Genomic DNA, 72,089 nt, shown 5'->3' on the forward strand with positions numbered 1-72,089 from the left:
ATCTTTCTCTGATAGAAAATAACTCTCTAGAGAGTTATTTGTGGGATGCAGGTTAAGAGAGAGCAGGGAGAATAAGAGTAGTAGAAACCAAACATTCAATATTCTAACAACTTTCAATAATTTACTTAAAATTATTGGGAATTGGATCTATAAGGGGTTGTATGTGTCTTTTACTTTTTGCATAAGACTCAGTCTACAAGTAATTCCAGACCACCACCATATTAAGAGGGGGAAAAAGGATAATTAGATAAATGTCTTTGTTATGTAAGAGATTGTTTGAAGAATAATGAAAAGCTGTCCCTCCAAGCTTTTTGAAAACACATGGAAGAATTCAGAGTTGTATCAGAGGTTCTTGAGTGCATTTCTTTCCCTGGAGATCACAAAGACCTGAGTTATGGGGTTTTGGTGTGGAGGCAGCTATCTGGATGAGATATGCCAGATCCATGGTTTCCAAACTTATCAAACTTATGGAATATTCAAATAAAGACTAACTCTGATGGTTACTTTTATGTTTTAACTTGGGTAGGCCAAGGTACTTGGTGGTTTGGTGTAACACCAGTCTAGATCTTGCTTTAACAGTATTTTTAAGGTGTAATTAATATTTTTAAAAAAGATTTATTTTATTTATTTATACATACAAGAACTGGGGTGTAGGCCAGAGTTGCGGGGAAAGAGAGGCTTCACCAGAGACAAAGGAGGACGCAGATAAGGCCGATCTACTAAAATACACTGCTAAGGGGAGCAGCAGGTAAGGCAGAAGTCTGCTGTGCCATGTGGGTTAGCTCCCTGGCTGGTGATTGAACTCAGGTCGCAGTGGCTGGCAATAGTTTTATAGCACTGAGACTTCCCTGCACCACCAGGGAAGTCTGTGATTAACATTTAAATCGATAGGTATTGAGTAAAGCAGATTGCCCCCCATAATATGGGTGGGCCCCTTCTAATCAGTTGAAGACCTTAAGAAAAAAAGACAAAGAAAATGGGGTTCTGCCTACAGACTGTTTTCAAACTCAAGACTGTAACATCAGTATCATCTAGACTTTCTATCCTGCCAGGCTGCCCTGCAAATTTTGGATGTATCAACTGTCACAAATGTGTGAGCCAGTTCCCTAAAATAAATATGTATGTATCTCTGTATCATCTGTAACTATGTACATCCTGTTGACTTTGTTTCTCTGGAGAACTATGAGCTATACACCAACACCAGATTGTGGTGTTAATTTTTACCAAATAAGGACTCAAAATTAAACAAATAAGTAAAAATGAAAATAAACAATAAATAAAAATGAAAACCTATCATCTACTGTTATAATCACTTCATGAAAGAAAGAACAATTATTCTAGTCTCATAATAGAAAAAATGTAATGTCATAATAAAGGACAATGCTATTGATTAAATAATATCCTACTTATACAGGCTATCCACTAACTTTGTATTTTTTAAATTTTCCTTGCGCAGATGGAAATGTCTGTGCTATAGATGACCCAACTTCTGATTGTGTGGGAGGACCATCCCGCTGTTATTCCTAAGAGAATAGTCTCCCCAATAATTTTCCCTGTTATAAGAGTGTAGAAGAGTAATAAAAGTTCTTTTTTGCTTCGTATACACTACATGCTCTTCAACAGTGTGTGGAGAACTGTACAGTTTATGAACCAGGATGATTCTGCTGTCTTTCCTCTTTTGTCACAGATGATAATAGAACTAGGTGCTTTTCTGTAAAAGCACCTCACAGTTTCTTCTAAAATGAAACCACATTTCCTTTATGTCCTTTCAGCCTAGTTCTGCTGTTCATGCAGGGTGTGAGAGATTTTTTATCGTGGGTGTCTTAAATTTATTATCCTTATAGAGGGTTAGAGCTGGAAGTACCCTAAAGATCAGCAAGTTCAATCTCCCTCTTTACAGATGAGAAAACAGGCTAAGAGAGATAGAGTGGTGCCCAGAGGCAGAGGAGGGTCAGAAGCTATGACCCCAAATGTCTGTTTAGCAATCACCTTGCTCATAACTTCCTTTGCTCCTCACCATCTTTCAATAAAGTTGCCTCTTTGCCCTACATGAGCCCTTTTCCTTTTACATTGCCTTTTCTTTGCCTTGAAGTTACAGATAGAAAATGCCTTGGCTTTATTTCACATTCTGTGTACCAACTATTCTCTTATAAATCTCCTTTTATCTAGACCAGATGCTTCTATACTTACCTCCTCTGAAGGTTGATATCATCTGACCTTAAGGGCTTAGCTTTCAAGTCTTAGTCATTCTTGTTTATAGGACCAATTATTGAGAGGACAAATGAAAATAACAGCTTGAAAATTATTAAGTTAAAGTTATAAAATTCATTTTCTGCCATACACTATGTGCAGTAGCTTGTCAGGTTTTCATTTTCTCCACTTGAAGTTTTATCTATAGGGAAAGGTCTTTGTGCATTTTGTCCTTAGACCACAAATTAATATGAGTTTCAGATTCTATTTTCAGCAGTGCTGGCAATTTAGTTTACCTCAGTGGCAAAATATACTCCCTCTCTTCATGTATTTACGGCAGCAAAATCTGAATGCAAATTCAGAGAAATCCAACCAATGGCAGGTCATGTGTCTCTGTCTCTGCCTCTTCTAACAGCCCTGGCAGCCTTGCTGTGTAGCGAGAACCTCTGATAACTCTTCAGGAAGCAGCCATTTAGCACTTGTCAATTTCCCTAGGGTCTCTAACCCCTTTTTCCTTCTCTGTCATAGAAAATGGAAGTATTCAGGTAGAGGCTTGCTCAATTTACTCTTTGATGAATCTCCCTCAAATATTTTCAACTGCAGTTTTACCTTTTCTCCAATGTCAAAGCCTGAGGTGATCCTAAACCTCTTCAAAGACGAATCGTTTCAGCTGCCATGTTCTGTTAGCCTCCTCCATACTTTATGCCTTTGATGATTGCTCTTAGTCCATCTTTAGCCTTTCCACTAGATCTGTCCTCTCAGTATTTATTCTTGTTCAAGTACTTTCCAACTTAGAAAAAATCTTGGATCCATATCCCCTCTGATTTTAATTTCACTTTGTGGTCAGATCTGTCAGAGATCACACCATAAATTCACTACCCTATCTACCCCTCTCCCCCGACTTCAAACATTCTGACCTACTTTTGTTCCGGTAGGTCCATCAAAAGTCTTTGCATTGAATTCCTGGTTGCTAAATCGAATCACAATGTTCAATTCTTCTTCTTTTTTTTAATCTCTGGGCAGAATCCTTTTCAACTGACCAACAAACTCACATTTGCTTTTATATCCCTTGGTCCCAAAGCCTACAGGACTTGTTAGAGTGCCTCACAATAAAAAACCCTAACTTGAAAGAATTAAATGGAATACAGGTGGGAGTCACGTGGTGGGGCAGTGGTAATGTAGAAAAGTCTTTGAGCAAGGAAATAGCATTATCTTTTCTTTAGGGAAGTAAGCTCTGCAGTGATGGATAACTTGGAGAAGTGGTTTGCAAAGTGCTGTGTAGATTAACAGCTTCACCTGGGAATCTAGTAGCTGAACGTTTTGGGGTTACCTCTCCCTTAACCCCCAAAGTATTTGATACAGAATTTCCAGAGGGGTGTCGAGGAGTGTTTCATGAACAGAACAAGTAGGAATTATCAAGGCTTGAAGGAGTCATAGAGGTGTTAGGGAGAAGGTTTGTAGTATTCAAACAGTAACTGAGTGGAAGGCCTTAGGGTTTTTTTTATGGGAGGGGGTTAGCTATTGATTTATTTTTAGAATATAGGGTCTGTGGGATAACAGTTTTCTTAGACTGTTTTTCACTGTGACCTTCCTAGTAGGCAACATGTAGCTTTGAGAGGTAGTGCGCATGTGCAGAGAGCAGTAACTGTGTGACCTTGATGTATAGTTCACTTGCATGAACACCTATTTCTATAAACTAGGCTTAAACTTGGCCCTGTGCTGGCTTTGTCTATACATCATATAAAATCTAATAGGGCTCCTGGGGGGAGGACATTTATTGGCCATTCATGGGACATGAGGCCACTGCTGCAGCCCAAGCCCTAGGGGCTGCCGTTGCTGACGATGCTCTGTTGCTTTTGCTGCTGGTATTGCTGCCTTTGTTGCTGCTGTCAGGGCCCAGGGGTCCATGGGGAGTGCAGGTGGCCAAGAGAGCCTGAGGCTGCCCAAAAGGGCCCAGGTCCTGCCACCACCAGGGTTGGGCCAGGCTGTTGTCCCTCGAGCCACTGGGTTGGGCTGCTCACACCAGGCCAGCTGGACAGATCACACTGTTGCTACCTGTTTATCTTCTGCTGCCTCATGATAAAGACTAGCCCCACATAGGGGCTTCATGCTTTCTTGTCTGCCGCCATCAAGAATCGGGCAATGAGGCCCTACATAGAGGAACTGCAATCCTGTAACTGCCATTAATGTCTCTCCTTCCTTCAAGTGTTGTTCACTATGCCGGGGATCATTTAGTATGAGGGAAAGTACAGGCCTAGTCCAGAGCTAAGGTTATCATCATCCCTGTTGTCATCTCACCACCTCCTCCAAAATCCTGGTAGATACAAACTGAATCAGAGAGCTGGGACTTAGTGGACCATAGCAGCCCTTCTCTGTCCTTGTCTTGGTGAGGAAAGAATTCACCGAGTGTCTCTAACTAAACTATCTTACTTTTCTCCTTCAAAACTACCAGTACTTATTCAGCAATCAAAAAAGATAAACTAATGCCAGTCACAGCAACATGGATGGAGCTAAAAGGAATTACACTCAGTGAACTAAGTCAGAAAGAAAAAGAAAAATATCGGATGGTTTCACTTACAGGAGGAATATAGGGGAACCAAATAAGATCTCAGGGGCAAAAAATAATAACAATACAAAACAAAAATAGACAATTATAAGCCAGAGACATTCTGCAGGGAGAGGGATCAGAGGGAGGGAGATGGTGCACAGGTGCATTGGTGGAGGAAATTCTATTGGGACTACACCTGAGGGGAGGGGGGCGGAAAACAAACATTGTTTACAAAGGAACAATGGTGTCAAATATAAATAAGTAAATAAATAAAAAACAGATATGCTGATGTGAGGGAGAGGGAGAGAGAATGTCTAGTGACCAGATGCCTGGGAGAAAATCTCCTCATTAAGCTATTTGCTCCCTGCCCAGCTACTCTCAACAGCCAGAGAGCCACTGAACCCTCTTAATTCTGTGAGGATCGAATGAGACAGCATATGTGAAAACACCTTACCAAATATACTAGGCTATGCAGATGCAAAGGATCGTTATAGTACTATGCAGGCTGCTTTTATAGCCACTTTTATTGGCCTGGTTGCTTTTTAAATGCTGTAGTCTATGTGAATTAACAAACACAAGCCCATATCTGTAAAAACAACTGCACATCTTTGTTTTCTTTAAGTCTACTTAAACCCAAATCTAGATCTCATTATAATTCTGGGTAGCAGGAAATAAATCTAAATATTTATTAGTGCTCTCCTGTCCCACATATTGTGCAAAGATTCAGTATCTTAAATAGTGCCAAACCATAGGTTGAAGAACCCTATGGTCTTTGATCATTGTATCTCACTGGAAAATATGGAAATGGCCACGATCCAGTCAGCTTAGTCCTCCATGGCTTCTAGTGCATGCTTGGTGTTCAGGAATTTTTGAAAGACCTGGGTTACAGTGTCCAATCTCTGGGCGCACAACACAGTTATTCCCTAGTCTTGCCAGATGCTATGTCTCATTAGACTTTCTGAATCCTGACATTTCCCAACATCGAAAAAACTTACTCCATCTCTAAGTTTGTTTTCTTTAAGTCTACTTAAAAAGAGAAAAAAGAATTACTGATGTAAATTTGCAAGTCATGTAGAATATACAAAAAAAGGATCTAGGACATCTCCATCACATTTCAGGATCTTTTAAAAAGATCTTTTAAAAACTGTTTTTGAACACTTTTAAATACCAATATATAAGTGATGTATGAGTAATTTCAATAATTAGAAGCAGAGAATGGAACATTCTCCAAAGTCACTCCACCTCTGAATACTTTTAACAGGCAAACTGACATTGGTATTATCAAAATGTTGAATTTCTCTTCAGGTTCTTCCCATCAGTTTCAGCTGACCCACCAGGCTCCTGTGGTTCTCAGCAATTCATTTTTGTAAGATCTCAGTGCAGACCACTGGGTATGGATCCAGGTAGATGCAGTGTGGTAGGACAGTTCTCACTTGCAAGCTAGAGAAAGCTACTCTTGACTTAGCTCGGAGACCAGACAGGAACAAAGGGAATTAATAGCTACTGGGTTCCTGGCCTAATTTTCACAGAGCAGTGGCTACTTAATACCATAGGCCTGGAGTTGATGTTACCCTCCACTCCCCGCTATGGAATACTATGGACACGCACTTCAGCTTTCAACAGGGATCCTCCCCACCCAGTTTTCTGGCTTCATCAATCAGGGTGAGTTGTCTCAGATGTGAGGAGGTTGGGATTGTAAGCTTGTGCTTCCAGAGGTAAAGATGTATGCCACTGGAACACTGTAATGGGACACAGATGCAGAACATCGAAGGGGGAAAAAAGAGAAAAAAGAATTCTTGATGTAAATTTGCAAGTCATGTAGAATATACAAAAGGAAGGATCTAGGACATCTCCATCAAATTTCAAAATCTTTTAAAAACTTTTTCTGAACACTTTAAAATACCAACATGTAAGTAATGTATGAGTGTTGTTATGCCCTTAGTTTTCCCTCCTATTCTATCCAATGCATACTATGTGCCAGTCTCAAACACCAGCCAAGAATTCTGGGTCCTGTAATGTTAAAATGAGGGAGAGCAAATCATTATACAAATACTTAGAAAATTTCCAAGAAGGCTTGGAAACTAGGCAGACATGAAGGAGTTGAGGCAGCAGTAAGCTTATACTTGACCAATTGTTTGCTCTAGAGTGGTGGATTCAGGCTTTAGAAAAGGGACAAATTTCCCTTGATGTCACAAAATAGTTAAAGCTGAACAGGAGAATATTTGTGGTCTGATAATCTTTCCAACATTTTGTCAAAACCAGACTTTTGGTCTTTATTGCCTCTTCTGGAAAACAAAGTGAGTGGTGGTTTTGGATTGTTAGCCTTTGAAGACACTTTCAGGGACACTAAATATTCTCTTAGCAACCCACTGAAGGTTTCAATTCTAACATCCCTTATTTTGTAATTTGCTTCTGATCTTTTGTACAACTGTCTTTGTCTTGGCGTTTTAAATTATTACCACAGTTATAAAAAAATCACTTTAAAAATCAGTTGTGAGAAAAATGGTAATTTGACAAAAATTTAGATTCATAATGCTAACAGGTGACCTTGAATCCTTTGTTAATTTGTTTTTAATATTTAAAAGCCAATAAAATTATTCACAACATCTCTATTCTACCAGCCCCCAAGCGAATACGTGTTGAACCAACAGTTTAAAGAACAAATTATATATTCATACAATACTAGTTAGCAAAATTAGGGAATGAACTACTGATTCTTGCACTAATTGGATTTACTCCAAATCACTCAGCTAGTGAAAGCCAGAGGTGAGTATATACTACTTGATTAAAACATAAAGTGGAAAGCAGGCCAATACAAATCATGTTCATACAGAGCAGAACAGTGGGGGGAAGAGACTGGGGAGTGAAGAAATCACAAAGGGGTAGGGGTTATTAGACATTTGTATACATTTGTTAACACTTACACACCACACCTAAAATCTGTGTATTTATTGAATGTAAACTCCAATTTTAAAAGTTGTGTAGAAATCCAAGTTAGTTACAGGAGTTTTATTTCCTGCTTCTGGACTTTTGGGACTAAGAAGATTCACATAAGTATCAACGAGATTCTCACAGAAAATTAAGAGACAACAATTCTAAGTATAGACTCCCTAAGCCTGTAAAACAAAACTCTTTTTATAGGTCAATCATTAAAAAGAAAAAGCAAAAATGATTTCTTAAAAATATCCACTGAAGCAAACAGATAACAAAATACTTATTTTATTGTTGTAAAATTAAAAATAATCGACAAGCATATGTAGTTATACTTCCAAAGCAGAGCAATACAAATATATAAATTATTGCAGTTTTAAAAGAAAACAGATAAAGTCTTAAACCTTTTTAAAACCAACTTCTTTTTTCCCACAGCAGTTTTTCTTTTTCCAAACATCTTAGCACAATTTTGTAAAATAAATTTCTAACACCAAAGAGATTAAGTTCAATGAACACAGATATGTTCCTCAAATTTAAAGGTTAGCACACAAATTGCAAAGTCAGGAATGGCAGTTAACAGAAGTCACTACTAAGCAATTTCAAATCTGCCGACATGGAGGCAGTAGAATGCAATGTCTACATTTATTGAGGAATAAACACACATTTACTAAAATTCCCTTTGATTAATGTTGAGTTGAAGGAAATTCAATTAACACTTTTTTTTTTGGAAAATTGGAGGCCAATACTCAATACCCAACCACAAATTTCCTCAAATAATTATTTCCACCAAATACAATTAAACTCTGAAACAAAATCAATTATCTCTGCTTTATAGACACATCTGAAGAAAAACTTTTTAAAAATTTTATACGGAACTTTTCATAAGTATACTTAAAATACTCAAATATCTTACTTCATTATAAGCAATAGTAACAGCAGTAAACTCTCATCAGTCAGAAAAAATAACACTACAAAAGTTTACACTATATCATTTAAAAGTCTACATGTCATATAACCTAGTTTTATAGTCACTACCTGACCCTCTTACTAAGCTACACAAATTATTCTTTAAAAATTCCTACTTAAGTTCAGAGCATATACATTTTGTATTACATTTACAACATTAATAACACAAGCAGATTTCTTCTAAAACAAAATAAACCCAAACTGGTAAACATTAACACAGAAATAGATTCAAAACATTTTTTAAAATCTAGCAAAAACTGACAAGTTTCAACAGTGTAAACATCAAAGCAGAAATATATAAACAAAAAAGAACTTGAAACCATTTTTCATTGGTAGAGAATATGGTAAAGGGAACAATGCACAAGAAATCTCAAGATGCTAACAACAAAAGAAAAATATGTATGACTAAATTTCTGAAATCACTTTCCAACATAAATTTATTTTTTGGAAAAGCTATATAGCAATATTTATTAAGAAACTTTACACCCTTATGCCCAGCAATCCATTTCTATTTAACAATAATGAACTTGTTATCTTAAAATAATCCTCATGTGTATATAAAAATGGGCACTTTGTGGTGAAATGAGTACATACTTTGAAAAACTAAGAACATTTCTCTGCTCCAACATTGTGCACAAGAAACTATATAATGGAACATTCTGCTACCTACATCAGCTATTTGTGTTTACTTAGTGCATGTCTTCTTTTTTAAAAAAGACTAATTTGGCTATTAAAAATTAGGATCAAAGGATGATAACCTCAAAGTAGAAATTGTTAGCTTAATTAAAAGGTTGAACAGATATTAAAGTTTTAAGGAGTGTGTGATCACATTGTGTTTATCAAAATCACTTTTGATTTCAAGCTAATTTTTTAAATCCAACTTGTCTATGAAATCTAATGCAAAAAGAAACTGTTTTATTTCACTCCCCTTAATTATAGTAATGAATGAATGGCAGTCTCTCTCTTGCCATTTTTGACACTGAAATTACACAGAACAGCAAAGTATGGTAACCAGTATCTGTGGTATTTTTTTTTCCTCTCAAGGAAGAGCTCAACTCTGTCCTTTACCCATATTTTAGCATATTCAACAATTGTATATTTAATTAAGAAAAAAAGGAATATAAATTCACCAAATATTTGGATAAATGCTGTGCAAAATACAAGTTAATTTACTGGAATATTCATCTGAATAAAGTACTAGAGTACCAGCAGATATTTTTTAAGAGCACCTTTCCTTCAAAGAGCTTAAGTAGGAATATTTAAATGGAATAAATCAAAAGTACATGTACAAGCCTATCCAATTGTTCCAAGTCCATTAGGAAAACTACCTATTTGCCAGAAGCTCTTTAAGAAAAAAGCACTTTCTTTGGATAACACTGTTGTATCAGGAATGCACCATATGGCTCATATTCGGGAGATAAGTTATTACTGGTATCAAAAGCAACACATCCCAAACGTTCATGGCTGTCCCTAAGTGATCTAAATAGAAGCAGAAATGTGTACGAGCACACATTCTTAGTGAATTATGCCACAAATGTAAAAGGATAAGTTTGAAAATGTAACCCTAACAACTAACCACTAAGATACTGGCATCACCAGGAAATGTCTTTTTCAACTTGTAAATTTATAGATTTTGATATTGCACTCATTCAATTTAAAGCTTATCAAAACTAAGGCAATGCATCCCTACTCCCTGGATTTTAAATTCGTTTTGGATAATATAAAGGATCCAGAGAAATTGAAAGCAACTTTCAAAAGCTCCCTCCATAAAGCAGTTATGTCGTACTATAAAGAAAACAAAATCAACGCAATATCAGTTAAAACCTCTGCACCCGCCCCCCCCACCCCATCTAAGCAAATCCAACTCATTTTGGCATTACAAGAAAATTGTTTTCTACTAGAATGAGACATTTCTTTGCTTAGTCAAAAACTGTGTTCAAGTTTAAAATCTGACCCAGGCCAGGGCAGGCTGCCAAATTTAAGGCAGAAGTCATTCACTCATATCTTTATGCATGAAGCTGCTAAGTTAATGGGCTTTTCTGTAGATCCTTTCAAGCAAAGGCTCTATTTCATGAACACATTCTAAGCACCAGTTGAAAACAGAATTTAGAGCCCATTTTAATTCTGCATCGGTGATAGTTTTTATTATAATACATCATTAAAAGACTTATCTGGAGGTTTGACACATTTATTAGTTAAGAACTCTTTGGAATCATCATAGGCAACTTTTAAGACTATCCTTTTAAATAAGGATAAGGGATAATTTTTTAAGGGATAATTTTTAAAATTAGTTTTGTTTATTTTGTGTCAAGCAATCTTCTCTTTTCTCCTGGATTTTAAAGTTTATTAAAATACCCCACAATGCTTTCTTTGAGCACTAACTTCAATGATGTTGATAACAGAATTTGGACAGTTTAAGGATTCTTAAAACTTCATCTGAAGTGGTACACAGAATAACTTTCTTTTAAAGATAGGACAATTTTGCAGTAAATTCAATGCAAGGGTAGATAACTACATTTGATGTAGAAGAAGATTGGCTTAATTCTGTCTAACAAACCATTCAGAATGAAAGTAACAATGAAGTAGAAGAGTCTTTTACAAAATTCCATGGAGACAAGTTGACACACAAAAACTAGATTAGCATTTTCTTCCTGAACTAATTCAGAATTGCTTTTGATAGAAAAAAATAATGTTTTTTATTTTCTTGGATATGGGCTTTAAAAAGTTAATTCCTCTTTCATAAGAATTCTTAAGAGGTTAAAACAATTCAACTAGATATATTTTAATTCCAAAATACATTTATCTTTGGAAAATAACAATAATTGTAAAAATGGTGTATTAGGAGAATAAATGCAGTGATCTAAAATATGGGTGAACATACTCACACATGAAATTTACATATACAGAACCATTCGAATACACATTTATAAAGAGAATGGAAAGATACCTAAAATAGCACTTTATATATAAAATTTTCATAGTAAAATATTGCTCATAATAAATAAGGTGATATTATTGAAATTCATTTCCCTCTTACAAGTTACCATTAGAGTTCAGACTAATTTAAGAAGTTTGTTAACCTGCTATTGTTTGAGAGGTGAATTACATTAAAATATGTATAATAAAATTACACTGTAACAGTATATTTAAGTAGTCACATGTGGTACAAGTTAGGGAGGACCATTAGTAATTATGGGAAAAATTCCCCAAATGAACCAAAACAATTAACCCTAGAAGACTAGAGAGTAACAGTCTGTTTTATTTCACAAAGATGCTAAATATCACCTTCAGCTCTGTAAATTTTATGACTATAAAAAATGGACCACAACTTTCTTCAACTTCTTTGAAGTTTGCACGTGGCAGACCAATTCATGACATGGCATAGGAAGTAAGTGTGTTTAGTTCGGCTGTTTGTGGGTAGGTGTCCTTCCCACTTGCAGGCATGGTAATTTTGAATAGTTCTTGAGAAGCTGTTCGATGGCAACATGGCGGACATGGAGCTCTGAGGCCAAAGAATCTTTTTCTTGTACTTGGTGTGTTAACTCTTCAAAAACCTCTGTGAAGATTTAAAAAGCAATTTAATTTTTTATACACAGAAAGGTGATCCTGTAGACTAATTTTTCAAATACACTAACTGAAATGAATGTATTGGGTAAATGTTCTCAATAAAAGCACTCTGACAGTAAGGAAGCAGCTGTGCTCTGCTCATCCTAAGAAGCTGTATATTTGGCAACTGGAATATTGTGCTGTTTTTCCTCCATCAAATGAAATTTAAGAGTCATAAGCTATGATTATGGAGAGCACAGCAGAAATGGTGGTTATGACTACTCTGAGACACTTTTCTCAATTCAAATATATAAATAAGTTCAATCAGTAAATATAATGACGTTATGGAATAAGAACTGCCCTTCTCTGAGGTTGCAGAATCAGAGTTTCTGAACTTCTGAATCCTTTCTCCAACTCTCAGGCGTCTCAGGGAAATAAACTATGTTTTAGTTTCTTCTTATGTATACTTTAATAATAACACAGTGAGCAACTCACAGAGTTAAATGAGGATTAAATGAAATTACACTTGTAAAGTGCTTACCACAGAATAAGTGCCTGATAAATGTAAGTTGCTATTACTATTATTATTTTCAATAATAATAAATCATTTTGGCATTTAGTATTCTGGGAGGCTCTGAGGTCATGAAAGTCTACTAGCTTTGGAGTTAAAAAGACAAGGGTTAGAATCCCCAATCTCTTAATGACTGGGTGCATGATCTTTGTAAGCAATATAACATCTCTAAAGGGCAATTTCCGCACCTCAATGGAAATCAATTGGAAATATAGGAGAAAACTGGGGAACCGAATTGTTAATTGTTAGCGTTAATAGCATTTTATTTGGTGATGCTAAGGAATTACTAGCTGGTATTTTTTTAGGTGTGATAATGATTGTTTTGAAAAAAACCTTTTTCATAGAAAATTCTGAAATGTTTATATTAAAACAACATGTTATTTTGAATTTGTTTCAAAATAACTCATGCTAAGGGTGGGAATGAGGGTGTGAAGGGCGTGGCTAAAAGTGCAAGTGGAGATGAAGAAAAATCAGTTATGCTTTTGATGATAGTTGAAGATGGTGGAGTTAGGTCAAGAGTTTCACTATACTATTTTTGCTACTTCTGTGTTTTGAAACTGTTCCTAATGTAAAGAATTAACTACAGGGTAAATACCACCTGTCTTAAATGACTGTTAAAGAGCACACTAACACAATGTCTGGCACCACTGTAGGTAGTCAATAAAGTGTTAGTAAGAGATTTAGTTAGAGATTAAGTTGTGGTCTCTATTCTCACAAGAAAAACCTATTTCCTTTGTAGTTCATAAAGAAGTTGTTTTCTTATCCTTTTTGCTCTGGAAACTAGCAGGTTCTAAACACATTTCTAAATTTATATGCAGATGAAGCTTATGCCCTGTTTTTTGTTTCAAAATTTCTATATGTATCTAAAAAGCATTGAGACTTATTCTTTACCCTGTATTTGCTGTCGGAGCTTTGCATTCAGCTGCTTTACCTCACCAAGAGACATCGAGTTCACTGAAACATGAAAATATATTCATTAATACCACAACCTAGGAAAATAACTTGCATATATCACAACAACATACCTTATTAAAAAATAGGATTATCTGCCAACATGACATTGAGCAGTACCCTAGGATTCATTCATCAACTCTTGGAAGTGTGGAGCTTTCAAATCCTGACTACAACCCCTAGAAAAGAACATTTTATATCACTCCCAGAATACCTCCACCTGAATCAAAAGTTTCACCAAAAAATGCTGAGTATTGCATCCACTGGATTCTGATACTTCCTTCTGTTTCAGTTTTTGAAAAGTGCTAGTCACTATCCATCAAGCTGATATTGCTCATGCACGACACAGTTCATGATCTCAGTTTAAAGTGAAAGTATTATAGAAATAGTTTAGTTTGAAAAATCAATTTGTCTGTTTAGCTATATAACTAGATAATTCATGCGTAGAATTAAGAAGTCTTATAAAAGCATACCCAAGGTCTCGTCTAGCTTCAAAATCAACTGATTTTAAGTCAATCAAAATTATTTCAGCTTCTGTGAGTTTTTATAAAAATAGATGCAGAATGAATGAATCACCTTTCCAACATTAAAGTAAGTGCACACATTACCTTTGGCCTTTAGTAAAATGTCGGATATTTGCTTCTGAAATGCCAACTCTAGTCAATCAGTCTTGTAGGGATTAGCAACATAACAATGTGTTTTAGACAATAGTTGAGAATGAACTGCTAAATAGTATGAAGCTGCGCTTTCCAATTAATCCAGTTTACTACTTTAAAATGGCCAAATAGATGATGGGACTGTAGAATTCCAAAGCTTAGGACACACTAAGGAGTATTCCAGAGAACTGACAGGGAGTTCTAAGGTATCTTATTCTTGCTAAGGTGAACCTGTTATTTAAGTACCACATTATCAAATCCTTAATCCTACATCAAAATTCTTCACATATCACACACATATAAAAATGCAAACCAAAAATCCAAACAACAAAACTGCACTGTTTACCTTTCCATTTTACTTACATTCCTCTCTGCTGTAATGTGGTTGCTGCATCTGGACATTAGCCTCTGGATTAGAGATTGTCTCTTCTTTTTTCTGTGCCTGGTTGTGACTGTGTGGCCACAATACACTTTTATGGCATAAATTGGTACCTGAATCTTGTAGCACAGAAAGTCCAAAGTCTGTGTTCTCTCTCTGTTCCAAAATTCTTTGTGTGCAGTTTGCAAGGCCACCTGGACTTCCAGCTATCCATTTCGCAGAATACTTTGGTACTTGGGAGTCAAACTGTGGGAGTAACTTTTTATCCGGTTTATGCTGGAAATTAAAGAGGGGATGCTGGGGATTTTTAGAACACTCATTTTCTGAATCCAGATCCTTATTTTGTGCATACTGTACAATCCAGTTTATCTTCTTAGTCAAAACGGTTTTAACTTCTTCATAGGTACTTTTTGAAAGCTTAGATCGTGGACAATCCTGATTTGCAATCAAATGGAATTTTTCAAAGCAGTCTCTATGGCCTCTTAATGATCTGGTGTGCAAGAGATTAGATTTTGGTACTCCTTTTAAGGAAAAAAATTAACAGAAGATGAGAAAATTTTAAGTTTTTTAAAAGTTGCTTTAAGAATATACAATATACAGGGCCTCCCCAGTGGCGCAGTGGTTGAGCGCTGGGTTGCAAAGCTGCCAGCAGCTTTTGCAGCGCCGGTTCCATCCCTGGCTGCTCCCTGGCCACCAGAGGAGGGTCCTACATGGCGCACAGACCTCTCCTGCTGCCCGCTGCTCCCCTCAGCAGTGTACTTCAGTCCTTCTGCCTACTCTGCTCCCCGCTCTGGCTCTGGTGAATTCTCTCACCCTCCCGCGCTTCTGACTGTACCCAGTACTTGTATAAACAAATAAATAAATCTTAAAAAAAAAAAAAAGAATATACAATATACAAATCTTAATAAAATATGCGGTCACTAGTAGTTTGTTAATTTGAGGAAAAGTCCTAAATAATATTGCTATTAGTAATATAAAATATGGACCAATAATGCAGCTTCTTCAATTTAACACTATTTTCAATAATATGAATTTTTTACAAGTGGCAAAGTCTTACAAGTGGCAAAGGACTTAATAAATTTAATTTGAACTTCACACCACATATATATATATGTATTTAAAAAAGCCATTTTTTATTTACAGAATTTTGACCTTTACATTTTAAATGGTTTTTTCACTAATCTGCTCTGAAACACTTGTAAAAATTTCTATTATAAAGCTCAATAAGAGATGAGCTTGATAATTTTTTTCTCAACAAAAACATATTAAATATTATCTTTAAATTATTAGTTATATTTTTACTGGGGGACCAGAAAAATACACTTATGAAAGCCTCAAAAATTAAGTAACTATTTAGATTTACTTTTAAGAAAAAAGCATCTAAAATGAAAACATTTAATACATTTCCACATTTCTATTTTATACTTAAAATATATCTCAAAATATAAAAATTCATACATATCCATATGTTCAAGTTACATTATTAAAGTTAACCAACAGTGTTTTTATGCTGATGGTGAATCAGACATGTGGAGTTGAAAATTAATACTTGCCAGAACTAACCAGCCTAAAAATGCTTAGTTCTGAAAACAAAGTAGAGAGCCATTCAGGTGCTAGGATTTAAAAAAAAAAAAAATTCTTGCCAACCTATCAGAAAAAAATACATTTTGTATTCGTGCTTTGTTTTAAAAATTGAAGTCAAAACCATTTTAGTAACTGAACTCCAAACTCTAGCTAATAGTAAAATAATGGAGTATTTGCACATTAATGATATTAAATCAGGCATAAAAGTGCTTGTAAATATTAATTTGCTCTAAAAAGATATAACATCAGCCAACATGGGACCTGCTGAGTTTGCCAAAGCCAGTGCTACATAAATGGGTTCTCTATTAGCTCCTTCACAAGTGAGCTATGTGAGCACATCTTCTGAATACTAATATAATCACAGGTGAACAACTTCTCATGAGGTTAACTCAAATATCTCAGCCTTGTTTTTTCCACTAGCACAAAATTGAATTTAAACAGAACTTCATATACATTTTATTTATCACTTTGCCATTTGTATTGCAATTCTCTCTCTGTCTCTCTGTCTCTCTCTCTTTCTCTCTCTGTGTGTGTGTGTGTGTGTGTGTACATGTGTATTTACCAGTTATTGTCTTAGGTCAGATTTCTAGCAAGATTAAAACATTTTCAGGGAAAAATCTCAAAGCTCTATTTGATAATGTAACTTCAAAAATCAGGTAAATTAACATAAAAAGTTCACAAACCTTGTTGATTAGAATAAAATTGTTAAAAGTTTTGCTATTGTATATCCTTTAGAACATGAGTAAGACAAAACAATAGTTAGTTCAAGCTGTAAACCAAATAAAAAAACCAGCAGCTTCATTCTGCTGTTGGATTCTAATACTGCCCCTGTGTAAACAGCAGGTAGGCAGAAAGAATTTGGAACCTGCTTACTGCTAACTTTGGAAAGTTTATTAAGGAGCTCCTATAGGTCTCCTTGCCAACAGCTGGCAAGCTAGTGCCCCCAAAACAGTGAATAGTCTCATTTGCAGCCCACTGCCACAGGGCTGATCCAATGATTTAGTTGAGTCTAAACATAGTAAATTATATGTTTCTACTTCAGTCTATAGGAAAGAATTCTTCAGCATATAAAAAGGATTTTAAACGAGGCTACACAAAATAATTGATTTTTTGCTGTGAACTTTTGGGTATTTATTTATATAAAGAAATTAAATAAATATATAAAGAAAGATACAAAAAATTATACAAAGAAAGATTTAAAAAATTATATACAAAGATTTTCCTGATGTACCCCCAAAGCTTCAACAGGTCAACATAATAGGATGTCTATTTTAAGAATAACAAGCACTCTTAAAAGATTTCTTTATCCAGTTTTGTTTCTTAGTAATTCATGTAAGTTTTTTTTTTCCCTCCAGAAGAAATTTTTCTCTTAACACTTGTGTAAATGCCCAAATCAATGCTAGCAATCCAGGCAACAATTATACACATATAAGTAATCTGTTGAGATACACAGCACAATATTCAATAGACTATGAAAATACATAAGTGTAAAATAAATTTCAAGTCTTTTAGACATTCAGGAGAAAAATACCCTATGAATTAAGACATGAAAAAAAAATGTCATGAGCAAGAAGAGTTCTGAATACCTTGTACATTTCCACTTAAATGTCCTATAGCCTCCTCAAACTCACCCTCCTTAAACAACTCATCCTCTCAGCAAACTACTCAAAGCCCAACCGCTATCAGAATTTTCCCAGTCTGGTACCCCACTTCAAAGAAGGAACATGGATGTCTTTCCTGAGATAGCTTCCCCCTCCGTCTCCCATCCAAGAGGTTTTGTCATCCATCTTAAAAAGGTTTTTTTCGCCATAAAATTTAGCACATTCAAATCTTTCTGCTTCACTCTATTACCACTCCCGTTATATACTATCTGGGTCATCAATCATCTCCTAAATATTTAAATCCTCTAAAAAGTCTTCTCCAACCAACATAGCTGAGTTAGTTTATCAACCAGATTTTCAAATTGCCTCTTCCCTGGCGTTTATCTCCTACTAGAAGCCAAGTCCTCTGAGAAAAAGGACCATACCTGTTTTACATGCATTGTTAATGTAATAGTGCCCAGCAAGTAGTGCATACACAAAAAAGAGGAGTTAAATGAATAAAGGCAAATTAAAATTATATTAAAAATACCAAAACCAAAGTTATTACCAGTTATTAAAGATCTACTGCAGTGAAGTTTTGCCCATTCTAGCAAGGATACCAGTATGTGCTTTTTTTGGCCTGGCTGCTCAGAGGATAATTAAAGGCATCTTCCCGTGAGGTTACTCCTATGTGAGTTTAATGGGGCCACTAGTCTCAGGAACTGACAAGCAGCACTATCATAGAGAAGGCATTCTTCAGCATCATTCAATCTACCAAGTAAAATGATGAACTTCTACTCAGTTATCTATTTTAAAAGATATTTACATATACCAGGTTGTTTTATGTAAACTGCAGCTCATTCTTCCAGATATATACTTCTAGCTTTTTTAGTCCACTAAACATTTAAAACTGAAACTGAGTTTTAAAGCTCAATTTGAAAATACTTGTTTTATAAATATACTTTAAAACATCCCATTCAGGGGCAGAGGAAATAAAAAATTTCAGAAATAAACACAATGACTTCTTCATATACTTGAAAAAATTACTTTTTAATCTAGAAAACAACATGAGTAGCCCACTTAATTTGTTTCAGCATTAGATGTCATTTTATAAACTTCTGAAGTGATTTTGTTTTTTCCACATCATCAGTTTGAATTAATGTAAGAAAAACAACCATTGCTATTATCAGAGATCCCAATGAGTTTCCCAACTGACTTTTCGATTTTAATTGCATTTAAAAGTGTAAACAGCTCTGAGCACTAGTTTGTTTCCTCAGCAGTTTTTGAAAGGGAATGAATCTGAATGCAATTAAATAAGTTGGTATTTTTGAGGAGCTGAGTTGTAAGGAATTTCTAATCAGTTCAACAAAAATTGCACTACACAAAGATTGCACTACAACTTCTTTACCAATAAAAAATTTAAAAACCAATGACTTGGTATGTTGACTATTATGAAAATGTCTTTAAAACCTATCACAAAGATAATCATGCAACTATTTTTAACAAAAGGTCATTATTATTAAAGAACCAGAACCTTAGTTGGCAATGATAATTGCTGATTTTTTAAAAAGTACTAGTTTCTTCTGGATACAGCCTGTTTCAAAATTTATATAGGCAGTCTATTTCTGTATAGTAATATTTTAAAATTCCTATTCAATAGCTTTTTTCTTTTTTATCTTTTCTTACTTTTATCTGATTTTATTATGCCATTCTCAGATACTTTGAAAATGCTCCCACTAACCCATCTGGCATGCTAACCCTACTTTTATTCTTTAAATCTCTCTTTAAGAATCAATTTACTTTTAAAAAGAATTTGTTGAACAATAGAGGAGTGAAAGTCACTCAAATGTAGATCTTCATTTCTTACATTTTAAGTATGGTAATATTCAATCTGCCTATTAGAGTAACCTATTTTTTTTCCCTAGTCATAACTCAATGGCACTAAAAATAGTTACAAAATCTGAAACACTTAACTTCCACCACATGTCCCATTATCCTTGGTGTTTACTCCCAGTCCCTGCAAGACCTTTTTTATGACTCGGTGGTAATGAGGTAAGCTAAGCAATCTTTCCCTGATGGTTTACCAGCTGATCCTATCAATATCACCATCTCTCAGCTGACTACTCTGATGCTACATGGCTTTATACTTCACACATTCTTGAGTATCATCTGACTGCCTTATGTATGTTTATTCTGTCAATATGACATCATCTTGTATTTGGTGACTATTTCATTTCCAAATTGCAGGAATGAATGGCTTTATATAATTTGTTGCTCTAAAGGTAGAGCAAATATATATATATATATATATATAAAATAATACAATCTGCATTTGGATGTAAAGCTACCATACACATGTTTTCTCAGTAGTAGATCTGGAAAGCTCTAAGAGAGTGAGCACTGCAACTTTTACTTCTAACTTAAAACAAAATCAGAGAACTGGCAGTATTGGTTTTCCAAATGGTGGATTTATATGTTCTTTCTTAATATTTAAATAAGGCAAGAAAAATTCATTATGATTTAACTCTAGGTTGTTAACATACTGTGAAGTAATTTTAAACATATTGCCTTCAAATATGACCAACATTTGTGCAACAATTTATGAAGTTCTGCTCTGAAAGCTTCTTTAATGGAGGCTCTCACATTGCCCCAGCTTTAAGAATTTTCCAAGAATTAGTTTTTTTTTGTTTGTTTTTAATGATTCTCTTACCTTGGTTGCAAGAAAGGGAGAACAAGCACCTCAGTGTTTATTTAGTGTCCACATTAAGAAATAATCCTGTGCTATTTTAAGCAAGTGTTACTTGTAAAAATGGGAGGACAGCTTAACTTCATTGAAAGAATAAAAGGATTAAGATGTTACTTCTTTGTTTTTGAGGCTCAGATTCCCATTTCTGATAAAATAGAGAAAAATCTTTGCAAGTAGAGGTGGCTGACCTATAGTCTAGATCTATACTGCAGACAAGTTTTGTTTAGCCTACAAGTGTTTTCAAGGAAAAACACTAGAGTCACTTACAATTTTCAATTTTTTGCTCTCTTTAAATCAAAACCAGAAGGTCTGACAGCAACTGGCTAGTAATGAGACGCTACTACTCTATGAAAATAGGGCAAGTGCTCAATTCAAAATAGCCCTCATTCCCTTCATCAGCATACAGGTACTTGTGACTTAGCAGGTTGGTGGGCAAGTCAGTGGCACTGGTACCACTCCTACGACTGTGCACAGATGTAGATGTGAACTACTTCAGTGTAAACACTGCTTGTCCCATGACACTTTCAACTCATCTAAACCAGATCACTCTGCACTTGATGCACAAGCAGCACAGCAGGCAAACCATGATTCAGGAAGAGTTCTAACTAGTATATCTATTGCCATTCATAGCCACTCGGCAGGAGGATGCTCAGACTGTCTACCCTGTCAGTGACTAAAGGTGAAAGATCAGACTAAAGGGGAGAAGGCAGGGATGGCTAGTTGGTGCAACTACTTCCTCCCTAAACCTACAACAGGACAGAGATCTTCCTTTGGGAAATTTGTGTTAGTGGTCCCATGTACCTTAGTGAGTATGTGGTAAATAGTAGCCCATTCCTCTCTCTCATGCCTTTAGCTGACTCTGGAGACACTTAAGAGTCTGTCACATTCTAGTACCTAAGATACTGTTTTAAAGTATTAGGTAATTACTTATCCCTGCACTGATAGCAGATGGAATTACTGGCAACCACAATACGCCAATATACAGATGGATTCAGCAACTTGCATTTCCACATTTTGAGAATCACTACCCTAACAAAAGATATATAAACAGGTGGTCTTTACACAGCAGATTTCAACTTAGAGCTGTTTATTCTATTTTAAATGTTTTGCGTGTGCTAGGATTAAGTCATTAATCAAATCAACTTAACCCAATAAATGAATTATAAGGGCAAATTTCAGTGAGCAAAGAGTTCAGAGATGTTAAATGATAAATTTCAACCTTAAGCAGAGGTAGAACTGAGCTCTTACACTGACAGAAGATACATAAACTGCAAATAACTTCTCAAAAAGAAAACCTCACTCATATAATTTTACTTTTTCATGGTAACAGTTGGAAAATTGGGGGAACACACCTACATAACAACTGTCTATTACTAACAGGGCACAAAAAATAACAATCCACATTCAATACTACTCCCTAATTTAGCTACCTGTTTTCTAACCAGCGTCCACCAGAACCTTCTGTGATGACAGACATGTTCTCTATAGGTCCTCTCCAATACAGTAGCCATTAGTCACATGTAGTTACTAAGCATGTGAAATACATCTAGTGTGACCAACCAACTAAAATTTTAACTTCATTTAATTTTAACTAACTTAAATGTAAATAACCACACTGTGGCTGGACAGCCATATCAGACAGGGCAAATTGTCTACAGGCAACTGGCTAAGCAAAAGGGCACCTGGAAAAGGAACATGGATGGAACCTAGCCACTTCTCACTACTGATGTTCTAATGTGGGGTGTGAAGGTCATAGCAACATGGAATATAAAAACCTAAATGTTTTTTAGTATACTAAAATATGTCAAATTTAGGCTTCAATTTTTAAGTGCACAAACAATAAAGTTATATTATAAAAAGTTTTAAGTAAATAATACAACTCAAGTAACATGGTACTTGCTCCACTTGTCCCTTAGGTAATGACATTTACTCTAATGTTGTGTATGTGTGTATGAACAGACTCCTACAAAGCTACTCAAATTAATTATAACATGACTTTGTTATCTGCTTTAAAATACTCTTTTAACTATGTGGTATATGAATATACTTATTTTCAAGGGAGGGAAAATCCCTTTCTAAACATAGACAAGGTTGAAAAGATGTTATATAAAGAGCCTCAAAAAAATGCCTTTATCAGAGAAGGTAATTTTTTCCTCTTTTTTATTATTTTATATATTTTTTTACATCATTCTTCATTTTTTTACAATGTATAAAGAGAAGGTAAATTTATGGGTTCAAAAGTAAGAAACTGATAGTCATAAGTCATTGTCCATCATCATCTGACTGCTAAATGCTCAATTAAAGTTCTGACTGATTTAGTTTCTTACAAGTTAAAAAGCAAGCTGAATACTGGTCCTATAGCTACTACTAAAACATCAGCTTTGCATTTCAACTTCGTTGTATACATAAAAATCACTGTTCCTGAAATTCTATTTGACTTTTGCTTAAATAAGTGCTTTAGTTAGCAACAGGCTAGTGAATGTAAAGGCCATATATAATTCAATTACTACTATACAGATAATAAGTGGCAAAAATTAAGACTGATAGGAAACAATCACTACAACTCACCAACCATTTGTTAAGAAAAACTAATGCTAAAATAAAAATTGATGACTCATACTGTAAGATGCTAAAATAGAAATACTGTGACTATGTTAATTGTATCATAGCAATTCTAGAGTAAAAAGAACTCTGACCTAAACAAAAGGGTTGAAAACTGATGCAAGATAAAAATTTCCATAGTGAAACAAAGTTTTTTAATGATAGATTACATAGTATTAGTTCAGTAGTAATGGAAGACATTGGAAGAAATGATATAGGACTGTAAATTGGGGCATGCCTTTGACCCAAAAGTCTACCCCTTGTAATTTAAGCTATGAGAATTTGGAAACAGACATCTAAATAAGATGGAAAAAATAAGATATGTACATGTGAGAATGTTTTAATATTGGTAAATTGGAAGCAAGCTAAGCATACATGAATGGGATACTGGTTAAGTGAGCTATGGTACGAGAGAACATGCAACATTTAAGGAAAAAAAATCATCTTGGCTGGATTTCACCTACTGACATGAAAAACATGTTCTTAATATAGTAAATAGAAAAGATGGTTATTAAATGGTATATACTGCCAATTTCATTTTTTAAACATAATTTACTGCCCCCAAATACACAACTGCAGAAAAGTATTAGAGTATTAAGATACTGCTGGATAATAGGTGGGATCTTAATTTTTTTTTTTGCTTCTTGTATTGCTTTTTTCTATAAAAGACATAAATTACTTTTCAAATGGAAAAAAAGGGGAAGCTATTTCCTGCAAAGCAAAATATTTTATCATTTGTACGGAGAGATAATGTTAGATATTTTAAATAATACCTGTAAAGAAGTACATTTTGGTTTGGTTTAGTTCACAACACATTAGGCATTAAGTATTCTACTGTTTGTTCCAATGAATGAAGTGAAACAAAAATGGTTAAGATATTAAAATATTAAAAAACAAACATACCTAAAATACCATAATATCCTTAATTTCTTAAAAGATTGTGAGAATTCATTTTAGGCTAACAATGTTTCTAGCAAAGAAAGTATTTAACTTCAGGTGAAAGCAGTCTCTTCCCAAAAAGTGAGATCATAGTCAACATACAGTTTTAAGTGGCAATCCTAGCAGAGGCCCAAAACTTTAAAGGGCATGTGACAAAAAGACTAAGAAGTGAACACAATTTGTATTACTGATAAAAAAGAAAATGTGAAAGGATTTGCTGGGCAGGTGCTACATGATGGGAATAAAAACAAGAGACGATCCTACCAAAACCAACTCATAGGAAGCTAGTAAGCTCAGGACAAAGTCAAATCTCAATGTACTTTAAACTTTCAATCATTTTGGTAACGGAGAAGCTTTTCAATATACAAGCCAAATGTAAACTTTTCATTTCATCTTGGGAGATGAGATGAAAACAAAACCTTTGTACAATTTAAATTAATACTAACATTGCATCACATACCATAACTGCCAAAGGACTGCAATACACATCAGCTTTTGTGATCTTCACCACAGTCCAACGCAGGGGGTGATGTTATTTATCATCACCTCTATTTATTATAGTTAGAGGTTAGGCAGCTGCATATAGGAAGGAGAAGTAAAAGGTGTTTAGTGCAGAGCAACTAGATTAGCAAAAGCAGGAAGTGAAAAAGAAAGGGAGGGACAGAGAGTACATACACATGAGTGGCTTGGAGAGAGACCCCAGAGTGATTAGAGATGAAGGTGACCAATTAAGCAGCCACCTGGTCATGAAATGCATTACCTGTCATGTTCGGGTATTAACAAGCCAACCTGAAGGAAATGGTAAGGGATCAATGAAGCGTTCTAAGATGAATGACATTATCATATTTTACTTTAAAGATCCCTGCGGTGATCCTGAGAACAGGGAGTGTAGTGTAGGGTAATGATGGGGAAAGGTGGAAAAAGTCTCTAAAATTACTTAAGTGATTCTTGAGGTAATGTTAGTAAGGAGGAATAGGGTCTGGACAAAAGAGTAGCAGGAGGAAGATGGAAAGTGTGGAAGAGGCTGCAGAGTATCAATAGGGCTCAGGGGCAGACTGGATGGAGAGGGTAGGATGGAAGTAATGATAGTAACAGGGCTGCTTGGAGCTTACAGGCTAATCTATTTTTTTTTAAAGATTTATTATTTATTTATACAAGCACTGGGCACAGTCAGAGCGTGGGAGGGCGAGAGAATTCACCAGAGCCAAAGCGGGGAGCAGAACAGGCATAAGGACCGATGTACACTGTTAAGGGGAGCAGCAGGCGGCAGGAGAGGTCTGCGCGCCATGTGGGACCCTCGCCCAGCGGCCGGGGATCAAACCAGCACAGCAGAGGCTGTGGACAGCTTCGCAGCCCAATGCTCAACCGCTGCGCCACCAGGGGAGGCCCTAATCTATTTTCTTTTTGAAGATTGATTTATTTATACAAGAGCTGGGGTACAGGCCAGAGACGTGGGAGGGTGAGAGGATTCACCAGAGACAGTGTAGGGAAAAGAACAGGCAGATTGATTGAAATACACTGCTGAGGGGAGCAGTGGGGGAGGCAGGAGAGATCTGCTGCGCCATGTGGGTAGCTCCCTGGCCAGTTGGGGATCGAACTCGTAATGCAGAGGCTGTGGATAGTGTCACAGGTTGTGTCTTAACCCCTTGTGCCACCAGGGAGGCCCTCACAGGCTAATCTACTATTGAAAATTGGAAAACTATCCTTGTCAGAGCACACAGCTTAAAAAGCAGGGCCTAGCATAAGATTACAGTCCACATGCTCAGCGAAATAAGCCAGAAAGAAAAAGAAAAATACCGGATGGTCTCACTCATAGCAGGAATCTAGAAAACTTAAATAAGGGACCAGGAAAATGAATAACTATAAGAAAGTGAAAATCAGAATCAACCAAAAACTATGAACCAGAGACACTTTTTGGGGGGTGGGGGGTGGGAGGGGAGGGATTGGGGTCAGAATGGGGGGGGTTGCAATTGTATGGGGAATATAAAAATAAAATTTATTATTTAAAAAATAAATAAATTAAAAAAAAAAGATTACAGTCCAAACTTATCACCGTGTCTGTACAACTTGAAATCTTGAAGAGCCTGGATGTATTAATTCACCAAGGAGAGTTCTTCTAAGACTGGTCATTAGTCCACCTGTATTTCTTGTTAAAATGCAATTCCTAGAATCAGCCTGAGGCCTACTCAATCAAAATTTCCAGGGCACACAGCCTGGAGTTCTATGTGAACCAATGCTGAAGGAATATAAAATGTATGTGTACATGAAGGAGATAAATTTAGTTAAGAAACTTAAATTCAAGACACCTTTAGAATATCTAAATGGCGAGGTGTAGCTGTTTGGCCTGGTGACATGTTTGTGGAGTACTTTCTGTTAGCTTGCAGTGAGAGAAAAAGGTGAAGTATGAGAAACAAGAAAGGCGAGGACAGAATTCAATGAATCACTAAGACTTCAGGAGCATGTAATAGGCAATGAACCTAAGAAGACAGAAATGTGGGCAGAAATCATAAGCCTGAGTGATTTTACTATAGAATTCAGGGAGTCAACCTATGTAAAGGAGAGGAAAATGTTAAATGTCAGATTTTGAAAATGACAAGAACACAAAATTATTTGTTGTGTTGACAATCAGGTGGTCACTGGTAAAAGCAAAGAAGGTTAGCAAATTGTAGGGGTGCTTAAGAATAAAATGGGAGGTGAGAAAGAGCCTAAATAAAAACTGCTCTTTAAAGAACTATGGTTTAGGGAAAAAGAAAGTTTTTTCCTTTGTTTTTTTTTTTTTTCTTTTAAATATGCGAGTCATAACATTTCTGCCATTCAAATCATTTTTTTGGTCAATTTGCCAAATTACAGAAAAGATAATTGTAGGCAAGATGATGAGTCCGTATAAAGTAAAACAATTGTAGGAGAGGGTAAATAAATGAGTTAAGAAGAGTAGATGACAGAAAAGACAGGTTGTAAACATGAAACTATCTTAACTGAGAATTATGAAATTTAAAGTTCTTCTAATTATCAGATACTTAGTTAATGGAAACAGAACTGATCCTGAAATTTTCACTTGTGTTTGCACTGTCTGCTTCCACTTACTTGGAAACCCGTTCTGCGAGTGGAAGACTAATCATTAAGTATGTTAGTCTCTATTACCTGGATGGCTTGAAGGATGGGGAACAGCAATGTTAGAACCACTGCTTCATTACCAGCTGACACCTGCATGATTCTTCCGCAAATGTCAGTCTGCAGCTCAACTTCCTTGTCTCTTCTGAACAGTAACTGGCAAGACTGTCTTATATGTGCCTTATCTTCCTAGGTCTTCCTTTTTCTGCCATCCAGTCCTTCAGATTATTGTCACACAGCTCATCAGTAGTGTACATTTTGGATATCCCTCCAAATGTGTATTAATCATACAATGACATAGGTTAAAACTATTTTCAATTAGGAACCCAAATTTTTTTCTTTGCTTGAATATTCACATCTGTGCAATTCGTCTTCAACTCTACCTAAAAGTTACTTAATATCTCCTAAATTCTTACAAGTCTATGTCATTTTCTTTGGAAGCAAAAATGATTTAGGCAATTTTGCTTTTTGGACTTGATGTCCCTGGGTTAGAACTTCTGAGCTGTGTAATTTTGGATTAGTTATCCAGCGCTCCACTTTCCTTATTCAGCAAATTGAACACAGCACCTATCTCAGAGTTGTATTGAGTAGAATAAAATAATGCAAATAAAATTACACAACAACGGACAAACAATATCTGAATATTAATCTGGGTAAATCACTGATCTAAATGTTTAAATGCCTGAAACTCTTGGCAGTTGGACTAATTTCTCCCAACTAGAGAGTGATATTTGACTTCCTTCAGAGTAGAGCAATAACCTATCTTTGATTTCTTTCTTCACAGGTCAGTATTATTTGTAATAGAAAAATTACCTTTTATTTCTGGGCAACTGATTTTATAAATTTTCTTTTTTAAAGATTTATTTATTTATTTATACAAGCACTGGGTACAGTCAGAAGCATGGGAGGGTGAGATAATTCACCAGAGCTGGGAACAGAACAGGCAGATGGCTGAAGTACACTGCTGAGGGGAGCAGCGGGCGGCAGAAGAGGTCTGCGTGCCATGTGGGACCCTCGCCTGGCGGGTGGGGATTGAACCGGTGCTGCAGAGGCTGCGGGCAGCTTCGCAAGCCAGCGCTCAACCGCTGCGCCACTGGGGAGGCTGATTTTATCAATTCTAGTAACAGTTACAAATTATTAGTCTTGAAATGTACATCCATTCACGGAGATAATTTTGACCTAAGTATTTAAGATTTCAATCTAGATTTGTTTCCATATGTCTCATAAAACATTTCTTTTCACCTTTGTCAATACATTGGGATGAATTATGAATTTGAACAAGAATGTCATTTTAATGTACACTAACAAATCATTTTATTTATAATTATGATCTTACTGGTAAGATATTCTGAGTGTATATTCTGCTTTGTTTTCAACCTTAAATCACTGATCTAAGCAACATACTTTTTTATCACTGATTTTTAAATATTTTTATTGAGGTTAACATTGGTTTAATTTCATCATTGGTTTAAAAAGCACTCAGGGTCATCAAATGCCTTTGGTTCTTCATTATGAATGCACGTCACTATAATGGGGTGTTCCATAATGCCATGTGTAAAACAAAAATCTAGAAACATCAATCTAAACGTAAGTCCTTTCCTGCTCTGTATTTGAGGGAAAATACTATGTCTGTTTTTTATACTCTTGACTGAGAAAGATAACCAGATTATCACTGTCAGTATTATTGGCTACATTATATATATATTTTTGAATGTGCTTAAAAAGTTCTCTATTCATAAGACACACAAAACTTTAAGTAGATTCTAGAAAGATCTCAAGAAATTCTATGAAAGGGCAGAAATATATAACACTTTCAGGGGAAAAAAAGAGTTTAAGGGAAAAAAAATATGAAGGACAGTCCTCAGAGACTCCTTTAGATTGATTCATTAGTTATTCATTCATTACTTCTTGGCAGTCCTTGTTCTACTACTGAGTATATACTAGTAAGTATAACAGACTTATCCATTTTTTCATGACATTACAAATTTGGAGGGGGGAGAGAGAAAATTCTAACGTATGGCAGGAAGAGAAGAATGCTATGAGGAAAAGCACATGGGGTAGGAAGTGTGGTGGATGGAAGGAGCAGTGGAGGGCAAGAAAGGAGGCTTTGAGAAAGTGACTTTTTAAGAATTAGGGTAGGCAAGTTCTTCTGTGAGGTTACCTAGCAGATACTTTAAGCAAGGATCTTTACCTTCTCTACGCTTCCTACCCTGATATTTTTAGTCGCGGGGATTAAGCTGAAGGGATTTGTTTACTTATTTACTCATTTCAAAAAGAGCTATGGGAAGGGTAAAATGAGTTTAGCTTTAGACATGTACTTTGACGTGCTGTATGAGCTACACAAGTGAAGATAATCTAAAAATTAGATATTTAGAAATTAGATATATAACAGTTTGAGGGGAAGGAGGCAGGTGGAGAATCACTAGTTATCAGCATAAAAAAGGTCATGAAAGCCCAGAGAGTTTAGTGTGGCTGGCAGGCCTAGGAATGAGCATACCAACAAAAGAGATAAATGCAGGAAAAAAGGAGACTATAAAGTACACAATCAGAACTAATCAGAGGTATTAGGAAAATCACCCACAAGTGACTGCCATCATCACAGAGGGACTAGTCTACAATTGCTAAAATCAGAAAAGATCAGCATTCCAGAGTGATCACAAAAGCTCTAACATCACAGACTGGGATCTGAACCCCTTCTGACTTGCTTACTATCAGTGCTACTTTAGGGCAAACTCAACTTGACCCACAGCCTTTGTTTTACCATATAAAGGCAGATACCGCTACTTACCTCTCATTCCTGATAGGCAAGCTCTGTGTTAGCTATAATAAATGTTGAATTTAGCTGAAAAATCAGTTGGTAAAGGAAAGGTTTCCAATCTTCCTAGTCATTTCTATCAGATATTTAGCTATATGCTTATCACTAATGAGAGGAAGTGCATATGAATCAGTTCCTTTTTAGGTGGGCCTATACCTTTAGCCACACTAATAATTTACAAGGCAACTGCATGTGGTTTCCCAGTCAGTAAGTGGGGATTGGAATCCAGACAGTCAGGCTCTGGAGTGTGTCCCACACCTGGAATTTTGGACTCAGTTTGGAAACTCTGCTCCTAATCACTATCCTTCAATTGCTCTGCAGCTTCATTCTGAGCATAAAGAGCAAACCTAGTAAGAGCCCCAATGCTTATACTGTCAGGTATTCTTTGAATGAATGGCAACAACTGGAGTTCAACCTTCTGAATCACTTCCTGGCACAACAATTTCAAGATTAAGAAATGAAAATATGAAATTGCTCTTACCGGTAACAACTGGGTATCAGTGTGACACTATAAACTAAGGCATCTTGCTAAGGAAACCCAACTAGTAAGTGGCAGGATCAAGATCCCCAGCTGGGTCTGAGTGCAGAAAAGCAATCATCCCTGAAAAGGGACTGAGGAAGGTGAAATGACCATATTAGTTTGTTATGCTCAGAGGTTGGGAGAAAGCAGGGAGAAGTTTTTCTAAGTTTACAGTATCAACCTTGCTTATTCACACAAGTTTCTAACAGAAGAAAAAAAACTGGAACCACTTTATGAACATTAGTATTAATCATGACATTTTACTTACAGAGATGGGTGAAAAACCTGAAAACAGCTTTCAAGTCCATATGAGTTCTGGCTATACAACCATCCTCGGAATATAATCTGTTTGCTAAAAATCCTTCCAGTTCAATCCCGAAGGTTAGAAGAATCATCAGAGCATTACTTGCTGGTCTTAACTGCAGCTTAATTTTTCCTCAATGTAGTTTAAGCCTTTAATTACTAGAAAGGCCTCCCTATGGCTGATTTTGCTAGTTGCCTACTCAATGTTCACTGTCCCCTTCTTTGTAAAACACTGATTTGGAGGAGCTTTTACTGGATTTAATGGCAGTAAAATGTATAGGAAATTGTTAGGTGGGACTTAAGGACTATTTAGAGGCAGGAAAGACTGTTGGCATGTCCCTTTCCATCCCTTTCATTAAATTAAAATGGTTAAATGCACTAACTCATCACTGCAGTAAACAGAAAAATATTTATTTGCAAGTGTTGAGAACATCAAGAAGAAATTTCTAAAAATGTTTTTCTTAAAGGGTTTTTTCTCATGAAGGCTTAATTGGCATTTTAAGATATAAAACCTTGCAAGTGGGAGGAATATTAAAATGAAATATTTCTAATTTAAATACTATTATTTCAAAAACAAAGGACTTATATCATGCTTATATACCAATTTGTTATCAGAGGTAAAATATTTATAAAGATAGTACCTGAGAAATATTTGTATATCTCCTACTAATGACTGAGAACCTATTAAAAGGCATATAAGAAAGGACTAGGAAAGCAATTATGACAGCTTAGGTTTCTGTGGTCGAATTTCATCACAGTGTAAAAACTATTAGCGATAATTTAGTAGGAAGTTCTGGTTAGGAAAAATTAGCTGACTGCATAGTTAGGATAACCAGTTAGGATATTCAGAAAGACAGGTTTCTAATATTAGCCCTAGCAATTAAAATGAGTACTGAAAATAGATCAATGGAATTATATAAGATCACATACACCAGAATCAGATCTTTAGGCTTCAAAGCCCAGCACTGCCATTTATTGCTGTGTGACTTCAAAGTCACATTTCAGTTCTGAAGGTTCAGTTCCATCATCTTTAAAATGGATAAGAGTTGTTTTGAGTTGGATAAGACTTATCTTGAGTTAAATAAGATAATCTATGTAAGGTGCTTATTTAGTGCAGTGTCTGCCATGTAACAATCGCTCACTATCACTACTAGAGCAACAGTGGGCAGTCCAACTACCTGGTCCTCAGTTTCCCTCAATATGCAAAACACAGGTTTGCACTGGGTAACTGCCAATGCCCTTGTCCATCTCAAATTAAAATCTACAAGGTAGGGTCTCCCTGGTAGTGCAAGGGGTTATGCACAACACTATGAAGCTATCTGCAGCCTCTACAGCACTTTTGAGTTTGATCTCTGGTCAGGGAGCAACCCACATGGCGCAGCAGGCCTCTCCTGCCTCCCCCACTGCTCCCCTCAGCAGTGTATTTCAGTCAGTCTGTCTATTCTGTTCCCCACTCTATCTCTGGTGAATCCTCTCACCCCGACACCTCTGGCCTGTACCCCAGTTCTTATATGCATAAATAAATAAATCTTTAAAAAAATCTACAAGGTAAAAGATTGCATAACAGTAACTTTTGTCCAAAAAGCAAAAATTCAGATCTTTCATTCTACATGATTAAGGAATTAGAAATTTAAATACTACATAAGCATCAGATTTTTAAAATGAAATTAGTTCTAATTACTACAGTCATTAAAGCCAGCATTATATGTACTATGTATAACCCATAGGAAATCAATGATCGCCTATTAATTATCATAATCAGCCTCTACAATTCTTCTAAACGGTATAATGGCAAACTGTCATAACCGATATGATCTCAAATGGAAGATGAATATCATGTAATTAACTACAGGTTTTTACTTGTCTACTTAAGGTTATAATTTTGACTTTCATTATGGAAAATCTAAAGATGTTAATTTGGTGCCTACAGCAATTTCTAAAAGACAACGAATCTCAAAGTAAATACTAATGTATATGTTCTTCCTACAATGAGAACATCTCATATCTCCTGCTTAGTAAATAGGAAAGTAAAGGCGATGAGAATTTCTACATAAATAATCCAAGAAAAAGAATAAAATACTGTTTGGAAACTTCAAAATCTAAAGGTCTAACAATCTTTACTGAATTGTTACAATCAAAATTCAAATTTCAGGCAAACTCTCTAATGGCAGGAATATTCTTTATAGTGAGCCATAAATATGTTTTCAAAAACCAGAGTTTTATCATGATAACGTGAAGATAAAAAAAAAATTCCATATATTTCTTGGAGGGAAACTAATGATATTCATAGACACATTAACCCAAATACTTTCAATATAAAGATTACTTTTTAGTATTTGTAGAACTTTTCCATGAACTCTTAAAGACACTATTAAATATTTTTAATATTTTCCATGTACTCTTAAAGACACTATTAAATATTTTTAAAATATTTTCCTTTTAAATTATTTAGCTCTCAGTATTAGAAAAACATACTAAGTCTCCTCCCCCCACCTACCTGTTAAAATCTGACAACCGAATAGGCTTTTAAACCAGAAAACGTTTGCCAGTCAATATTTCTGTCTAGCAAAAAATGGCGTCAGTGCCATGGAGGTTAAAAAAATAAGCTTTTTCTTAATAATAGAGGTGCTAAAGTCAGCTTTGTTTCCAGAAACCCCTATAATCTAGGAGAGCTCCACATTTCACTCCAGGCACAATTTGCAGTCATTCAAGAAATTTAAGCTCTACCTTACAACGAGTGCAGCATAAAGTTGTGTGACAATCTCATGCCATAAAATGAACGTACAGGGTGCCCTTACCGTCAATATTTAGTTCAAAACAAACGTGGCAGAAGGACAGGGTTTCTTTGTCTGTTCCCAGCTTACAAACACTGCAAACGTTGTCATCATTCAAATCAATGTTGACAAACTGCTCCTCATCGTTCATAGTGCCCCTGAAGAAACCGAAAAGGAAAGTTGCGCAATCTCAAGAACTTTATGTTACGACAACGTCAGAACTTCTAGGAACCCCGAGGGATGCTGTTCGCTGTCTATAAAGCCACCGTCCTCTCCAAAAAGCATCCCAGGCTGGTACTTGACGACCCTACCTCTAGTGCGCAAAAAGACTTAAAGCCACTAAAACTTGGAGCCGCGCGGGAGATGCATTCAGCCCGGGTGCCTTTTCTTTAATCCCAGATTTCATTCAGTAAAGGGGATCTGGAGAAAGGCAGTTCGGGGTACGCGAGCGAGGTCCCCCCCAAGCCCCCCGCTAGGCAAGGACATGCTCCGCGAGGCCTTCCCAGCGACCAGGTCCCAGCACCCGCCCGGGGCCGCTCGGCGCGGGAGGACGCCCCGCTCGGGACCCCGCTCCGCCAACTCCACGGGGACCCGCGGACGCGCGGCGCTAACTCGGCGCCGCCCGCCGTCCCGTCGGGGTGGGCGGCCGGGAAATGCACGTGGAAACGCGAACACCGGGGCGGGCGGGCGCCCCGGCCGTGCCCCCGGCACCCGCACCCCCGGCCGGCAGCGGCTCCCCGGTGCGGGTCCCGCACGGCCGGGGTTGGGGTGACCACCCGGCCGGGGGGTTCCGGCGGCCAGCGAGCGCTGGCGGGAGCACCGCGACGCCCCGCCCCGGGCTCCTCGTACCCCCAGGAGCCGCCGTCCGGCGGCCAAGGGACCCCCAACCCACCCCCGGCGTTGGGGCGCGCGCCCGCTCCTCCGGGAGCCGCGAACCCGCCTCCGTCCCTCGGTCCCTCGGCCCGTCGGGGCGCCCCGCGCGAAGCAGCAGGAGAGACGCCGGGATCCGGGCGCGCTGGCGGCGGTGTCGGGGGGCGCGGGGCGGCTGGGGCAGTGGGGGCAGTGGGGGCAGTGGGGGCGCGCAGGGGCGCAGGGGCTTTACCGTGCGGCTCGCGGCTCCCGGCTCCGCCACTATTGTTTCCGGCCGCGGCGGAGGCAGCAGCGCAGGCGGCTCCGGCGCGCCGGCCCCGCCCCCTCCCGCCCGTGCCACCGCGAACGGGCGCCGCGGGGGGCGCGCAGGGGGGGCGCCCCGAGCCGGCCGCCCCCCGGGGCTGCAGCCCCCGCCTGTCCTCCCCGCACCGACGCCGCCGGCTCGGCTCGCGCCGTCTCGCGTCCCCGCGCCCCGCGGCTCGGGCCTGTCGGGGTTCTGGGGAGCCCGGCAGCTCAGACACCCCCTCCTCGGGGCGCAGATCGAGGAGTCGGTTACTAACACCCCCTCCGGCGTAGTGGAAACTACTGCCCCGGGGCGGGCCGCGGGCGGGGGAGGAAAGTGACGAGGGGACGGAGAAAGGGGCTTGCGCGCGCGGGGGGACCTGGGGGGAAATCGGGGGACAGAAGCCCGGTAGGCCCCCCGCCCTGCGAGCTGGGCGCCTGCCGCGGAGGCCTTTGGGGACCGGAAAGTTCATTTTGTAAGTTTCACCGTTTAGGGGCGATTTTAAATACAGAAGCTTGTATTTCACAGATTTTTTTTTTTCAATGAGGCGCCCCACATCGTGGAATGTGGTAGAGTCCTTGCAAGCCCACGCGGATAATCCCGGAGCCAACCTCTTATTTTGAGGTCCCGCCCCTTTCGTAAACTCCCTTTTAGCCCCCTGTGCCTGACATTTCCAGCCATTCTCCCCCCGCCTCCCGCCTGGGGTGGTAGCTCGTCTGATACTTTCGCTTACGTTTTCTGTTGTCGTTTTCACAGCAGCCTGGGGAGGAGAAACGGGAAGTGTTCTTCAATTCTGCAGTTTAGGGGTAACTCGGAATATCCGTTGATGAAAATCAGAACCAGGGCTTGAACCGAATGCAACTGATGTAAAATCGCTGTTATTTCCCACAGCATCATAAGCCCCGGTGCTGGTTACGTTTTTAAATAGAAGGGGGTCTGGGCTTGCAGTCTACGTGGGACTGTTGTAGGAGTGGATGCAGAGAGGTCTGGGGAACTTCTAGACCCAACCCACCCAGTTTATAAACCACAAAAGTGGTCCGTGTTCTTGCTAAAGTGTAATAGATGAATCAGCAACATTTACATCACCTGGTGTCTTATTAAAAATGAAGAATCTTAGTCGCATCCAAGATATTTCTGACTCACAACCTGCATTATAACAAGGTGATTCCTAGGCGCCTTAAATGCTGAAGTATTAATTGGAATAGAAGTGTCTGTTTTTTCTATTTAAATTTATTCTATAGAAACATGATTGAAATGCCATGCATCCTGGAATTTACCGATCTGTTCAATAAAAGTGTATTCTAAAATCACAAATAATTTCCTTGTAATGAAACTTATTCTTTTCAGTTGTCAGTGATCCCTCTTCTCTGTGGTGTTTTACCCCATTAACTCTCCTTAAAATTCTTTTTTTTTTCTTAAGTCAACTAGTTGAGTTGTACTTTACAGAGATAACAGCTTTTCACTTTAGAAGTATAGTTAATGAGTCTTGATAAATGCATACCCTTTTATAACAATGACCCCAATCAAGGTATAGAACATTTCCACAACCCCCAAATTCCCTCAGGCTGTTTCCTTTTCACGTCTCCAAATTGTGAATTAATTTACATCACTACAGACAAGTTTAAGCTGTTCTGGAACTTCATAGAATTAACTGGCATCTATTCTTTTGTCACTGGCTACTTCGTGTTTTTGAGAATTACAACAGATATTTTGTCGCAGTAGCTCCTGTTCCTTTTTATTGTTGAATAGTATTCCATAATTTATCCATTCATTTGTTGATGAAGACATGAATTATTCAGCACAATTTCTGGGTTTTGGATGTTATAAAGCTGCTTTGGATATTCAAGTGAAGCCTTTTTAGGGTGCTTATCCTTTCTTTCCTCTAGGCAAATACCTAGGAGTAGAATATCTGAGTCATGGCAAGGACTGTTAAGATTCTTTATGAATTGACCCTTTTATCATTATAACTTTCTTTTTATTCCTTGTAGTATTTCTTCTGTAATTGACTTTCTCTGATATAAATATAGCCACTCCTCCTTGCTTATGATTAGTGTATCCATTTCCTCTATTTGTATTTTTGCTCCCTCAATGTCTTTATATTAATATGTATATTTAACATAGTTTTGTTTGTTTTTTAAAAAAGTCTGATAATCTCTGTCTTTTAATTGATATATTTAATTCATTTACATTTAATGTAGTTTATTGATCTGTTGAGTTTAAGTCTACCTTTATTTGTTTTCTGTTTGTCCTATATGTTCTCATTTGTTTTCCCCTGTGAGTTCCAGTAGTTGTTCAGTTTATGGTTCCCCAGTAATTCTTCTTCCCCTGGGAGCTCATTGTTGCCTAGCCTCTTTGAGTCACACTTGACCATGTGCAGATTAGTATTCAGGCAGGAGTTAAAGAGGCTTCTGAAAATCTATGTGCTGCATGGGGTCTTGTTGCCCCAGCCAGATAGGATACTGACAAGCAGCTAAAAGAAAGGGCCTCACACCATGGGGCTGAAGATCTGACATCCCTTTGCTTTTTGTTCTTGGTCATAGAGAGAGAAAAATTTATCAAAAAATATATTAGGCAATAAATTATATGTATCAGCATACTGTAAGTAAATGGCACGGAAAATTGTCTGTTTAGAAATTAGTTGTTGGGCAGTTTGGCCCACTTGACAATGGGAGACGGTTTGTTGTGCATGCCTGACAAGCAATCCAGCACAACAGTTGTAGTGGGTCCTTCTTTTGCCTTCTTTTGAAGTTTCTTGGGAAAGTTTTTAAATGAAGCTATTTAAGTTAGGAGTTTCTAGGTAGAAAAAGTTCTGATAGCTGAGTAGCAGCCGATCCCCGGCTGAAGGCCACGCGAATAAAAAAAAAAAGTCTTTTCTTGCTTAGGCTTTGGCTGATAGGGATGTACTGACGGCTATCTACTGTCCTAGGTTATTGTTTAGCTGAAACAATGAGTTTTAGTGTAAGGCTTAGTTTTTTATTAACCTTGAAGGTTGCCTTCTTACTGAGAGCACGTAGTGGCCAAAAGCCCATAGAAAAAGAGATGCACTGATTGTTTTTGCTTTGTTTCTATACACATGATAATGTAATCTCACTGCTTGCAAAAAATGTATAAAGAACCTGCTGAGCCTCTCAGCAGAAGATACTAGCACCTCACCAAGTGTCAGTGTCTCCTCATTCTACCTCATCCCCTTCCCCTCAGTCCTTTCATTTTCGCGGACGCCGTCTCTCATCCTTTCAGGAACCCCTGACACGACATTTTGCCGGAGGCTGGTCCCCGGCATCTATGTGTAATTTTTCTTCTTTAGTTTTTCAATTCCGGTCATCTCATACTCCTCAAATACAATCATTGTCTTTTCAGCCCAGCTTTGCTTAGCTCTCCCATGTGGACCATGGTTTAAAAGTAGTTCCAGGCATAAAACCAGGGCTACTTGGGCTCACCTCATTTATTTCTTTTTATTTCTTTTTATTTATCTTTTCCTGTGTTTTAGTGTCTGACAAGAGATAATTCATATCATTTGCCCTATTTGCTAACTTGCTGATATTCCTTAGTGCATCCTGGGTGGAATCCCTTATTTTGTCAGTGGAGTATTAATTCACCAATGAGTTTCTTCACAGATCCATTCTAATTTTTTTTTTTTCAGTTCATCCTTCACAGTTCATTCTGAAAACACACTCAGGAAATCTCCTTCTCAAAACTTGTCATGGCTTCTTGTCATTCTCCTAACAGTAGTACATAAGTCTACTTAGCATTTCAACAGTTACAAGGAAATTTCCAGTTTATTGTCTCATTTAATATCACTGATTAACTTGCAAGGTCAAGAATTTTATCTCAACTGCAACCTTTCTAATCTTGTAACTCAATAAAGCAGGCAAAAGTGTGTCATATACAATACGGTGATATGCAATAATTAGTTTTATAATTTGTTCTTGACCTAAAGTAGATATTACCTTGACTTTAGCTTTAAATCAGTTAGAACCTTTTTAGATGGAAGTACCAGAAAGCCTGATTAACAGTACCTCAAGCATCATAAGGTTTTATTTGTTTCACAGAACAAGATCAGAGGAACCAACTACTGGCTAGTATAGATTGGCTCATTGTTGTCAAGATTATTACCCTCTCTGCTACTATTCAGACTTTCCGCTTAAGAGTGAAGAATAGTTGTCCTATAATTAAGCAACATATTTTCTTCCAGGCAAAAAGAGAGAGGTGGAAGATATAGGAAGAAGGTAAGGGTAAGCTGTCTCGTTTTTGCAAGAAAGGAAACTTTTTCCTGAGAGGCGCTGGTAGATTTCTGCTTATATTTCATCACCAGAATTTATATGCCAACAATGGATTCTAGAAAAAAGTACTTAGGAGTCTTTCTGAAAATAGGAAAGGAAAAAAAGATAGCTAAATAAGCAAACAATGACTGTTAGAGAGGTTACATAATTTTTCTTTGAAAATCACTTTAAATTCATCACTGCTATGAGGAAAATAATTCTCACTCATCATTCAAGTGAATTTCTGCTACAAAAAATTCTCTAATCTTCTCACTTTTCTGAATATCCACAATTCATATTAATACCACTACAATTTTTGGTATTTTTCTTGGCATGGTCCCATTTTAAACTAGAGGATTCTGTATACATAGCATATGCATGCATGCACACATCTATCCATTCATCTCTCACCTCATCTTGTATTATTTTATTCTCTGCTGTTGGAGATGTGTCATCCACTTGGAAGATTAGCAAATGCAGCCCTAGACTTAGAGCTTTCGAGTATGATGACCCTAAATTCAATGGACACTCAAGATGTATGAATACTTAATTGCATTATTATTTCCACTTCTTCATACCCTTCCTCTGCCACATAACCTTTATGGTTCACTATAGTAGGCAGAATGTATTTCCCCACCCCAGTGGAATATTAATGAACAGCAATCTTAATTATGGTTGCATGATTTAGCTTGGTTTCTTGAGCCCTGCCACATATCATGAGAAGATATTCACCCAGTTACTACTCTAAGGAGGATGAGAAACATGTGAAGCAGATTGGGTCCAATCTGCAGCCTCAAGCTAGGTTCTAGAGGCCCAGCCGATCTACAGAAGTCTAACAGATGTTTGTTGTGGGTTTTGTTATGCAACAGATTGCAGTGGTGGCTGATGAATAAGCAGGATTCTAAATGGCCAAGTTAAATTCATATGTCCATCCTGAATCAATACCAATGACTGGTACTTTAAATGGTCAGGAATTGCGGTCAAAATAAAGGGGTTGCAATTGTTTGGGGAATATAAAAATAAAAAAAATTAAAAAAAAATGGTCAGGCTTGGATTACATTCCTTCTTCTCCCCCTCACCCTCAAATATATGAAGTTGGCTCAGAAATAGAGCTATGAGAATTAAAATTTGATCTCATGATATGGGAGAATAGTTTCTCCAAAGGAAATTGGTTGTCATTACCAGAACAAGAGAATTGATTTGAAAATATAAACTGGCAAAAAACATCATACTCTACTCTTGGTCCTCTATGTACATCAGCATACATTGCTAAATTTTAACTTGGTTGTATGTAGGAATTCTGCCTTAGTTATTGTGTATTTATTTCAACATATAATATTTTATTTATTTATTTATTTATTTTTTAAAGATTTATTTATTTATACAAGCACTGGGGTACAAGCCAGAGTTGCGGGAGGGTGAGAGAATTCACCAGAGACAGAGCAGGGAGCAGAACAGGCAGAAGGACCAAAGTACACTGCTGAGGGGAGCAGCGGGCGAGACAGGAGAGGTCTGCCGTGCAATGTGGGTTTCTCCCTGGCCGATCGGGATGGAACCAGCACTGCAGAGGCTGCAGACAGCTTCACAGCGCTGTGCTCAACCTGCTGCGTCACCAGGGAGGCCCAACATATAATATTTTATAAACTCTCCTTTTAACAGTTAGGGTTAGGTTTCTCTGCAAGTAATATAAAGCCCACAAATTACAGTGACTTAGAAAGATTTTACTTTTTCTCTTACATTAAAGTCTAGAGGAGGGCAGTCTAGGGTGGATGTGGTGGCTCTGACCCACTAAGTCCTCAGGCAAGCATACTGCTTCTAGCCTTCTGTTCCGTTATCTCTAAGATGTGGGTCTCATCTGCTTGTGCCAGAGATAAGCCATTTTATTGGAACTTCCTTCCAAATAGCCAGGTGGAGGAAGATGAGATGTCAGGGCAAAGAATATATACCAGCTCCCCTTTAAGGACATTTCTCAGAAACTTGCCACAGAACAGTTCTAGTTACCCCCTTTTCTCTAGCTGAATGGGAAACTTGGGGATCAAATCTTGATTTGAGGCATTCCATGTGTCCAACCTGAAAGCAGAGTTTTTTAATTTTTATTTTATTTTATTTTTTTTTATTTTTTATTTATTTATTTTTTTTTATAGAGGCATGCTTTATTTGTTTGCTGGTTTGTTTGTTTTTTTGTTTTTGTTTATACATGCACTGGGTACAGTCAGAAGCGCGGGAGGGTGAGAGAATTCACCAGAGCCAGAGCGGGGAGCAGAGCAGGCAGAAGGACCGAAGTACACTGCTGAGGGGAGCAGCGGGCGGCAGGAGAGGTCTGCGCGCCATGTGGGACCCTCCTCCAGTGGCCTGGGAGCAGCCGGGGATCGAACCGGCGCCGCAGAGGCCGCGGGCAGCTTCGCAACCCAGCGCTCAACCGCTGCGCCACCGGGGAGGCCCAGAGTTTTTTAATTTTTAAAATTTTTTTTTTAGGTGATACAAATAAATTTTATTGAACACTTCTATGAAGCAGGCAGTTTCTACTTTCCATATCTTGTCTCATGAAATCTTAAATTTTGCTTGTATCAACTAAATTGTGTCCTTTAATCATTCTTTTTTTTACAAAGAGATATATAGCAGGATTTATTCAGTGCATTCTTTATATTTATAAAAGTGTCAACAGGGCCTCCCGGGTGGCGCAGTGGTTGAGCGCTGGGTTGCAAAGCTGCCCACAGCCTCTGCAGAGCCGGTTCGATCCCCGGCTGCTCCCTGGCCACCAGAGGAGGGTCCCACATGGTGTGCAGACCTCTCCTGCTGCCCGCTGCTCCCCTCAGCAGTGTACTTCGGTCCTTCTGCCTGCTCTGCTCCCTGCTCTGGCTCTGGTGAATTCTCTCACCCTCCCGTGCTTCTGACTGTACCCAGTGCATGTATAAACAAAACAAATAAACAAATAATAAATAAATAAAACATGCCTCTATAAAAAAAAAAAAGTGTCAACAGCAGAAATGGCACACATTTATACGAACTTCTGGGCTGTGTTTCCCCCACCAGCAGTGCATTTTGACCTTATTTATAGAATAGTAGGTAAAGTCAGAGTTTGTTCTTTCAGCTGTTTGCATTTCTTTTTTTTTTAATATATTTTATTTTGTATAATTCTTACATAATTTTTCATTTTTGCACAATGTATGCATTTTCATTTTGGTTATATTCCCCATACAATTCCCATCCCCCCTTATTCTGACACTAATCCCTCCTCTCCTCCCCCACCCCCTATAGTGTGTCTCTGGTTTATCGTTGCTTGTTGATTTTGATTTTTTCTTTATTATAGTTATTCTTTTTCCTGGTCCTTTATTTAGATTTTCTAGATTCCTGCTATGAGTGAGACCATCTGGTATTTTTCTTTTTCTTTCTGGCTTATTTAGCTGAGTATGATCCCTTCCAATTCCATCCATGTTGTTGCAAATTGCGTGAGTTTATCTTTTTTGATTGCTGGTTAATATTCCATTGTGTATATATGCCACATCTTCTTGATCCAGTCATCTGTTTTTGGGCATTTGGGTTGTTTCCATAGCTTAGCTATTGTAAATAGTGCTGCTATAAACACAGGGATGCAGGTGCCCTTTGGAATTAATGTTTCTGTGTCCTTTGGGTAACTATGTAGGAGTGGAATTGCTGGATCACATGGAAGCTCTATGTTTAGTAGGTCAAGAAATCTTCACACAGCTTTCCATAGTGGTTGGACCATTTTGCACTTCCACCAGTAGTGCAAAAAGCAGAGTTTTTTAAGAGGGTTTATGGAAATTGGAATAGGCAAAAATCTGCCACAGTGCTCAAAAAAAATTTTTTTTTAAATAAATGTGAGTGAGTAAATAACATGTTTAAAATTGGTTAATAAACACTGAACTCAACAGCCAATCTTAGATTAGCTGGCTTAGTATATTTTGGGTTAAAAATGCCTGTTTACACTATTTTTTTATTTTTAGTGAGCAAGTAAAAAGTAATGAACTGTTTAAGAATTCCTTTTGCTTTGCACTCAAATTGGGCAATGTAGCAGACTTATTTCAGTTTTGTGGATGCATTTTCTGAATGTCTAATCCTCACTAGGTTCTAGACAGAGAATCCATCGCTACTCTGTTGGAATCCTTAACTCTAAAGAAAATACTTTCTTGAAATTATAGCTCCTCTCAAGCTTAGGCAAGTATTCCTTTCTGAGTTTGGGATACAAATATTTGCATTAAAGGAATTTACCACCTGTAATTTCAGTAATGCTGATATTATAGGTAAGTTCTTGGCTCATCCATTGTCCTGTTGTGCAGGCAGAGCAAACCAAACCTATTTCCAGCCTGTGGATAAATTTACTGTTGTTATTGCTGGGAGGAGATTGGGAGTTAACTACCAAGCTATTGATTTTTTTTTTTTTTCCTGCTGTGGGCCAAACCCAGTCTTTAGTAATGTGCACAATTCCAACTGTTAAATTCAAGGTGATAAAAGGAAAGTTTTGGATTGATGGCTGAAGTTAGAAGAGAGGCTGTTTCATAATATTTTACCAGAGTTTTATTTTTATATTTCATTGTATAAACATCAGATGTCTGGGAGTGGGATAGTCAGACTAGAATTTGAAATCCAGACATATTTCTAGGTTAACTATTTGTGTGCCCATTGGGTTGGATATAAAATTTAAAATTTCAGAATTTTCTCTATTCAGGAAGGTTTATTTATGACAGATGATAAATTAAGAGTAGATGATAAAAGAAGAAAACTTTCCTGGCTTTTTGTTTTTGAATTTCTACTAAATGTTATTTTTCCACAAAAATTAAAAATAATTTAATATTCTTTATTTTTTCATTCAATCACTTATTCATTCAGCAAAATTTATTAATTTCTCATTGTATGTGAGATACTGTGCCTTGTAATATATAGTAGAGGGCAAGACAGGTTCCTTTTGAGATATTTATCAGCTAGTGTAAGAGAAAGGCATTAAGAAATTGCTTTTGGAATGGAGTTTCTAATGGTACTGATGTATAATTTAATTGGCATTTAATTAATTCAAACATATTTGCATTTTGATTGCTGTAGCACTATAAAAGATATCTAAGTAACACATTAGCAAATAATATTTTTCTGTTTTCTTTTTGGTTATTATTCTGCTAAATCTTACATGTCAAATATAGTAATAATTCATTTATCAATAGTCTGTAGGCAATGTAGGGTTTTTTCCAAAATAAGTGGAAAATGATGGGTTCACAACTTCAGAAATTTTACTGTTTTGAAAGAGAACTGCAGTAGACTGACCGTCTTCCCTCCCTGACATGGTGACAAAACTGTCTAGGAATATAAGTGGCCCTCACAGACTGGGGTCCTTCACAATACGCAGACTCTGCTGGCACCCTAAACTTGGACTTCCAGCCTCTAGAACTGAGAAATAAATTTGTGATTTCTATAAGTCACCTTATTTACGGTATTCAGTAATAGTAGTCTAAACTATTACAAAAGCTTTCTAAGATATACTATGTCCTCTTTTGCCATCTTGAAATATATAGAAGATAATTTCTGCACTGGCCAGGGAGTTAAAGTTCTGTGTTAAGCAACTAAGTAGCTATAAATGTAGAGGTAGAAAAGCAGGAACTTAATGAACAAGATTATTTCTCCCTCGCGTGAAAGTGCTTCAGGTTGACTTAGCTCTTTTCCACATGATGATTTGGTGGCCCAAAGTTCTTTCATATTGTAACTTCCATTCTCTAGGACCTAGTCAGCAAATGCAAGGTCCAGGTTTGGTTATCACATGCAGGTTTTAGCCATTTGAAAGGGATTTTTTTTAAAGATTTATTTATTCATGCATACAAGAACCGGGGTACAGGCCAGATGTGCGGGAGGGTGAGAGGATTCACCAGAGACAGAGTGGGGAACAGAGCAGGCAGACTGACTGAAATACACTGCTGAGGGAAGCAGCAGGTGACACAGGAGAGGTCTACCGCGCCATGTAGGTAACTCCCCTGCCGGCTGGGATCAAACCTGCGCTGCAGAGGCTGTGGACAGCTTCACAACACTGTGGTCAACTGCCTGAACCACCAGGGGAGGCCCTCAAAAGGGATTAATAGTGGAGAAAGAACACTTCTTCAAGGCCCCAGTCCTGGAGAAGCAGGCACACATCACATCTACTCACGCATCACCGCTAAGAATTTAGTCACGTGGTTTCACTAGTCTGCTAGGGAAGCTGTGAAATGTAACCTAATTATGTGCCCAGAAATAAGTAGGGATGACCATTGGTGGGTGGCTATTATCCCTCCCACTGTCAGCAACTCTGGCTGTCAAGATATTGTGTGTATCTTTTTTTCTCACACTCATCATGTCTCCAGGCAAGACATGCATCATACACTCATCCCTTTCCCAAGGGAGAAAACTCAAAGTTCCATGCAGTTGCTGATTTAGGTTCAAACCAAATAACTCCTGGGTGACATGTAGTCCTTTGAGCTGAGTCCAGATATAGCTCAGGTGGATCGGAGAATTAAAACTTACTCAGAAAAGAGAAGAATATGAAAGAACATCACTCTGCTGGTCAATAGCACTGTTGGAAGCCAACTGAGCAAGCTGTTTACTCTGGCAGTGGAGGAGGCATCTCACTGGAACCTGTTTCTGCTCTCAGGGAGGAAATTCTTGTCCATTGTTCTCTGTGGTCCTTTGCTCTGTTCTCTGGAAGAACTTCCTTGTCTGTTATTTTCCTTGGCCACAATTGAAATGGGTTTTGGGAATACGTGCCCCTTGGGGGGGGCTGCATATAATTTGCAGCTGCTTATAGACTCATAAATTGTTTTAAGGCTCATAGAGATATAACCCTTTGGTTCTTAGGCTCAATGAATTTTTAAGAAGAACATTTGTTCAGTCTTTGTAATCTCCTAATTTGTTTGCTTCAAATGTGTCTGTAAGTACAATCTAAAACTTTCTGGATATATTCTACAGGGTACGTCAATCTTTGGTTTTTTGTTCTTTGTTCTTCTGACATGCGTTTTCATTTTGGTGGCAGCTGTCTTGAGGTCTTCTGAAAAATTAGGCTTGACCTGAAAGACTTGACAGTTTGACTTTCTGCTATTTCATATGCAGAATCAGTCAGCTGTTCAGGCTGGGGGCCCTTATACTTTGGCTTTCTTTCCCTTCAAATCATTGTCACTTTCTCAGGAAGCCTTCTCTGATGACCCTTTTTAAAAAATCTATTCGGTTCCATCTCACCCTGATGTTTAACACAAAATAAAATAAAACCACTTATCACTTTTATATGCACAACATGGTTTTGCACTATATGGGTCCACTTATATGCATATTTTTTTCTTTTTGAAGAATATTTTTATGGAAGCAGCACTGCATTATAACATTGGGTAAGTTTCAAGTGTGCATCAGTAAAGATTAAGAGATGCATATATTATATTAAACATATTTTTTTTTTCAAGAAATACAGTTGGTTGCCTATATCCACAGATTCTGCATTCATAGATTCAACCAATCTCACATATTGGTTGGTTGAATCTACGGATGTAGAACCCTGGATGCAGAGGGCCAACGCTAAGGCACTTGCGCATCTAAGGATTTTGGTATTCTGATGGAGAGGGGAGGAACAGGGGCACTGTTCTGAAATCAGCCCCATGAGGATGTCAAGAGAAAACTGTAATTAAGTTTTTTGGGCAGTCAAACATACACACAAATTTTTGACTATATAAGAGTTAGTGTCCCTAACTCCTGAGTAGTTAAAGTGTCAACTGTATGCATGAAATATGTACATGTAATACCTATATCTTATTATTTATCATACTTATTGCTTATTATCTGTTTTCTCCTCTAGAATATAAACTCCATGGGTTTGGAAGTTATATTTTGTTTTTTAATGTATTGCAGGGATGGAAATAAGGCCTATCATATAATGGTGTTCAATGAGTATTTGTTGAATAATGAATAATTTGAGAGTGTGCTGACTTTTCACTTATGAAAATGCTGAGGTTTTAACCATTACTTTCTCTTTATGTTCTTTGGTAGACTAGAGCAGGGAGGATGCATTTCTGTTCTCTACCCAGAGAGAACCAGTTATGGAAATTACATTCTTCTTTTATGGTCTTGACCAGTGAGCGGTAAACAGAAGTGTAGTAGAATGGAGGACTTCTGGAAAGAGAAAAAAGTTTTTTCCTATGCATTCCCTTCACTTCTGCTTTGGCCCTTTGTTCTTGTGATGATGTGCTGTCAAAACTTTACCAACCATCTTGTTACCATGGAAACAGATAATTGCTAACATGCTGAAGGTGGAAGGTGAAAGAGTAGAAAGGTAGAAAGAATCTGGACCCATATGAAATAACTGAATTTCTGTACTGACCTTGGAGACATTTCCTTTTAAAATGATATAATAAATATCTACCTCATTTAATCCATTTTTAGTCTGCTATTCTGTTACTCATTGATAGCAGCCAAAAACATGTTGCTAGTTTAGGGGCATCTTTAGTAGCTATTGAGACTAATTGACTACCATACAGCTACTCAGTCAACCATTTGTGCTTTCATTCATTTACTCAGTTTTCTGTATACCAGGCCTATGTGCAAAACTTAGAGTAAGTAGATTAATGAGATACAGTTGATGCACATCCTCAGGGAATTGACAAAAAGAGTACAGAATTATCTATCAAGTACACTGTAATCATAGAGCATGTTCCTGTTAGAAATCAAAATCAGTATAGCTAATAGAATTGGTCAGTAATGGGCCTTCCTGGTGGCGCGAGGGGTTAAGCACTACACTATGAAGCAATCCGCAGCCTCTGCAGCCCAAGTTTGATTCCCGGCCCGCCAGGGAGCAACCCACATGGCGAGCAGACCTCTCCTGACTCGCCCGCTGCTCCCCTCAGCAGTGTATTTTGGTAAGTCTGCCTGTTCTATTCCCCACTCTGTCTCTGGTGAATCCTCTCACCGCCCCGCATCTCTGGCCTGTACCTCTGCTCTTGTATGCATAAATAAACAAATCTTAAAAAAAGACAAGAATTGGTCAGCCTCCTAGGTGGACCAAGATGAATAGAGGATCAATAGAGGTGAGCTCTCCATGGCTGCAGTGGCTCCATAGATTCTACTCCAAATCACCATCTGAGGGAGACTGTCTTTTGTTGCCACAGAGAGATGGCAACAATGCAGGCAATGTTTACCATATTATTTATTTTTTATTTATACAGATATAAATTCGTTGGTAGGGAAGATTATAAAGTTAAGGAGTTAGGTGGGATAGTTTGCCTCTTTCTTCTCCATCACCACTTATAGGTCCTTCTTAAACATGCTAGAGAACAGAACTGTTGTGGTTAGAATGTTTTGAGTTAATTTGTGGCAGCTTAAAGTGCCACTACAGACTATTGTGGGTAAAATATTCATGTATGCGTAGAACACAAATATATCATTTTAATTATCTGAAAAATTATGGTGTTTTTTGTCCTCAAAGACAAAATAAAACAAAACAAAAAACCCTGAAGCTTTATCATCTAAAACTAGTTGTCTAGTCATAGATATATTGAACTATTTTTTTTCAAATGGATTCAGTATCTGCAAATGGAATGGTAACTGTCAGATGAGTAGGTGGGGCTTGTACCTAGAACTCAGTAAGGGAATTTTGAGTATACCAGTTCTTTTTATTAATTAAAATTCAGTTTTCAAGTGCATGTATATTCAAGATGAGTCAATCTCTTTAAAGTGCATCATATAATATTAGGTTCATTGGCTTACCTTTGATGTTAGGCTCGTTGAAATTTCATGTAGGAAAAGCAAACTCAAGAAAAATTAGTAACTGAAGGTAGAACAATGGTTTCTGACAGACCTAACAGGTAGATTAATTTATATGCCCATGGAAAATGTTCAGGAGCTACTCATAGTTTATTTATTTCAAGTTTGTGTCAATACTTTAAATATCCCTAATTTTTTTTCTCTGCTATAGAATGATTTTGAAATTTCCATTCTTTGTTCTTATCTACTCTTTGATCACCAAATTTTCTAATGGTATTAGAATATTCCAATTGTTTGCTTTGATTTGTGATATGTAGTGATTGGATGCAGTTAATCAGGTGTAGAAGAGAGATTCTTTAATTTGACATGTGAAATTAATATTTTTGACACATGAAATTAATATTTTAGAGAGAGACAACTTATGTGTATGTCTGTGAAGAAAACAAAGAACAGAAGATTATAAGAAGTATCAGGGGATATAAAGTTAGCAACTATGTCCCAAAACATATTTTGATATTTGTAATGCCTTTCTTCTGAGGAGATAAAAATATTTAATGTGTTACTTTCTCCTTATGACATTCCTACTACTGTATTAGGAGTAGATACAATCTTCAGTTTATATTGTGCACTGAAGACTGACTTACCATAGGACAGAGATGAAAATGATTCCAAGGGTAGTAAATTTCTCATCAACCATGAAAGACATTTTTATTCACTGCATTATGTATAAGATATCCTGAACAGGTGTCCCCTGCCTTTTGAAAGTTCACGTTTTAGCACTTTGCTTTTACAAAAGACCTACATTAGTACCTGTTTTTGCTAACTGAAAGAAGTCTGAAAGGGACTTTTTGCTTTTTAGACAAAAAACAAAAATCAAAAATAGCTTTTAGCATTGGTTTTGCGGCAGCTATATGCACCCTCAGCAGTGAGAGAGGCCCTGTCAAGCTCTTTCTCTGAGAAGTACTTTATACCCTAGGTATTTAAGCATATATTTCCTGATATGTTAGTGTTATTTTAGGTTTTATGTATTATTTGGTATGATTTTGTAGGTTATTTTTAGGTCTGGGAATACTAAAAATTTTTTCTGTATGAATTAAATATAATCATATCTTTGCTTTAACTTGCTCAAGTTTTCATAGGAACATTCTATTTTCAGATAGCAAAGAAACTTGTATTGTGTCCTGAGTTATTTTAGAGACCAGTGGGTCTGTAAAAATTCTGACTCACTGACTTCCTGAGGGCACATGGGCATTACATTCAATTAGAGGAGGAATAGAAGGGAGGGAAATACAATTCACCAGATGGGCAGCACTGGACATCACTCTTCTTTAAGACTTCTTGTGTGGGCCTCCCCTGGTGGGCAGCGGTTGAGCTCTGGGCTGCAAAGCTGCCCGCAGCCTCTGCAGCACTGGTCCCACATGGCGCGACAGACCTGTCCTGCTGCGTCTGCTGCTCCCCTCAGCAGTGTTTTTCGTCAGTCTGCCTGTTCTGTTCCCCGCTCTGGCTCTGGTGAATTCTCTCACCCTCCTGCACTTCTGACTATATCCAGTACTTGTATAAATAAATAAATAAATAAATAAATAAATCTTAAAAAAAAAAAAAAAAGACTTCCTGTGCATCCTCACACCAATCTAGGGGCTAATCTCTGGTTTCCAAGTTGATAGTTCAGGTGAAGGTTGATACACTTCATACATGCCATTCATCATGGCTTGACAGTCTCATTTCTCAAATAGAAACCAGTTTCTCTTTTACCAATGTTTGAACAAGCATTCTTTTCAGAGTCTCTGCAAGGAACCTGCTGTGTTGAGTCACTACACTTAGGGAGCCCAAAGCTGTGGTTTCCACCAGGTATATATAGTCCATACATAGTTTCTCTCTTGCCAGATGCAATTTGTTATCTTTTATCTTAAGAAATATTGCCCAGTAGCACTGCTTTAATTCTACCCATTTCAGGTTTCCAGGGAAACTGTGCTATAAAGTTAACTCAAGATCAATTTTGTTTATAAAGGACAAAAGATTTTGTTAATGTTTTGTCCACAGTTACGCAGCCTCTTTTGTATGATTAAGACTAAGTTGAAGACTTAGCAGACCTGGGTTGCTGATCAAATGACATATTTTCTTTGGCCTTTGAGAAGATGGAGTGGATTACCTTTAATTTTATAGTTAACAAAAATATATTTGCATCTTATGTTATAAATATAATCCTGTTGCATATTTTATACTTAGAACCATAGGTAGAGACATAAGTAATTCTTGCCCAGTGGTACAGATCAAATGTAGGCGAGAACACAGCCCCACTGTGGGAAGGTCCTATGGAGTTAAAATGCTGTAACCCAGAGCAAAACAACCTCTAACACATCATCTGAGTTTCTACTTACATCTAAAACAGCACAGATGAGAACAGATATTTCCACGGAATACAGGAAACGCAGATACACTCTATTGGAATTTCTCCCAATATAACATTTTCTAGTAGAATGTTTAGTAGAATATAATAACAAATGTCATAAGGTGTACATCTCTCAACTGATATATATTTAGGACAAGTTTACACTTATCCTCTAAAATGTAATATGAAATATTTTTGTGGCATATTACATGTGGTGAAATGCACAAATTCGAGGTACACCATTCAATAATGTCTACATACACTCATGTAATCTATACTGTTGTAAGTTACCAGCTTAGACAATTCCCTTTGCTATCTTATGGACAATCTTCTTTCTTTTGCTCCACCCTAAGGTGACCACTATTCTAATTTCTATCAACGTCTATTTGTTTAACTGGCTTTGAACTTCATAGAAAAGGAGCTATAAAGTATGTACTCTTTTGTGCCTGGCTTGTTTTGCTCATTGTGTTCTTGTGATCCATTGTATGCTCTGGTGGTTCATTCACCATTATGATAATGTACTACAATGTGTTTATCTGCAACTGGTAGTTGGACAATTGAGTTGTTTCCAGTTTTAACTATTATGAATTTGGCTGCTGTATTTTTGTGTAAATGTTAATAGACATGTTTTCACTTCTCTTGAGGAAATACTGAGAGTGAAATTGCTGCACCATAATACAGGTGTATGTTTAACAGCGTAAGAACATACCAAGCGATTTTCTACAGCATTTGTATCACTTTGTACTGTCTCCAGCAATTTATCAGAGATCTGGTTGCTCCAGATCTTTGCTTGCACTGGGTATTGTCAACTTTTCTTTTTGGCCTTTCTAGTATGTGTAAAAGCCTCTGAAAGAAAGAAACTTGAGAACATCTTTGTGACCCTGAGTTAGGGAAAGACTTCTTAAGCAGGATATAGAAATTATTAACCATATAGGAAACGACTAGATTCATCAAAGTTAAAAGCTTCTGCTCTTGGAGATGATGGTAAAGTAAACCACTAACTGGAGGAAATATTTATAACACATATATTTGGTAAAGGACTTGTACCCAGAATGTATAAGTGACTCATATCTCAATAATAAAAATAAATGCAGTTGAAGAAAGAAAATGGCTAAAATACCTTAACAGATTTAACAAAGGAAGATATACAAACACTCAATAAACACATGAAAAATATTTACATCATCACTATCAGTGGAATGAAAAAATCAACAAAATACTTTTAGCGCAGCAAAGTATCAAAGTTTTCAAGTTATTTCCAACCACAATATCAGAGTAACATGCTGATATTTTGAAAAAATTTTAAAGTGTATGGAGAGGAGATATTCAGCACAATGCTATATACCAAACAACTGATTATTAGCTATATTAATTTCTCAGTTACTGGAAAGTAGTACTTTAAGCATTTACAATTTAACATGATAGTTTGTTATTTGTTTAGAGTTTTTTTACTTAGTTTTAGGAAATTGGCTATGAGTCTGTGTTTAAAATAGTCTTCTACCCAGTAGTTGCCAGTAGCACCACCCTCAAGTGTGACAATTATCTCCAGACATTGCCATTTGCCCATGGAGAACAAACTCCCACCCCCATTCCCCACCTCAGCTATCCCCCTTCCCTATTGAAAACCACTGCTCCAGAGTTTTAAATTAACACTGAAGTCTACTTTATTTTTTTCAAAGACTTATTTATGAACAGAAGAACTGGGGTACAGGCCAGAGGTGTGGTGGGGTGAGAGGATTCACCAGAGACAGAGTGGGGAACAAAACAGGTAGACTGACCGAAATATACTGCTGAGGGGAGCAGCGGGCGAGGCAGGAGAGGTCTGCCCCGCCATGTGGGTTGCTCCCTGGTCACTGGGGATTGAACTCGTGCTGCAGAGGCTGTGGATAGCTTGATAGTGCTGTGCTTAACTCCTTGTGCCACCAGGGAGGCCCCACTACAGTCTACTTTAATAGCAAATGCATTTGATTCCTGTAGCTGTCCTCTGACTCAAGAACAGACTATACTGAACAATGTTGGCTAGTGACGTTTACACCTTAGTGACCCAAACCCAGCATAAAATTAGAATCTGAACATGACTCAGAATAGATGTTAGATATAAAGAAAATAGCAATTCACTTTGATAATTTCAATTTAGTATTGAACCATTTCAGTCAGTGATTTATTATGATTTTTAAAAATAATGTAAGTTATAGTTCCCCAAAGAGAGCTCTTAATCCTTTTAAGAATGCAATAAATGCAGGTCTCCCCGGTGGCGTAGTGGTTGAGCGCTGGGTTGCGAAGCTGCCCGCAGCCTCTGCAGCGACGGTTTGATCCCCAGAAGCTGGGTGAGGGTCCCACATGGTGCACAGACCTCTCCTGTCGCCCGCTGCTCCCCTCAGCAGTGTACTTCGTCAGTCTGCCTGCTCTGCTCTCCGTCCTGACTCTGGTGAGTTCTCTCACCCAACCGCTCTTCTGACTGTACCCAGTTCTTGTATAAATAAATAAATAAATCTGAAAAAAAGAAAAAAAAAACTAATAAAAAATATATAAAAGAATGCAATACATGCCTTTATATCTGTTGTAAGTATAATTTTTCATAGGCATTAAGGTCATATATACAAGACAAGTAACATTTTATTTTCCTGTAATTGAATTTAGTTATCTCCTATTTCCCCTAATGCTCTAAAGCCAAATCTCATCATTTCTAGGTGAACTTAGCCATTGTTATGCTTTTTTAGTCAGTTTGAGTTTAAAATAGTGTCAGTTCCGGATTTCACCTTCCTCGCTTCCTCCTCAGGGTGACACTTGTGTTCCAAGGCTATTTTATGATAGTGACAGGGTAGAGGGGAGGAAAGGAGAAGAGCCATTGGGGAGGGAGGGCGTCTTCCCTTTGGTGGTTATAGTATTTGCCACTCTTCCAAAAGAATCATCTTCTGAAATCTGTGATTGTAAGAAACAAGATTCCCACTAGCATTCAGGTTACGAATTCAAACTCCTTTGGCTCTCAGCTGTCTCCATCAACTAATATCTGAGCCTTGCTTGGGGAAGTAAGGAAATCCCTCTTCCCATGCATGACCTTCAGGTAGGATCAGAGCTGTCTTAGAACATCACTGTTCTCTGATGCCACATCTAGCTCTGTCTAACTGTTGGCCCAACGTTATTTTGGTGCAGTGAGATGCCCACGACAATTTCTGCCTTGGCATTGGGCTTCCAAAGTAATTTGGTAGATCTAGAACAGCACACTTTCCCCCAACCTTCTCTCTTCCCGAGCCAAACACATCTTGGAGAGAGGTCACCTTCTAGTTCTCCATGAATATGTTTAACCCTTTTGATGCTCCTCTGTGAATTCTTTCACCCTAACAAGAATGGCATCCACAGGCATGAGAGCTTTTTTTTTTTTTAAGTACTTTTGCAAAGACTTTGTTATCTTAGAACATTGCTTTTGATATTAAAAGCAAAGAATAGGACATACATTTCTCCTGTTCTGTAGATGTTCTTTTTCTGAATTAGCAAATAGTCACTAATAAATAGGAATAGGGGAAGTTCTTGGGTCAAAAAAGAATTGCAACTAAACACTCACACGTATACACTTCATTTTTTGTCATTTGACATGTGAAAGCATTCCTTTCTCTTCACCCCCCCATTTAGAACCATCAGATTCTAGCATCTTCATTTTATTGTATGCATCTGTTCTTCCATTGCCATGACTCCCCTTCTACTCTCATACTAGCATTTTGCAATGGCCTGGACTAGTTTTCACTCCCATTTTGACATTCTGCAGACTGGTTCCAGGTGAATCTAATAAATAGTACCAAAACCTTTAATGATGCTGTATTTCCTTGTGATAAATTACATTGACCTCCTGCATAATCTCCAACTTTTATTTTTATTTTTTTAATTTTTTTAAAATAAATTTTATTTTTATATTCCCCATACAATTGCAACCCCCTTATTTTGACCCCAATCCCTCCCCTCCCTGCCCCCCACTCCCCATAGAGTGTCTCTGGTTCATAGTTGTTTGTTGATTTTGATTTTCACTTTCTTATAGTTATTCATTTTCCTGGTAACTTTTCTTTTTAAATAAAATTGACCTGCTATTTCTCCCTGCATGAAATTTATCATTTACTAGTATGAAAACCAACGTTGACTACTTATTATGTTCCAGACACTGGAAAATGGGTGAAAGATTTTATTTATTCAAACAGAAAAATTCTAAATAAGAACTAAGGAATCTTTGAAGGAGTTCATACTTCCATGTATTTCATAATTCAGCCATGATGGGAGAAGTGGGAAGCCAGATATTTTCCAGGGATTATGGAGAGGGGTTAATGTAAAGAAGGATGAGACATGGCTTTCAGCATCAGTAAAGAAACATAGGGATGAAATAATAGGTCCCGTGTAGTAGCATTTGTTTTTCTGTCTTGATGACCCAGTATGTAAACATCTTTTCCACAGCTGGAAATTCCTTATTTTTATTAAACAGAACCCATTTCCATTGTAGAAGCTGAAGATAATGTTAGCAGAATGAGGGTCATCCTGTGCTCCCGAAACTTGCCTTCTCTAAATGGGTTCTGCCTTCCGCTGCATAAAAACAAACATACTCTTATTGTGTAGACTTTTAGTAGGAAAGAACCTTAATACAATTAGTGTGCAATAGAGAGAAAAGAAAAAGCGTAGTTTTTTTTTTTTAAAGATTTATTTATGCATACAAGAACTGGGGTAAAGGCAAGAGGTGCGGGGTGGGGGGGAGGTGAGAGGATTCACCAGAGACAGAGCGGGAAACAGAACAGGCAGACTGACTGAAATACACTGCTAAGGGGAGCAGTGGGCAAGTCAGGAGAGGTCTGCTGCACCATGTGGGTAGCTCCCTCCCCGGGGATCAAACTCATGCTGCGGTGGCTGCAGATAGCTTTACAGATTGCATCTTAACCCTTTGTGCCACCAGGGAGGCCCTGAAAAAATACATATTTAAATGAAGCACCCAAAGTTATCCATCCCCTCATGGGTAAATGCCTATCTGAAAGGGTTGAACCAAAGTGGGGAAGCTGAGGTCCAAAAGCTTGTTACAAGTCTGAGGCACTTTCTGGCAGGGAATCATAGGAAAGGGGCAGAAGGGGCCAGGCAAGTCTGGAAGGAAAAGAGCAAAGTCAAAATGTAAGTCAAGATAAGGGCTGCTTTTTGTCAGAACCCCAAGGTTCTTTCACCCGCATCTCTGTCTCTTTTAAGCATCTCCTTCCATGTCCCCCATGTCTCTGCTACAAGTCCAAGACTGAGAAGCATGAGTGGCTTCTTCACATATCTCTCTGTTTTATGTGTCTCCTTAGGTCTTCTTGTCTCTTTTCCTAAGTCCTTCTCCCAGTCTTTTCTGGTTCTTTTGCTGTTCAGCTCCATCCTTTCTTGGGTGGGACAGAAAACCTTGTCATGGGACAAGGATATAGAGAAGGGAATGATGGAGTCATTTTGCAATCAATCTACAAACACTGTATCTGTCCAGTTCTCTAACGTGATTCTTTGGACCACATAATAAGCCATTAATGTAGCTTAAACAATTTAGTAGTCATATTACTCAAATAAAAAAAGAAACAAGTGAAATTAATGTTAATAATAATATTTTAGTTATCATAATGTATCTAAAATATCATTTCAACTAATCAATATAAAAGTTATAAATGAGCTGCTTTACATTCTTTTTCTTTGCTAAAATTTTAAAATCTGTTGTTTAGCTCTGTTAGAACCTCTCATTTTATTATAGTGACATTTCAAGTTTTCAATAACCGTGTGTGACCACTGGCTACCATATCCATCTGTTCTAGAACATTCTTTGCCATAAATGAGTCTTTGAGAAGAACTGGAAAATTAATCAGCAGAGTGAATGGTATTTACGAAAAGGTTCAGGGAAGAGAACAACATGGAGTAACCATATACTATGTATTGAACACTGTTAAAAACATTTTACATAATGTCTTAGTTTGTTTTTTTCCCAAAGCAGAGTCTGAGGCAAACATTGAAAAGAAGGTAATCTATTTGTTAAATGTTTCCTGGAAGCCAATTAAAGGCATTATTATTAAGCCAGCTATTGCTATGAGCAACTGTGTTCAGCTGCACTAGGAGCCATCTAAGAACTGTGTAGAGTGGACTTCAGAATTGTCGCTCCAAAGAACCTCTGAGGACTGGTGCATTTGTCCATTCACTCCTACTCCTCATTGGTTCAGGGTTGCCCCTATGGGCAAATTGCCCCATCTTTTTGGAATGTCTTGCATAAGATTGATGAACCTTATATCTTCACAATAAGTACTGAGGCATAAAAACTGAGGGATAAGACAGATTCTTGGAATTGAGTTTTGTCATAAGTTGGGGAATTGTCTTCTACCAGTTGGAATTGAAATCAATTACTAGGCACAGGCTTAAACCTCTCCTATACATACATAATATATAAAGTATAATACTTGAAGGTAGACAAAATCATTTCAGTTTAAACATGAGAAACCAAGCATCAAAAAAAAGGTGATACATCTTTTAAACAAGAGTCTACATAAATACAAGAAGGTCCACAATGGACATATTTTGGGGAATTTTTCATTTTTATGGGAGATCTTCAGATATTTTCCCCTTTATTCTAAATTACTATATAAAATATTTAGCAAATATACAAGTTAGGTTTTGGTTGAACTATCTTTAACCAGTTCTTCTGAAAAAATAGTATTAGAAGTTCTAGATCAGAGTTTCATAAGGTATGATATGATTAAAAATATACATTGCTATTGTGCTTGCTATATTCTTTGACCTCCAGAAAGAAATTTCCAGTAAATTTTGTAAGCTTACTTATTTTTGTTATTCACTGCTGAATTTCTAGTATAGAGTTCATTTTCAAGTCAATTATTAGTATAACAGATCTTCCCTAAATGGAGGAGCCTGAACACATCACACACTGGACAGCTCCCATTATCGGAAATAGCTGTGAGCAGCTTTAGTGTTAGAGATTTGGTTTAAAGGATCGTCCTTTTGGAAGGCTGGTTGTGGTTGTTTTTGAGGCAGAACAAATTATAAAATGATTATAGCTTCAAAGATGTATGTTTCTCAATGATTGTTTCACCAGTCTATAAAATGTCTGCTTTTTAAAAATTGATGAAATGTGAGTCTTAAGAGATTGGATCATTGAGATATTATTAAACTTGTTTTCATAGGGCCTGGATACAAGGTCACCAGGATATATAACTTACCAAGAGGAAAGGACAGGAAATTATCTGCATAAAGAAGACAGGTAAGTTTTAAAATGAAAAAGAAAAGTCATAAGAACAAAATTATAAATAAACCTCACCCCAGAAAAAACAGTTGAAAGGGTACTGTGCAAACTATTAACTGTGTTTTCCTCTGGGGAGGATAATCAGAGGTGAAGGAGGTAGGAACAAAGGTGTCTTTTTTCTCTATGTGCTTCTGGATTTACTTCAGTTTTTAAATATACAAGGATGTATCATGTATAATTTTGTTCAACTAAAAATAATCTTAAAAGAGAAAGTCACTGATAGAATTACTTTTCTATTTTATCCTGCTATTTTTCGCCTCTGATTTAATTTTCAAGTCTATTAACATGCAGGAATATTCACTGGGCATTCCTTGAAGGAGGAGGAATCTTCAGAACTTTTGATGTTGTCAACAGTTTCATTTTTGCTGTGTAGCTTTTCAATGTTTCCTTCAAAAAGGTAGATTTTACCGTTAAATATGATTTTGTGCCTGTCAGACTCATTCTACACAGTGGAAGACACGGTGTCTAATGCTAACAAGTGCAGAACAGAAGCTTTTTAAAAACAACAATGATGAAAAAGCTACCTGAAAAGAGAGAAGAAATATCTGTTAAAAAGGGACAATTAAAAAAAATATTTTGCTGTATCCCTTTGATTTCTCTTTTACATTAATTTGAAAATATTTGTTTTGGTTATAAAAGTCATAATGATTTCTTAGATTTATATTTGGGGTCCTTCTTAGCCTGTTTCATTGGAATTACCTCTCTCCAGACATTCAATTGAGAGGATGGTCTTGAATGGCTGCTGTGTTTTGACCAGCTGACTTCCCATGCCTGGTTCTAGCTTATTGAACCAAACAAGGATCCTTAATTCAAGGTCAGCCAATCATCTTGTCTATTATGGATTTTATCTGAGAAAGAAAACAACTAAGTCAGTTGTTGGTGGTCTATGAAACTATGGACTAGAGCAAGAGTGGCATGTTGGGATCCTATGCATTGGTATATAAGCAGAGGCAATAAAGGGAATAATGCAGATACCCAGAAGGAGCATACACAAGAAATAATGTGCTCAGTGAGAGAAGAGACAAAGCAAATTTTTATTTGTTCCATTACTTACAGATTTAAATGTCTTGTGAGAACTTCTCTATTTCCTGCCTGCAGTTATAGCCCCCAATTCTACCTTATTTAGGATAGGTTGAGTGCAGCAGTGAGGATAGGTGTTGAGAAGATGGCATAGAGAAGGTTCCCTGCTTTGTTCTTGAGAGGATAACCTAAAGTAGTTCAGAGAGGCATTGGACACAGAGACGCCTCCAACTCAGGGTGAAACTAGAGCAACTCTTGGACTTTGAGGACCAGTGCTGACTATGACAAAAGAGACACTGAGGAAATTCAACTCTTTAACAAAAGGTAGATGGAGAGAGGTGCCTAGAGACTGGCCAGAGTTGAAGTCAATGGGGAGAAATGGTGCTCCCATATTTGGCTGGTGACCTTGGGGAGTTAAGCTGCTCCCTTAACTGAGGACACATGCATTTGGAAGTGCTGGAGTGAGACAGGTGGACAGGGTCCTCAGTGAAAACACAGGGTGCAGAGAGGCACATCTTTTTCCCATTCCTGTGAAGCAGTGCTAAAAGACTACAGAGACTACAGAGACACGGTCAGAAACCCAGTGAGAAGGGCAACAAAGATACCACAGAAAAGAGCCTTGTACTCCTACAGGCCCTTTCCCTATCTCCTGACTCTTGCTGTAGGTCAGTTTCCCCCAGAATTCATACTCATATGCCCTTTGGAAATGCTAAGACAGGAAAAATTAAAAAAATAAACCAACCATAGTGCCATCTACTGAAAAAATGGAAGTTCTGCACCCTTAGGATACTGGTGGGGTTGTGGGGGGTAGATGGGCAGATGGAACAATACAACACATGGTGCCTTGTGTCCTCAAGGAACTATGCCACCACAGAGAGAGAGAGCAAATTTCCAGAATCCAACCACAAAGATATGGAAGAGCTTTTCTTCCTATTAGATACAGAGTTCAAAATTGCCATAATGAACAAGTACAAAGAAATCACAGAAAAGCTGATCAATTTATGTAAGAAAATTCAAACACATTAATGTCCTGAGAAATAAAATGGATTAACAGAAGAGAGAAATTTAAGCGTTCAATAAGAAAATGCTGGAGATGCAGAATATAAAGAGATCAGTAGAGGAGATAAAAGCTTATGGAAGTAGAGTAGACCAAATGGAAGATCGAATCAGTGACCTTGAAGGTGATAATGCAAAAAGAATACAGGTGGAAGAAGAAAGAGAACTACAAAGAAACAATGTGAGAGCTATGACTCCATGAGGAATGGCAATATAAGAATAATGGGTGTTCCAGAAGAGGAAGAGAGAAAGTAAAAGGAACAGGAGAACCTATTTTAAGAAAAAATAAAGGAAAACTTTGCAAACCTGGAGAAGAAACTAAATATACAAGCTAGAAACTAAATATACAAAGAGCTTGAAGACCAATAGATTATCTAAACATAATGAGATCTACACCAGTTGGTCACATAAGTAGTGAAACTTCCAAGAATTCAAGATAAGGAATGGAAATTGAAAGCCCAGAAATATAGATCTATAAACTGTTAACCAAGAACAAAGCAGTCAAGAATACACGTTGGAGAAGGAAACTTTCTTTAACAAATTGCTTTGAGAAAACTGCAGTCACATGAAAAGAATGGAGGTAGACAACTATCTGACAGAAAAAATAACTCAAAATGAATAAAAGGTTTGGATGTAAGGCCTGAAAGCATAAAATACATAGAAGAAAACAGGCAAAACAATGATGTAGAGTTCAGTGATGTCTTTATGGAGTCATCTGAAAAGGCAAGTGAAACAAAGGTGAAGTAAGTCAGAAAGAAAAAGAAAAATACTGGATGGTATCACTTATATATGGAATACAGAGAAACAAAACAAAGAATCAGATAAAACCAAACTAAATCCTAGAAATAAATCCTAGAAATCTGACTGTAGAATTGAAATTACCAGAAGGAACAGGAGAAAGGGGAAAACAAAGTGGAAGGGGACAATGGACTATGGTGGAGGATTATGGGTGCCTTGGTTGTGGGTCTGGTATGGTAACATACACCTGAAGGGTGTGATCCTGTGCTTCTAAATCATATACAGTGCTGTGAACCAATGTTACCACAAAAAAAAAAAAAATGGCTTAGTGAACATTGATTGTTGCAAAAAAAAAATTTAGAGGGTATGTAAGAAGTTAAAATCTCCTGTAAAATCTATCCATATATAAATCTCCTTTTAGACTGCTTTCCCCCTTATGGAATTGCTATAATCATGCACTATGTCAAATTTCCACTTTTTTTAAATTTAAAATTCTGGGCATTTTTCCATTTTGTGAATCCCAATCCTGGCTAAAGCCAACTCTCAGTTTGTCAAGATCTGACTCAGTTTGGCTGAACAGATATGGAGAAAAACACCAGCTCACTGACAGGTCTCACTTTCAGTTCATTGCCACTGATCACAAGTGGCCACTTAATGCTGCTGGCATTTCTACTGCATTTTGCTGGTCCTCCACTCCCCACTCATTGCTCAGAGACTATTTTATTCTTCTTTCTCCTCAGTGTCTCTTCCTCTATCCTCACTCTCTGCTGAGACCTTGTTTCCTATTTCATGAGACTATTGTAGAGCTTATGTCACCACATCTGCCCTCCTTTGTGTTCTCTGCACACACCCTGTCTTTCGTTACAGTGGAAAAACTTTCCATACTAGCTAAGACCAGTACCCTCTGTTTGCCCCCCAGTTTCCATGTCCTCATAAATGTTCAAGGATATCCCATCAGCAGTTGGCTTCTCTCTTCTGTAAAATCGTATTTTCTCTATTACTTGTTCATTTTCATGAACTCATACAATGCTATTATTTCCTCTATCTTAGCGAGAACAAAATTTTCCCGACTCTATCCCCCTTCAGTTACTGGATCATTACTCTGCTTCTGTGAGAAGCGTATCTTCTCAATAGTTATTTTTACTTGATATTTGCAATTTGCTTGTGTGTGATTTTCTAATTAGGCACTTATTCTCATAGCTCCGAAAAAACGGCTCTGGTAAAATTGTTGTTGACTTCCACATAGCTGACAGTAATGCTGCATCTTAGTTTTCATCTTCCTTGAGCTGTTGGCAGCATTTGATAGAGATCATCACTCCTCTCTTAAGTATTTTCTTCACTTGACTTTTAGGACAGTGGTGTTGATTCTGTTTCTTCTTTACTGACCCCTCTTTTTCAGGCTCCTTTGCCCTGTGCCCTGTGCTCTCGTCGCTCTGGACAAACTGGACGCATTAAATAGAAACTGTATTTTGGATTTTGAATTTTTTTAAAGATTTATTTATTTATGCATACAAGAGCTGGGGTGCAAGCCAGGGGTGCGGTGAGGGGTGAGATCATTCACCAGAGACAGAATCGGGAGCAGAACAGGTGGATCTACTGAAATACACTGCTGAGGGGAGCAGTGGGTGAGACAGGAGAGGTCTGCCTCGCCATGTGGGTTGCTTCCTGGCTGGCCGGGGACTGAACTCGTGCTGCAGAGGCTGCGGATTGCTTCATAGTGCAGTGCTCAACCTCTTGCGCCACCAGGGAGGTCCTGGATTTTGAATTTTTATCTTTTTCCAGGTTAGTGATATGGACTACAATTTTTTCTAGCGATGCTGGGCAGTGATGGAGAGCTGTAGCTTCTTCTCAGTCACAAGATCATGATGGTGCACAACTGCTACTCTGCAGTGTACTGTGTGACCGGCATATTTGTATATTGTATTTTTACTACCATCAGGTCTACAAAGCATCCATCTGTGCCTTCTGCTAGTAGGAAGATCTATGTGAGATCAATAGAGTATAGTGTTTACTGTTAATATTTCCAGAAAGCTTAAAGAAATAGATTATGAGTATCAATTGTACAATTTCCTGCCTAACACATGGTTGATAAAACAGTGATTTTTTTTTGACTCTGCAAAAGGTACATCAAGTTTCTTGTAATCACTGAGTTGAAAGAGCCAAAACTCACATACAGACACTAAGTATGTGGGTTGCCCAAATTCAATATTTAAATTTGTGGCTTTGTGGCCTCCCCTTTGGCACAGTGGGTAGAGCACAGTGCTGTGAAGCTGTCCGCAGCCTCTGCAGCATGGGTTCGATCCCCGGCCAGCCAGGGAAATACCCACATGGCGAGGCAGACCTCTCCTGTCTCGCCCCCTGCTCCCCTGAGTATTGCTTTCGGTCGTCTACCTGTTCTGCTTCCCGCTCTGTCTCTGGTGAACCCTCTCATCCTCCCACACCTCTGGCCTGTACCCCAGCTCTTGTATGAATAAATAAATCTTTAAAAAAATTATTTAAAAAAATTTGTGGTTTTGTAATGTGTCTGATGTGAAGTCTAGGCATTGCTGAGGAAGAGCTAGGATGCTGTTGTCATATGGGAGACACTTTATCTCCCCACTGAGTTTTGTTGCTAAGTAAAGCAGCCCTCCTTCATTTGTTAATGCCCAAAAACCCTTAACAAGTCCTTTAACAGATCCTTTTAAGGGGTTTTCCTGGCCAGGGGAAGCCAATTCCTTTTCTGTCACACCCTTACTCCTCTTTTTGTCTCAGAGCTTTAGCTGTTGTCGGATACCAGCATTCTCTGGAAACCAATTTTAAGCAAATCTGTGGGATAAAAAAAATTCCCACAATTAATTGACGTGTGTGTGTGTGTGTGTTCTGAAGGAGTAAGGCTAAGGGGAGCAGATGATTTTAGATCAGGTGATTGTAGTGTGATGGGGACACTCACTGAGATTTTGGATTCAATGTGCCTTATCAAGCTGGGAGTAATTCTAATTGTTTTCTTGCTTGGTTGACTTGCTAGGAAACAAAGCCTCACATTGTGTTTGAATCAGAAACAATGAGTGGCACTGTTATTCTAAAAGCCAGCAGATGTTTGTAAAGAAGAAAAAACTGAATTGATTTCTCCTCACTCAAAAACTTTATAGTACATATAGATTGCATGATTCTAAATCTTCTCTAAAATAAATTAGGGGTATTAGATAATGTAAGTGAATAAAATCAGATATATTATTCATGTAACAATAATTTGCTTTGATACATTGGAATACTCTCAAACAAAATTTAAAATATAGTCACATTTTAAGGAGAAAGATTCATTTATTCATTAAAATGCTTATTGAATGTCCAATATGTTTACACAGTATAATAGGCACTGGAGATACAGTAGTAAACCCTGGACAAATGACAATTCCCTCACTTAACTTATATTCTAGAGGAGGAGGAGCAAGAATGAACAAACATTAAAATAAACAGTATATCAGAGGATGATTTGTCTAAGAAAAACAAATTAGAATAAATTAATATTCCCAGGGTAGGGAAAGGTTTGATTAAAAAAAGAAAGCATTGTCAGGGAAGATGTCATGGAGGATGTAACGTTTGAGCCATGGCCTGAAGGAGGTGTTGAGGTCGACTTGTGCATTTCCCAGGGCAAGTCTATTCTAGGCAGAAAGCATAAGAAGGTCAAAATTCATGAACACGACTGGCCTAATGGCGGAAGATCAGGACTGGAGTGGAGTGTGCCAAGGTGTAATGTAGGTGGCAACGTCAGAAGTATAAAGTTTCAAGCCAGTTTGGATTATTTCTTTCCCAATAAGACAAAGATAAAAGAATTAAACAGTAAGGCGTGAAAGATTAGAAATGAGCCTTGAAGTCAGAAATGACCTGAAGTCTTCCATCAGTAAGAGGAAGTGATAGAAGTGGATTGTGTCTAATGTACTTGTGAAGGCAGAAATGAGTTGCATTAGTTGTTTCATTAACACTCACCTGGCTTTCGCCTGCTGATTCACTCCAGTCTCATGGAAGAATTACTTCAGATCAATTTACTGAAGAGGAAAATATTCATGTCTGGATAAAAATGGTTTTAGACCAACTGGGTGCAAATTACTGCAACATCACTGCTCTGCCTAGCATTGGCTGTGTAGAACTATGGAGAAAGAAAGTATTTCTAGTGGACACAAACTCAAACAATTTATTTTATTGCTTGTCTGATAAACAGTGACTAATGGTATAATTAGATTGCAAGGGACATAAAAGAAAGAATTATAAGGCTGATACTGAGTTTTGGGGAAGAGTTTTGGCATAGACATATATGGATGAGCCTGTCTGAATGAAGCTCAAAGTATGACTAAAGATATCCTATGTGAATGACCACCGCGAAGATGCCTTTAATTATCAGATGCCTTTAGTTATCAGCACTCAATTTATGCTACTCTACTTCTTTCCAAAACCTCTGTAGTATTTGATCAAAGTGGCTATGGTCACAGGCATGAGCTTCCCCTCAAAAACCTGCCTTTGTTGCAGTTACCTGCAAATTACCGAGCCTGGGCTTGCAATATAGCCCCATAGCCTGGAGAAGCCAGCCAGACTCCATCCATCACGCTTTAGATCTTAATTTGCCTTCTTCATTGGTGGTTTGGTGGAGAGTAAGTGGAACACACACATATATATATATATATATATATATATATGGAAGAGCGAAAACATAACCCCCAAAATTAAAATTAAGACAATAATTTGTTTTACCTTCCAATTTTTCTTCTTTTAGTACCACCATCCTGACCTCAGCATTTATATACTATTATAATTTTCTACCCAACCTCCTTCTGACCAAGGTATTTCATTATTCAGAGAAAGAAGTGGGACAAATTAGCAATTGACTGGTTTAAGATACCCCAATGCCTAGACAAAATTGTGGTGTAACTGGAGTATCACATACAGTATAGCTGAGATATCACACCATGTGAGTAGAGGACATCTTATAGTATTGTTTTAGGCAAGGATCAATGTATAATGTTCTCTCTCCCATAGGCTGCAATATGGGTTTGGAGACAATAGGATAGAAATGAGAATGAAGTTTCTCCCTAATGCACCTAGTAATCTAGTTGCAGATGTTTTACCTCCCATCTCCATTCTTTTAGATTTGGTTTGCTTGAAGATTTTAGTATTGAATAGTGGAATGATTCCACCTGCACTACAAGAATGATTCCACTCAATATGACATTTAGACTGCCTCTTAGCCTTTCAGTTTTCTCATGCCATGGGGGAAATGGGCATAAAGAAAATAATGGTTGCAAAGTGATGAATCCTGTCAAAGGCTTCACTACACAGTGGTTTCAGAGAGAAGCATGGATAGACTTGCAACATCTTATGGATTTCCTCCTTGGGCTGCTATGTTCACAGGTACAATTTAACAGAAGTCTAAAGCAACTCTTTATAAGCAGAAAGATCAATAGCTTAGATACATTAGGACTGAAATTTTATGTCAACTGCTGGTTGAGAGCAATGACTGGAGTACCAACGAGAGGTGCTCCCTGGATGGGTCATGAACAGGGAGCTCACAAGTACTTCCCTTTCTCCACCAAAAGCCTTGGCATTTATCAAATCCTCCTTTGTTTCTGAACCTTAAACATGAATTTTTGTTCCCCATGAGATTGTATGATGCTCTGTTCATCTGAGCTTCACCAAGAATCAGCAAATGCCAAAAGGGGAAAATTCACTCTGACACTCCGATTCCCCACTCTGAACTTCCTTCTTTTCTTAAATCTAAGCCTCTCATGTCCTCATAGCCTCAGTAGCTTTATGACACATTCATGGACATTTTTTAAAATTCTACTTTTCTAGTTTACTCTGTAGGTTGGTTGGTCTGAAATAAACTAGTTTGCTGTTAGTAGACTCATGGAACCACATTCCTTGTCCTCATAGCACTTTGTCTCACTTTGCAATTTTAAAAACATTTTCTGCAATAATTTGCTTAATACCTGTCTTCTTTACAACGTGCCATACCTATTGTTGCTCACTGTAGTGTTATTGTCCTAGCACAGTGCTAGTTACATAGCAGATACTTAACATTTAGTAAGCTGATGAATGAATGAAACTTGGACAAGATACTTATTATCTTGGGTCAAGACAATCTCTGAACTTATATCCTATTGTTTATTCTTTTTTTTTTAAAAGATTTATTTATTTATTTATACAAGCACTGGGGTACAGTCAGAAGTGTGGGAGGGGGAGAGAATTCACCAGAGCCAGAGCGGAGAGCAGAGCAGGCAGACTGACAATGTACACTGCTGAGGGGAGCAGTGGGCGCTAGGAGAGGTCTGCACGCCATGTGGGACCCTCACCCAGCTGCCGGGGATCGAACCAGCGCTGCAGAGGCTGCGGGCAGCTTTGCAACCCAGCACTCAACGGCTGTGCCACCGGGGAGGCCCACTATTATTTATACTTAAACTCCAAAATGAGAAAGATTGTTTTGCTCTCTGGATCAAGGCTTTCTCTTATGTGGACTTTCAATAGCTCAGAAGGGAAATAAGTGTTTGAAGAACTCATTGTACACAGTGAATGACCATCCCTGGGAGGGTGAAGCCCAAGGGAATTGAAAATGGTCTGTGGTAGCATCGAGGAGGGAACAAGATAAGCAAGTGTGTTAGTGGTTAGAAACATAATATATGATACCTGTTAAGTCAGAGATCCAGGATCCAATGTATTATTGAAATTTATATGTGTAATGTTCTTTTCATTGATTCATTTTATACTTTATAAATGGGACACCAACTCAATAATATGTTTGCTATCTGCGTAAAAATTTATGTCTGTGCATAAGTATAGATATATGTAAATTATGGATATATACATGATGGTTTATTGATGCTTTCTTGTTTGTAATTTCTTGAAAGAACTGTATTTCATTGTTATTATGAAGTCCCATATTAGCTACTAGCTTTGACTAAGCTACATTACTCAGGGAGTATTTCAGACACTCCAACTCTATTAGTGACAAGTTATAAGAGTAAAATAACAACTAGACATGCAAAGTAGCTAACCACCATATTAAAAGTCATCCAGGGGCCTCCCCTGGTGGTGCAGCAGTTGAGTGCTGGGCTGTGAAGCTGCTCACAGCCTCTGCAGTGCCGGTTCGATCCCTAGCCACCGGCGAGGGTCCCACATGGCACGCAAACCTCTCCTGCCGCTCCTGGTCCTTCTGCCTGTTCTGCTCCCCGCTCTGGCTCTGGTGAATTCTCTCACCCTCCTGCGCTTGTGACTGTACCCAGTGCTTGTATAAATAAATAAATAAATAAATAAATAAATAAATAAATCTTTTTATTAAAAAATAAAAAGTCATCCAGGCTTCCAGTTTCTGGATAAAGTTGAACAGGGCAATATGTTTACAAATGGAAATGTACCCATCCTAGATGATAACAATGAAGCATTTTTTCACGATCAATTTTAATTTGCAATTGCATCATTTAAGAAGAAACTTTTATTCAGAGCTTGCAACTACTATTGCACATTCAATTACTGGTAACAAAAACCCAGAGAGGCTAAACAAAGTAGAGACCATATTCTCTCATGTCACAAAATTCTTAAAAACATGCTGCTCTGGGCTTATATAAAGTTCCATGGCCATCAGGGAATGATATTCTTATCTTTCTTTAGAATGTGACTTTGCATCTTTAAGGACATATGATGTCTCCTAGGATTCCAGGCATTCTGTATCTTTCATGGAGAAGGAGGGGTGGCTTAAATGACAAAATTATTTTTCTCTCAGTTGAGTCCTCCTCCTTTAAAGTGGTTTCCAGAAAGCCAGCGGTGAGTTTTTACATCTCATTGATCCTCTGATCTTCTGTCATGGCAAGAGAGAGTAGGAAATGGAGTCACTGAGCTGGATATTTTGTCACTTAGAATAAGATTGGAATTCCACAAGATATAAGAAAGTGCAAATAGCTCTCTGTGTCACGAAATTCAAAGTAATCTAAGAAAGGCAATAGCTGTTCTTAAATACCTAATATGTGCCAGCCTATCCACTACATCTTGGGGCACAAATACAAAATTGGACAAGCTCTTAAGAGTCTTATTGTTTATTAAAGGAGACAGATTATAAACAGCTAGTATGAAATGTGGTATTATTTGTGGTAATGACACCATAAATAATATGTAGATAAAGAATATTACATAAATATATAAATTACAGTAATGAATTTGTGGTGATAACGAGAGTTTTACAGGGTGATTGTGAGAGAGCAGAGATGAACACAGCCCGTTGTGAAGGTTTTGGTTTCATGAATGATATGTTCCCAGAATCTAACCTTGAAGGACTGGGGTAGGGTAAATAATTGTCAGGCTTTTCTGCCCTCCCTCCATTAATATTGATGATGGATCCCTGTGGTCCTGAATGCATGCCTGATGGCGGGCACATGGAGTGGGGTGTGGGCATACTTAGGTGGGTACACCTGGGCTGAGAGACTGAGTTTATAAGGGCGGCATCACAGGATGCCACAAGATGTGATCAGACCAGACCAGATGAGGAGTACAAGCGAGAGAACAAGGCCACGAGAGAATGCCAGAGAGCCCAGAAAGAGTGAAGACTCGCGGGGGGCTGGGAGGTCTGTCAGCCTCCCGGCACCTCTGGCACCCCTGCCTGCCGTGTACCTGGTAAACTCCATAAAAGCCTGAAAAAGCTACCGAGGACTCCAGGACTCTCCTCCTTTACCCATCTGCTCCAATCATAGAAAACCTGCACTGTGCCCTCCTGCTGCTACAACTGGTAGGCGCTAAGTGACATTCGAGGCCTGGGGAACACCATAAGGAAGCTAAGAGTAAAAGAAGCATTTAGAACTGAAGGCAGTAGAAACTTATGGAAGGTGGAAGTAGAAAAGTTAACAGTCAAGTTGTGGAATGTGTTAACTGAATAACAAGGCTATGGAGAACCTTGGAAGGAGGTAAGCATGGAAAGTTCATAGTCAAATTGAATTTGAGATATGTTATTCTGGCTCTTATGTGGAGGAAGATTCAAAGAATAAGATGAATAGAGTTATTAGGAGGGTATTTTAGTAGTCAAGTTGAGAAAGCGTGAAAACCTGATGAGGCAGTAGTAGTAGGGATGGGGAAAAGGATTATAGATTCATGTGGGAGGAATAATTAGTGAGTGAAAAAATGTGGGTAGCTGGAGAAATAGGAGTTTAGAGTGACTACAAGATTTCTGCTTTAGAAAACTAGGTGGATAATAGCACTATAAATTGAAATTGTAAGTGTAGGAGGAGCAGGTGGGGGTGGGAGTGGAAAAGTGGGAAAAAGATGAGCTCAGCTAGAACATGTTGAGTGTGAAGCATCTGTGTAAGATACAGTTGGAATAATTAGTAGGTAATTAGATATAAATTGAAGTTAGTGGTCAGAGTGGAACAAGATATTTTTAAGTCATATCCTATAGTTAATTGTTGAATCCATGTGAATATAGGAGTCTTCTTCTGGAGAGAGAGTAAGCAGAGAACCACAAAGTTAAGGCAGAAACTGCAGAAAGCAACATTTGAGGAGGAAACACCTGATAAAGGCAATGAACTATTGAGTGGTTGCTGAGTTAAGCCAAATAAACCATAGAGACTTACTAAGGGCTGACAGGCACTAAACTGTAACTAAAAATCCTGTACAAACATGACAAACATAGTCTGCTGCTTCTTGGAGCTTAGAATATTGAGGTTCATAAATTCATACATTAAGTAGAATTTACCTCCACTATGGACAATACAAATGACAAAAACATTCTCTTAGAACCTGAAGAGTAGGAAGTCAAGAAAAAGAAGCTCGCAAGCATCTAGGCTATTAAAGGTCCATGTGGCTGTTATATTTGACACTCAGTTTTGGGTTTCCTGGCAACTAAAGCATATAGAAAGGACTTACATTTCTTTTTGGAAAGGATTTTTACCCTCAGGAAAGCAAAAATGTTTTTAGCACTGAACTCTGAAAAACATTCTTAAATTAGGGCCATTGAGAGAGAGAGTAGACAATGCTCTTGATTTCCCCAAAGAAAGGAATGGATTCCCTGCAACTTTGTGTTGGTCTTAGAAATATTAACATCATCTTAAAATGTATGTTAATGGAGGCCTTCAATAAAATGAAGGTCATCTGGCCCAAATGAATTTCATCCACCAAAAGAAATGGATCATCTCCAGGACCCATTCAAGGAAAAGAGTTTAATACACTGAGTTTTCCCCTTGGTAACAGCCTAAATGTTCGTAGTCTCTGTCATCACTCTTACGTCTCCTGAGTGTATCTCTCTGTGACTCCATTTTTGTTTAATTTTTGTTGTTTTGCTTTCAGCTAGTTATTACTTCTCATATTAGCCCGAAAGTTTCTGTGCCAGCTAAATTTTTTTAAAGATTTAAGATCCAATCCTTTTCTCTAATTGTTGGTCTTTTCGGAGCTTTATGTATAATACATGTTGTGACTCTCTAAGAAAAATAATGTTCAGAATTTCTCAATCTGGTGTGAGGTTGGAATTCCTTTCTCTTCCACCAAGTGCCTGCTGGGAAATAGTCTCAAAGCTATTCTTTGAGAAAGCCTCAATGTTCTCATGGGGTACTGCCACTTCGTTTCAGGATTAATGATGATCAGCAAATCTTTGAAAGTCAAAGCCATAAATTTGAGGTAGCATATCCTTGGCATCCTGGCAAGCAAATGGAAAATATTTGGGTAAGTAGACCTTCTTAGAATCCTTTAGGTCATACAATATATTTGTAAGATCAGCTCCCACAGTCTTAGCATGGTCCTAAAGTGTTTTTTTTTCCTCTA

At 37.8% G+C, this 72,089-nt stretch overlaps 1 protein-coding gene across 1 annotated transcript; it reads right to left on the minus strand.

Moving 5' to 3' along the window:
• Positions 1 to 12,033: 12,033 nt before the first annotated feature.
• LOC311170362 (protein EURL homolog) lies at positions 12,034 to 33,862 on the minus strand (the record flags this gene model as incomplete). Its single annotated transcript, XM_084232727.1, has 4 exons — positions 12,034 to 12,191; positions 13,644 to 13,706; positions 14,723 to 15,259; positions 33,736 to 33,862. The coding sequence occupies 4 exons, from the start codon at positions 33,860 to 33,862 to the stop codon at positions 12,034 to 12,036; spliced, it is 885 nt and encodes a 294-aa protein (XP_084088853.1).
• Positions 33,863 to 72,089: the final 38,227 nt, after the last annotated feature.

The sequence above is a fragment of the Talpa europaea genome (assembly GCF_964194135.1).
Source record: "Talpa europaea genome assembly, chromosome: 4".
NCBI classification, from domain to species: domain Eukaryota; kingdom Metazoa; phylum Chordata; class Mammalia; order Eulipotyphla; family Talpidae; genus Talpa; species Talpa europaea.